The sequence below is a fragment of the Cladophialophora psammophila genome (genome assembly GCF_000585535.1).
Source record: "Cladophialophora psammophila CBS 110553 chromosome Unknown aczJe-supercont1.52, whole genome shotgun sequence".
Taxonomy (NCBI): Eukaryota; Fungi; Ascomycota; class Eurotiomycetes; order Chaetothyriales; family Herpotrichiellaceae; genus Cladophialophora; species Cladophialophora psammophila.
Window position 1 is genome coordinate 1 of NW_006912973.1, and position 62,305 is coordinate 62,305.

The 62,305-nt window shown below is 42.3% G+C and overlaps 10 protein-coding genes across 10 annotated transcripts; 7 read left to right on the top strand and 3 right to left on the bottom strand.

Annotated features, from left to right (window-relative positions):
- Positions 1 to 23,589: 23,589 nt before the first annotated feature.
- Positions 23,590 to 28,232, bottom strand: A1O5_13396 (uncharacterized protein; the record flags this gene model as incomplete). The annotated part of the gene is made up of 6 exons (XM_007753962.1): positions 23,590 to 26,915; positions 27,042 to 27,216; positions 27,266 to 27,577; positions 27,625 to 27,675; positions 27,734 to 28,094; positions 28,123 to 28,232. The coding sequence occupies 6 exons, from the start codon at positions 28,230 to 28,232 to the stop codon at positions 23,590 to 23,592; spliced, it is 4,335 nt and encodes a 1,444-aa protein (XP_007752152.1).
- A 466-nt stretch (positions 28,233 to 28,698) lies between these two features.
- A1O5_13397 (uncharacterized protein) lies at positions 28,699 to 31,615 on the top strand (the record flags this gene model as incomplete). Its single annotated transcript, XM_007753963.1, has 2 exons — positions 28,699 to 29,144; positions 29,197 to 31,615. 2 exons carry the CDS (start codon positions 28,699 to 28,701, stop codon positions 31,613 to 31,615), a joined length of 2,865 nt encoding a protein of 954 aa, XP_007752153.1.
- Positions 31,616 to 34,125: 2,510 nt separating this feature from the next.
- Positions 34,126 to 36,279, top strand: A1O5_13398 (uncharacterized protein; the record flags this gene model as incomplete). Its single annotated transcript, XM_007753964.1, has 1 exon — positions 34,126 to 36,279. The coding sequence occupies one exon, from the start codon at positions 34,126 to 34,128 to the stop codon at positions 36,277 to 36,279; it is 2,154 nt and encodes a 717-aa protein (XP_007752154.1).
- Positions 36,280 to 36,867: 588 nt separating this feature from the next.
- On the top strand, positions 36,868 to 38,250 carry A1O5_13399 (uncharacterized protein; the record flags this gene model as incomplete). The annotated part of the gene is made up of 3 exons (XM_007753965.1): positions 36,868 to 37,234; positions 37,302 to 37,507; positions 37,529 to 38,250. A coding segment is annotated over exon 3 (585 nt), but the record flags the coding sequence as incomplete, so codon positions are not given.
- A 1,765-nt stretch (positions 38,251 to 40,015) lies between these two features.
- A1O5_13400 (uncharacterized protein) lies at positions 40,016 to 41,259 on the top strand (the record flags this gene model as incomplete). The annotated part of the gene is made up of 4 exons (XM_007753966.1): positions 40,016 to 40,315; positions 40,369 to 40,716; positions 40,794 to 40,925; positions 41,005 to 41,259. The coding sequence occupies 4 exons, from the start codon at positions 40,016 to 40,018 to the stop codon at positions 41,257 to 41,259; spliced, it is 1,035 nt and encodes a 344-aa protein (XP_007752156.1).
- Positions 41,260 to 42,249: 990 nt separating this feature from the next.
- A1O5_13401 (uncharacterized protein) lies at positions 42,250 to 43,173 on the top strand (the record flags this gene model as incomplete). Its single annotated transcript, XM_007753967.1, has 1 exon — positions 42,250 to 43,173. One exon carries the CDS (start codon positions 42,250 to 42,252, stop codon positions 43,171 to 43,173), a length of 924 nt encoding a protein of 307 aa, XP_007752157.1.
- A 606-nt stretch (positions 43,174 to 43,779) lies between these two features.
- Positions 43,780 to 47,290, bottom strand: A1O5_13402 (uncharacterized protein; the record flags this gene model as incomplete). Its single annotated transcript, XM_007753968.1, has 2 exons — positions 43,780 to 46,421; positions 46,468 to 47,290. The coding sequence occupies 2 exons, from the start codon at positions 47,288 to 47,290 to the stop codon at positions 43,780 to 43,782; spliced, it is 3,465 nt and encodes a 1,154-aa protein (XP_007752158.1).
- Positions 47,291 to 51,194: 3,904 nt separating this feature from the next.
- Positions 51,195 to 51,836, top strand: A1O5_13403 (uncharacterized protein). The gene has a single exon (XM_007753969.1). The coding sequence runs from the start codon at positions 51,458 to 51,460 to the stop codon at positions 51,737 to 51,739; it is 282 nt and encodes a 93-aa protein (XP_007752159.1). The 5' UTR covers positions 51,195 to 51,457; the 3' UTR covers positions 51,740 to 51,836.
- Positions 51,837 to 52,584: 748 nt separating this feature from the next.
- On the bottom strand, positions 52,585 to 53,716 carry A1O5_13404 (uncharacterized protein; the record flags this gene model as incomplete). Its single annotated transcript, XM_007753970.1, has 2 exons — positions 52,585 to 53,576; positions 53,629 to 53,716. The coding sequence occupies 2 exons, from the start codon at positions 53,714 to 53,716 to the stop codon at positions 52,585 to 52,587; spliced, it is 1,080 nt and encodes a 359-aa protein (XP_007752160.1).
- Positions 53,717 to 55,409: 1,693 nt separating this feature from the next.
- A1O5_13405 (uncharacterized protein) lies at positions 55,410 to 58,302 on the top strand (the record flags this gene model as incomplete). Its single annotated transcript, XM_007753971.1, has 6 exons — positions 55,410 to 55,459; positions 55,529 to 55,710; positions 55,771 to 56,192; positions 56,244 to 56,700; positions 56,758 to 56,783; positions 56,842 to 58,302. The coding sequence occupies 6 exons, from the start codon at positions 55,410 to 55,412 to the stop codon at positions 58,300 to 58,302; spliced, it is 2,598 nt and encodes an 865-aa protein (XP_007752161.1).
- Positions 58,303 to 62,305: the final 4,003 nt, after the last annotated feature.

The following is a 62,305-nucleotide window of genomic DNA, read 5'->3' on the forward strand; positions in this document are numbered from 1 at the left end:
ATTGTTACTAGGAACCCTAACCCAGTTAGGCCCCAGTAGGATCTCTAACACGTGCACGTGCAACAACGCATAGAGGCCTATCTAGTAGATCGGGAATTAAGAACGCGTTTCTAGTTAATACTGATAAGACAACACCACTAACACTACCCAGAGAGGTAGCGGCTAGGGCTACAAATACCTAGCACAGCGGGAGCATCGACGAACAGGATAGGACTAATAAAAACACTTAGGAATTAGGTAGACGGCGCCAAAAGCCATGGAATTCATGATACTCTGCTCAATCTGTAATGAATGGCACACTGCCAGCACTGTAAACTATTCTGCACCCCCTTCTGCCAGCCCATTTAGGTTTAATATATGACTAGATAACTTTTTCTCTCTATTACCGCTCTACTAGCTCAGTACGGCTCACCACAGCACAGCTACCTTACCTTATTATAATATATATATAATAATACGCGTCTTAAATATTAAATATTATAAAATATTACGCTTCTTTTAGCCGGTCTTAGAGTTCGTTAATTCTTAGTAATAGATAAATATTCTTAAGAGTAATATCGTTTAACTTTTAATAGTTTATATATAATCGAAGTTTCCCGTCTTTCTTTAAAATAAATAGAATTAAATATTCTATATCTAATTCTAATAATTTAATATAGTCTTTCACTAAATTTTTTTCGAGATATTCTCTTAAGATCTTCTATTTAATCTCCGACAACGAGTATAGTGATTCGAACGTAAAGTACTTTTCTTCTTAAAGATATATCTTATAGTTCTATTATAATGGGAGAAGTTTAAAGTGAGAGATAGCTTTATGATTAGCTAGGGCGTCGACGCTAGACTAAGATTCTTCTTATATAGTTCTCGGGAACTATCATTCATAGAATAATTAATTAAGTTATAAACGAGAGAACTTCCTTTAGTTAAGTGTGCGTACTATAAAGAGACTATCCCACCGCTGTACGAGTTAACGCTCATAGCTAGTAGTCTCGCCCTAGTTTAGTAATGCCACTAATAAGATCTTCGACGAATACTTACGGATAGATATCTCTCTATAAGCGGTAAAAGAAGATTACGATGAACGACTAAAATAAACTACTTACTAAATTAATAAAACTAAAGAATTATCTATTTATTTACCTACCTATTTATCTAACTAAATCTAGAGAAACTAACTATATATATAGAACCGCTACGTAGAGTATACTATTTAGATTACTAACTAAGTAAGTTTATTTCGCTATACGAGGCGGTTTACGCTAGCTATTTATAAAGACCGCTACTCGAGGTATCTTTTAGAATTACTAACTATATATATTTACTACTACTATATAGAGTAGAGACTAATAACTTAACGACTATTTAAACTACTTAGAAGAACTAAAAGAGAAGTATCTCCTAGAAACGTAGAAATACGTTTAACTCTAAAAACTCCGAACTTAAGAAGCTTAGAAGAAGTCGAAGAACGCGAATCTACTTAAGAAATAGTAAAAATAAGCGGTTAGATTAAACTCACTAAAATAAACGAAGTTAGAGCGCTACTAATTAAGAAGTAAATCTAAGATTTTAATAAAAATTGTTAATAAAAATAAGAAAGAAGCTTAATGAGAAAGTTAATAAAGAGATAAAGAGAGAAAAAAGAGAAATAACTAAAAATATTAATAAAAATAATAAAAATAATAAAATATCTAGATTTTTTAGTTTCGTTATTAAGATTTATATTATTTCGATTATAAAAAAAGAAGTAAGAACGATTTAATATTAAAAAAATATTATTTATAGAAGAATTAAATAGTAAAGAAAAATTAGAGTCTTCTATAATATTAAGTATTAACTTATAAAATTTATCGACGTCGAATTTAATAATATAATCGTTATACGCTTCTTCTACTATAATATTAATAAGAGAAATATCTTAGAGCTTAAATAAAAATAATAATCTTTTATACTTGAATAGAAAGAACGCTATCTCTTTCTTCGAGAAGTTTAAAGAGCTATATAAATATAACTAAATTATATTAAGTAAAGAATGTATTTATAAATCTATTTATTTTATATTTAAAGTAGAGAAAGAACGCTATAAAAAACTCACTAAGTATAACGTAATAAATTAAAAAAAGTTTAAAGAGAAGATCTTAAATAAATATAAAGATTAAGACGAAGTATAGTGAATAATAAATATTTAATATCTTTAGATACTTACGAAGTATCGACGAGAGAAATCTTAAAGTCTAAAGCTATATTTTCGTTAATTTCGTAAGACTATAACTTACTTAATTAGAATCGAAGTCGAGACTAACTATACTTACTATTATCTTCTTTTATTTAGATTATTAAAGACTTATATAGATAAGATTTAAAAGAAATAAAATTTAATAAATCGAAAGTTAAAGAATTTAAATTTTTAAAAATACTAAAATTAAATAAAAGAGCTATAAGATATTAATAATGAAAATAAAAAGTTTATATAAGAAGTATTCGACGAGAAGTTCTAAGAACTAGCGTATAAAAGAAAGACTTAACCCTTAGTCGTTCGAAAGAAAGAATTATAAAAATAATATCGTCGTAACGACCGTATAAATAGTAAAACGAAGTTCGATAAAAATACTTTATCGCTAATAAATCGACTTTTTACTTCTAAGAGTAATAATTAATCGATGAAGAAATTAACTTATTTAATAAAAGTATTAATATTATTAATTTAAATATAAGACGCTATTACTTTAGACTTTCTAACTTAACTAATTAAGATATTAAAGAACGTTTCTTAGAAAGCGATTTAGCTTTCGCGCGACTAGTAATTCTAGAATCGTTCGGTTCGATTCGGAGAGAAGTCGTAATATTACGATAAATAATTTAGTCGACGAGATTCGAACTTAAGTAATTCTAAAGAAAATTACTTTCTTTATAATTAGTCGGGATACGTACTACGAGATAACTCTTAGTAAATATACTAAAAAGCTATAGAAGCGTTATATCTTAATCTAAAATATAGAATCGCTCTTAGAAAGTTTCGAGATTAAGATCGCTCTTTATTTACTTTATTAATTTTTATAAAAGAAATAAAGATAGAAAGATTAGAATAGATTACGCGAGAGATCGATAAGAATTCGAAAGTTACGTTCGGATGATCTTATAGTAAACTAAGACGAGGCTACTAATTATAAGCGTTAACTTATACGGCGATGAGATAGTCTCTTTATAGTACGTATATTTAATTAAAGAAAGTTCTTTCGTTTATAACTTAATTAATTATTTTATAAATAATAGTTCCTAAGAACTATATAAGAAGAATCTTAGTCTAGCGTCGACGTCTTAGCTAATTATAAAGCTATCTCTTACTTTAAACTTCTTTTATTATATTTCTCTTATTATCGCTCGCTTTCTTAACGATCTCGCTTAAGACTTAACTATAATCTTCGTTTATTCTCTTAGAAATATTAACTTTTCTTTATACTCTTTGAACGCTTTATAAAGTTATTTAATTATCTTTTATTTAACTTCTTCGAACTTAAGCTCTTCGACGCCTTTAGATCTTTATTACGCTTCGATTCTCGTATAATTATCTTATAGATCTCTAAGGCGATAACGAAACGATTCTCGATATTAACTTAAGTATTAGATAAGATAATTTATAAGCGAGTCGTCTTATAAATTTTCATATTAATAATCGCTAAAGAATTCTTAATTATCTAGAGTCTATAGCTATTAATATTTTACTAAAGATTAAATTTTAATCGTATTTTCTAAAGTGAAATATTAAAAACGTTATTCCTTAATTATCGAACGAAGAAATTAAGTACTATCTTAATTGTATTTAATCTATTTTATATAGAATTAATAACTAAATATAACTATATTATCTTATTAACTATAAAGATTAACTAATAGTACTCTTTATTTATTAAGTCGTCGTTAAAAATAATAAGTCGTTTTATACTATTATTAATATTTCTTTAGACTTTAAATTTTATCGGTACGTTTACGTTTCTATATTAATTAATCTAAAAAAGAAACGCGGCGTCTAAGATAACGATATATCTTATATATAATTCTTTCCGATTTACTATAATTTCCGTATTAATGAAAGACTTACTAACTTATTTATTATATTTAGAGCTTAGTAGAGCGCTCCGAAGAATACTACTTAAGTTATCGATAGCTCTATAGTCGGAATAGCTAAATAGAATCTAGTAATTTATAGTTTTAAACTTTTCTTCTTATTACTTTATTAATTATTCGAGATTCTTTATAGAATCTTTATAAGATACGACGATTCTTTCTAATTTTTCTAAGTATAAGGCGATCTCTTTCTTAGCTATATATAGATAGATGAATATATATCGTTTAGATATATATTTAGTAAGTAAACTTAATACGTTAATTATCTTTTTAGCTTTAAATTCGTAATATCGTTATATATCTTCGTAACTAACTAAGAATAAATTCTTTTCGTAATTCGTTTATCTTATATACTTTTAAATTATTAATTATACGAATATAATAGAGCTTTTAGAATTTAGAATCGAATTCAATAAATTATCGAATATATCTCTTCTAAGAAAGTATAGTAATAAGACGGCTTCGGAAGAACTAGTAATACGTATTCTTTAGTTTATAAGTTACTACTCGATCTTAATTTAGTAAAAGAGCTTAGAAATTCTTAACTTTTTTATACTTAGATTATAATCGGAACTTAGAGCTACGAAGCCTAGACTAAAGATTATTATCTATAGTCTCGGTCTCTTTATAACGTCTAAGATATTAATCGAATTATTTCTTATTTAATTTATTTATTCTTAACTTCTAAGAATAGAGCGTTCTTCTTTTAATTTTATAAACTATATTAAACTTTCTCGTCTTATATTCGTTAAATTAAATCGTATTAAAAGAATACTTTACTATAGTTATATAGAGATTAAAGTAATAAGAGTAGACGTAGTAAAGATCGCCGAAATAGAAGTTTAGTTGTCTTAAGTAGTTCGCGTATTTAGACGTTTTACGAAAGTATTAAAAGAACCGATAAGATCGACGAAATTTATAACTTAAGATATAAAGAGACTATTAGTACTAAAATAAGTAACGAATCGATAAATTACTAAGCTTAAATTATTTTTAGTAATTAAACTTTATATAGTAAGTAATATTATTAATTTAAATCTTTCTTTAAATATAATTAAATTGTTATAATTTATAAAAAGAGCGTCTATCTAATATAGCCCGGCCGCTTCTATAAATTCGTATTAACTAAGTATATTTAATTACTTAGAACGGTTACGCTTAACGATTTACTTATTATCGTTAGATATTTTATTATTAAGAACGATCTAAACGTTCTTCGTAACTAGATATAGTAAGATATTATAATGTCGATTTTATTAAATTCGAATAAGACGAGCTATTATTTTATACGAGGCGACTTATAGTAGTTAAAGAGATATTACGTTATATTAAAGTAAATATTTCCGAGCGAATTAATATTAATCTAAGAGTATAATTATATTTTCTTTATATAAAATAATTAATTCATTAAAGAATTTTATTAATATTTAAAAAGAAAGCTTTATAAATTCTTCGCGCGAAATAAGAACGTCTCTTTCTTTATATTTATAATTAAAGAGACTTATATTATTTATTCGGCCGTATTTAAAAAGTAATTTATTACGTATCTTTACGCGACGATTTCGTTTATTATTAAACTCTTTCTTTTTAGCGTATAGATTAAAGTATTTTTAAAACTTTATATAGATATTTAAAAGATCTTTAGTAAGATTATAGATTTATTAAGCTATAAAGTTATAAATTTCTTCTATTTACCGATATTTTAATTTAAGAAAGCTATAGAAGTCTTTAACTTAATTCGTATTATCTTAGTTTATAATAGCTATAATTTCTTTAAGCGTAACTTCTTTAACGTAGTCTAAATATTTAATAGTAAGAATAGATTAATTTTTAATAGTTTTAGTATTAAATACTTAATATTTAGTATCTTTATTAATAACGATTATAAAAGTAAAATTTAGATAAATTATTAAAGATCTTAATAAAAGTAGTCTAAAATTTTTAAATATCTTAGTAGCGTAGTGAATCTTTAAGATAAGAAATTAAGAAGAAAAAAAGAAAAGAAAAAGATAATTTAGTTTAAACTATAGTCGTCGAAATACTAAACTTAATAATAAAGTTATATAAAGATTTCTAAATTTATACTTTTAGTATCTTACTTAGAAAGATAATTTTAAGAGTAAAGAATAAGTTAAGAGAGTCTAGAATAATTCAAAATAATATAAATAACGAAGAATTAAGTCGTAGAATCATAATTAAAAAAAAGATTAATAAGAAGATAAGAATTAAATACTTATATTTATCTTTAATAAAAGTATATATATTTTAGCGTCTCTACGATAAAATCTTAATAATTTTTATTTTAAATTATCTCTCTAAATTAATTTTATACTAAATTTAATTTTTTAATAATAATATCGTTATTAATAATATTATTAATATATAATTATCTCGCTATCTTTAGTTTAAATAACTATTTAATTTATCTTATTTATAATTAATCTTTTAGTTATTTATAAAGATCTTATAATATTCTTACTTAGTAAACGAGAGTTCTTAAAGCTCTTATTCTCTAACGTTATTACTTTCTATTTAAAATATACTTCGAATTTTAATATTCGCTTTATCTTTTAACGTTTCGAACGGAGATAACTATTTCGATAGTCGTGAAATTTTAATTAATTAACGCGCTTTATTTTTCTCTATATAGTGTTTAAATAAATTTAGTTAATTAAAGTACGCGCTCGCTTTCTTAGCGTAAATCTTAATTTTTTTTCTTCTCTTATTTACTTCTTACTTCTTTATATTCGTAGTATTTTCTTCGCGACTAAATAAGTTACGATATTTTATTTTCTCTCTTCTTTTTTTATTAACGAGATTTCGAAGTTAATAAAGTTATAGATTTAGACGTATCGTAGTTCGATTCGAGCGTAAGATTATATTTATCGTCGTTCTCTTTTATATAAACTTTCCGTAAGTCTTTAAATTTAAAGCGTTATCTTCTTTATCGCTTCGTAATAATTAAGTAAAAGAGATAGTAATAAAACTTATATAGTTTATCTCTTAAAAGATTTTTTTAAAATATTTAAATTATTATACTCTCTCTATATTTAATTAATTATAAAAAAAATTTCGACTATTATTATTAAGAATAACGATCTCGTCGCTTTATTTTAAAGTTTACGATTACAACGTAAATAGATTTCTCTTTACTTTAGAAAAGAGAAATCTTCGTCTATAAAATCTTTTATCTTCGTTAAGTACGGCGAATCTAAAGTTATTATTCATTATTATTCGTCGTCGTTAACGAAGTCTTTTAGTAATAAAGATACATTAATTAAAAAGTTCGTTAATTTCGAATAAAATCTCTTTAAGTGATTAGTAATATAAGTATTACTTAGCTAAGCTTTATTAAGCTTCGCTAACGTATATATACTCTTCTCTTAATTCGCTTCTATAATTTTAAACGACTTAAATCATCGAAAGACTAATTTCTTTTCTATAGATATATTTATTAATTCTACGATATTATAATTAAGAATTAGTATATTTACTTTAAAGAATTCGAGATATAAACTATATTATTTATCGAAATATTTTTTTTTAGGTCTTTATATTCTATTTAAATAAGTTACTATCTTTTTTAAATCTTTATCTTATCTTTTAAGAGCTTAGACTCTTATAATAATTAAGTTTATAATATTAATAATCTTATCTTAATTTATAATATTTTAAATTATAATCTTAAGCTTAATTAATAAAATTAATCTATTTAAGAATTTAATTTTATATAATATTATTTTAATATTAACTTTAATAGTTATTTAATTTATTTAAAGAATATTATAAAGATAGTATATTTATATATCTTTTTTATTTATTTAATATATCTTTAAAAGAGTATTAATAATATCTCCATATTTTATCTTTATTTATTTATTTATTTAAGAGTAGTAAACCGAAGTAATTACGCGTTTAATTCTATATTTTTTAATGAGTTCTTTTACTTATTTTTTATTCTTAGATTCGTTATTATATATTAATTTTTTAAATAGATTATAACGATAAATAATCTCTTCGTATAGAAACTTCGCTACTATTATATTATTAATAAAGCTAATATCTTTAAATTTAATTTAGTCGCTTATATTACTTTAAGCTTTTATAAAATATCTTTTTTTCTAAGATATTAATATTAAAATATAATCGATATTAATTTACTTTTGTTCGAAGGACTTAGAGAACTATCTAATGTATAGATAGTAAGGCTCATATAGATCGTAAACCTTATAGGTAGGTAAGTGACTATTAAAGAACTTGAAGATAACTATTTACCTAGGGAGGGTAAAGGTCTTTATATAGACAATAAGTGTCCACAGTTAAGACCCTTAAAATGTTGATTTCAAATCAACATTAGTAAGCACGACTAATCATTTAATAGAGTGCGGAATTAATATCGCACTAGTCACGTGATTTCATAGACCCTAGGTCTAAATACGAACTTAAACTTCGTATTTAATCACGTGACTAAAGGTTTAAGATAAACCTATAGAGAGCGATATTCTATAACTTTTAATATATATTAACTAATATTAAAAATATTTCGTTATATAATCTTTTATTTTCGCGAAACTAATATTTAAAGTAAGTCTTAATGAATTTCTAAACGTCTCGATACTAACTCTTTTAGAAATAATAATTAAATACTCGCTAATATATAGCTTTACGTCTAAAGTATTTAATATTATTATATATTACTTCGAGAATTCTCTTTTTCTTAGTATTATTATTAATTATCCGTTTACTTAGTTTATTCACTATTAATTTTCTAAATAAATAATCTTCGTAAATAAAGAAGTTTATTAAATTCTTTTATAATTATCGGAAATTCTTATTATTTCTTCTATAAGAACGCTATTAATCTTAAAGATACTTCGTAAGTTACTTCGAATCTTCTAAGTATTTATCTTTAAAGAGCTAAACTACGCGCGGTACTACTAAGCTTACGAATCGATTCCTCGCGTATATTACTATCGATTATATTATTACGAAGTCTTAGCGAGTAGTATTTTATTTAATCGAACGAATATTTCCGCGAACGATTAGTATTCTTATCTTAATTTAATCGTTAATTTCTTCTTCTTTCTTCGTCTCTTTAAGATCTTTCTTAGTCGAAGAATAGCGAGATAAAGTATTCGTAATTATATTTTTCTTATTAAATATATATTATATATTAAAGTTAAATTTACGAATTTAGACTAATTATTAATTAATTACTACTTTTAATAAATCTATTAATTATTAATTAAGCTATATAGCGAGAGTTATTACGTTAATTTTTATAATAAAGCGTATAATATATAATTATTTTTTAAACTTCTTAAAAACTTTTAGTAATTTCTAAGTTTCTTTCTTAAGAGTATCGTATTTTAGCTCGACTTTTATTTATACTTCGCTCTCGTATCTTATAGCCTAGCGTATTTCGATAATTAAATTAACTTATATAATTATATCTTTTTATTCACGATCGCTTACGTTAACTATAAGAATAATCTATTCGCTATTCTTACTATAATCTAAGTTAACTAGAGTAGAAAGCGACGATAAAGTAAACTTTAAGATATTTATACTTTTATTTTAAGCTCTTTTCTAAATTTAAACTATATTCTTTCGAAGTAAGATATATAATGGTTTAATAATAATTATAAAATAAAAGATCTAAATACGATAATATATATAGATTCTAAGAAAGCTACGAAATTCTAGTTAATTTATTAAGATAGACTAGTTTCGAATCTTATCGATCTTCGATTCTTAAGAATATCGTTTATTTCGATCGTAGATATACTTAACTATCTCGATTTTATTTATATAAAGCTATAGCTTTTAGTCTATAATCGTCGCGCCGACTCTTTCGAGATTAATTAATATCTCATCTAAATTCGTTAAATATTTTAATATAAAGTAGTGTATTTCTAGAATTACTTCTTTCTATTCGTAATTAATCTTTAGTTCTTTTATCGCGATTTTATTTAAAAATAATTATATATATTTCGAAATCTATTTATATAAGATACGATTCGTAATACGTACGAACTAAACTATAGAATTAGTCGCTTCTTAAAATAATATTACGTATCGAACTAATTTAATAAATATATAAATATTCGTAAAATCTTAACTTTTCTTTATAAACTCTATTTAATCGTATTTAGAAAGCTAATCTAAAAGGAAAATTATTTATATCTCTAAGAATTCTTTAATAAAGTCGTCTAAAGAAGAGAGTAAGTTAGCGTTTCTTATTATTATCGAATTAATATTCTAAGTAGTAATTATTAGTCGATATTCTCTAAATTTTTTCTTTTTAACTAGAAAGAAGAGATTTCTATATAAACTATAACTAAACTTAAAGAGACGTAATTAAATCTTATTTTTAATTAGTTTAATTACGATTAACTTAAGTATCTTAGAAACTAGAAAACTCTTTATCTACTATAGAATATACGGTATAGTTCGAATTATTTACGACGACGTTATATTATAATAAATTCTTTTAATCTCTTTAATATTTTAAGCTAATACGTCTTCTCGATTATATAAAATTTCTACTAAAACTTTCTTCTTAAGAGATATTAAGTTAGATCCGATAATTAGCTTTTCTAGGCGCTTCGATATTAGACGTTCTTCGTAAGAAAAGATTATAAGTCTAAAGTATATTTATTTAGAGAATCGATACTATCATTCGTTAAATATAGCTTTTTTTTCCGTAATTACTTTTACTCTTTAGTTTAATAATTCTCTAAGTATTAAGCCGTTCTATTAATCGATATCTATAGATTTTATCTTATTAGTCTTTCTCTTATAGAGAGTATTAATTTAAGCTTCTAAAGATCGCTTAAATCTAAGACGTTTATACCGCTATTTATTTTTTAGATCTTATCTTAAGGCTTCGTCGTTAATTAGTCTTAACGATCTTACGAATTACTTATTATTCTATATATCGAAAGGTTTAGCTAAGAATCGTAGCTCCTAAAGGTCGTCGTCGCCTATTACGAAGAGATTCGTTATCGAAATTAGATTACCGCCCTAGTCTATCTTAAAGTCGAGAGCTAGTATTCTAAGTTTCTTTTAAGCTCTTATTAACGTAAGTATAGACTTCTTTATCGTCTTATATTCGTCTAGCCTTTTAAAGAGACTAAGTATATAAGCTCGAATATCGTAGATATATCTTAATCTTTATCGAAGTTAAGAGTAGTCTATACGACTATTTATACTCTTTTATCGACGTAGCTATTCGTTAAACTTATAATATAAGTATCTTCGTTCTTTTTCTAGACTAATTCTTAAGCTATCTTCTAAAATAGTCTTCTTAGAATAAAACGATATATTAAATTTATAATATTCGTTATATAGACGTTTATTAAGACTTTAATTTTAGCGATACTAACTATAAAATCTTTAATTATTCTTATAAACTTTTCTCGGTTATTATTAAAGTCTACGGCGTTATAAATAAACTTAGCTTTTCGTATATATTAAGATAGTTTTATCTCTATAACTAGGGCGAGAGTTATTAGATTAATCTTAACTTTAGTATTTAGTAAGAAGTCTTTATATTTATCTCTTATCTTAATAAATAAATAAAGATACTCACTATAGTATAGTCTTAGATAGATCGGGCGATTCACTAATAAGTTTATTTATATCGTATTGACTTTAATAGTAGATTTCTCTTTCACTTACGTAAGTCTTACGTCGCTATCTCTTAAGATATAGTCTTAATAAACGAGCTCTTACTTATCTTCGTCGTAATATTAATATTTACGAAAGAACTACTTATTCCGAATCTCTTTTATTAATAGTAAGTTCTTTATTTAAATTAAGACTTCTTAGTTTAATAAATAGTTTACGATCTTTTCGGTACTATTTAGATCTTATAATAATATTTTTCGAAGAGATCTAGGCCTAGATAATTCGTATATAGTCTCTTTTATAATTTAAGAATATAATAATATCTAATAAGATTAGAAAGACTCTAATAAATCTCTTATTACGGTATTCTAGGAGATTAGATTATATAATCGCTTATTCTATATATTATATAGAGAAATTCTCGATCTCTAATTAGTTAAGCTAATCGAATTCGACGAATTATTTACGATTCCGTTATATATAATTTCTTTATTAGATCTCGTTCGTCGCGTTATATATCGTCTCGATTCTTTTATAGAAGATTTATAAGTTCTAATTTAAAGATGTTTCGCTTACGTATATCTATCTTATTAAGAAGCTAAGCGCTTTTCTAGAGTATTTACGTAAGCTTTACTTTAAGATTAATTTATACGAATTTCTTTTAGATCTATAGTATTCGAGATACGAAAATTATCTTCGGAGTTATTTAAAGTAACGTAATTAGATCTCGATTCGACTACGTAAATAATACTTAATCTCGCTATTAGTGACGTAAAATTAAAGTTTCGTATACTATAAAGTTATTTAAACGTAACTCTTAAATTCTTATCGATCTCTCGCGTAATCTATTCTAATCTTTCTATCTTTATCTCTCTCGTAGAAATTAGTAAAGTAAATAAAGAGCGATCTTAATCTCGAAACTTTTTAAGAGCGATTCTATATTCTAAATTAAGATATAACGCTTTTATAGTTTTTTAATATACTTACTAAGAGTTATCTCGTAGTATATATTCTAATTAATTATAAAAAAAGTAATTTTCTTTAGAATTACTTAAATTTAAATCTCGTCGACTAAATTATTCGTCGTAGTACTACGACTTCTCTTTAAATCGAATCGAATAATTCTAGAATTACTAGTCGCGCGAAGATTAGATCGTTTTCTAAGAAACGTTCTTTAATATCTTAATTAGTTAAGTTAAAAAGTTTAAAGTAATAGTGTCTCGTATCTAGATCGATAGTGTTAGTACTTTCATTAAATAAGTTAATTTCTTTATCGATTAATTATTACTCTTAGAGATAGAAGGTTGATTTACTAACGATAAAGCATTTCTATCGGACTTCGTTTTACTATCTATACGGTCGTTACGACGATATTATTCTTATAATTCTTTCTTTTAAACGACTAAGAATCGAGTCTCTCTTTCGTATATTAGTTTTTAGAACTTCTCGTTAAGTACTTCTTACGTAAACTTCTTATTTTTATTATTAATATTCTATAGCTCTTTTATTTAATTTTAATATTTTTAAAAGTTTAAATTCTTCGGCTTTTAATTTATTAAATTCTATTTCTTTCGAATCTTATCTATATAAGTCTTTAATAATTTAAATAAAAGAAGACGATAGTAAGTATAGTTAGTCTCGACTTTAATTTTAATTAAGTAAGTTATAGTCTTACGAAATTAACAAAGATATAACTCTAGACTTTAAGATTTCTTTCGTCGATACTTCGTAAGTATTTAAAGATATTAAATACTTATTATTCGCTATACTTCGTCTTAATCTTTATATTTATTTAAGATCTTCTCTTTAAACTTTTTTTAATTTATTACGTTATACTTAGTAAGCTCTTTATAGCGTTCTTTCTTTACTTTAGATATAAAGTGAATAGATCTACGAATACGTTCTCCGCTTAATATAATCTAGTTATATTTATATAGCTCTTTAAACTTCTCGAAGAAAGAGATAACGTTCTTTCTATTAAAGTATAAAAGATTATTACTTTCGTTTAAGCTTTAAGATATTTCTCTTATTAATATTATAATAAGAGAAGCGTATAACGATTATATCGTTAAATTTAACGTCGATAGATCTTATAAGTTAATATTTAATATTGTAAAAGACTTTAACTTTTCTTTACTATTCGATTCTTCCGTAAATAATATTTTTCTAATATTAAATTATTTTTACTTCTTCTCTTATAATCGAAATAGTATAAATCTTAATAACGAAACTAAAAGATTTAAATATTTTATTATTTTTATTATTTTTATTAATATTTTTAATTATTTCTCTTTTTTCTCTCTTTATCTCTTTACTAACTTTCTTATCGAGCTTCTTTCTCGTTTTTATTAGTAATGTAGAATATCGCCCTCTAAAGGTTTATATTAAACCTTTAGTTACGTAATTAAATACGAAGTTTAAGTTCGTATTTAGACCTAGGGTCTATGAAATTACGTAACTAGTGCGATATTAATTCCGCACTCTATTAAATAATTAGTCGTACTTACTAATATTGATTTGAAATCAACATTTTAAGGGTCTTAACTGTGGATACTTATTGTCTATATAAAGACCTTTACCCTCCTATTAAGGTTCCTACCGGGGCCTAACTGGGTTAGGGTTCCTAGTAACAATCCTGATAGTATGAACTGGTTGGGAAGAACGCAAGGTATGAGAAGTCACTTATCACTAAGAACTATAAGTCCAATAGTTAATATAAGTTAGCTACGAAGAGAGTATAAGCTATCTAGGAGTAATGAGAGTATATATATAATACTTATACTCTGTGCGCTCTATGCGCTCTATGCGCTCTGTCCTAACAGGGCTAGCAGAGCTAACAGAGCCAGCAGGGTATATTACGTAACTTAGTCTTACTCTCTTACGAACCCTTCCATTTAGTCAATAAGTGTAGAGAGCCGCACCTATACAGCCCCCGGCCGGTCCCTTCTAAGGCTATATCTAACACTATCCTTCCTCCGGTTAAATCTTTATCCTAAGAATTTATCTTAGCGATGATATAAAAGCGAAACGCTATCTAACTTAAATTTATCTAGGTCCGAAGATATTTTCTTCTTCTCTTTCTCTTTCTTTAGCTATAGTTTCTAAGCTTCTTTTCCGTAGCCGCGACCGTCTTCTTAAACGTCTTCGTTAGTCTCGTAACGTCCGATTCACTAGTTATCGCGCTATGATATCTTATTCGAATTATACTCGCTCTAACTCAATCTATGTAATGAAATATAAGGTCTCCCGCTATTCCGAGTATCTAAAGAAGAATATAAAATGCAATAGTTAGTACTCTAAGTCGGAGTACTAGAGTATTAAACGGAAAAAGTTAGAGTTACGAAATAAGATGTAAGAGGCTTAGACCCGCATAGCTTAGTGAGCTTAGTGGTATACGAAGGAGATGGCTCGTTTAGTATAACAATAGTCTCTGGAGTTGTTGTAAGAGTAGTCTCGCCTAAACTAGGTAAAACGTCAGCTAGATAAGCTAACTTAAGCTCAGAGTGATATGATAGTCCGGGCTTACATAGTGTTAGATCGTCTTAACGAGGAGGAGGGGTATACGCCGGATGAACCTAAGTCATCGCTAGTTCGCGGCGAATTTACTTTCGACGATAGGTAGCTGGACGCTTTATTGGCGTTAAGAACTACTTAGGGTAATTCTTTTTTACTTTCTCTAGAAGTTCCCTCGAAAGGTTGATTTCTAGTTCTTAGCTATTCTCGTATTTATTATACTCTAACTATTTAATTAGATACTGAGAGATGCCACGTATAACGCGTCTTTTAAGGATTTTCTTAATATTATATTTCTCTAGTGTTAATTCTTTATTCAGCGATAGTGTCTTAACTAGTTTGGCGTTCTTTAGTGCTGGTTTAAGGAGTGCTTTATGAAATATATTATATATACGTATATCTTTCGGTAGTTCTAGTCGATATATAACTTCCCTAAGCTTATCTTTAATCTTAAATAGTTCTAGCTTTATATAGTTTAGTTTTCTACTTAGTCGTTTTATTTTAATGTTTTTTCGTAAAAGATAGACGAGGTCCCTCTTCTCTAGAAGCGATTCCTCGATTCGTTTCTTATTTACGTATTTTACTATTCTTTTTACGAGGAATTCTAGATCTAATTTAAGTTAGTCGTAAAGTTCTCTTATAGTAAGAGCTATACTTAGAGCTCTAGGGTTTGGGTTTTCGTCTATCGTCTTCTCGAGTCGTGAATAGAATCCGTAATTCGTAAAAAATAGACTCATTTCTATTACTAATTTATAATTATTGAAGTAGAATTATATCATTAATAGTAGTCGTACTTAATTAGTTTAACTATAATCTATATACATCCGTAAGTATTGTTTTAATGTTTAGTTAGTTCTTTCTATTTATTCATCGATCTATAAATGGAACGATATAAATAGCTTATGCTTCGTAGTTAGTAGTTTTATTAGTGCTTTCTAAAACTTAGATGTAAAGAGCTTATCTCTATCTATAATGATTTCTTTTAGTATTCCGTAGTTAGTAAACACGGTTCGTAGAAATTCGTAGACGAATTCTTCTACCGTTAACTTTTCTAGGTATGGTCTAAAGTAGAAGAACTTTATTAATTTATTATATACTACGAGTATACTATTATAAGTTACTTCCGTAAGAGGTTCTTTAGACTTTAGTAGTTTCGTAATAAAGTCGAATATAATCGACGTCTATATTTCTTCTAAAGTCTATAAGGGTTATAGTAGTCCGTAAGATCTATATCTTATATATTTCGTTTATATATATATTTCGCATTAATTAATAAATTTCTAAATATCTTTTCTTATATACTTCTAGAGATCGTGGTGTTTAGTGATGAGCTTAATTATCTTATCGGCTTCTAGGTGTCCCATTAGTAGGTCGTTATAATAGTGTTTTATTACTTTAAGTCGTGCGACTTTATTATATACTCGGTCTACGAAATAATATTCTTTAATATTAGTTTTTAGTTCGTATTCGTAGTCATCTCGTTCGATCGAATCTTTAATATTTACTATTACTAATATTAGTTATACGTAGATTATATAGTCTTCTTCCATCCGTAGAAGAAACATCGGAGTTAGTCGAATATCTTTTATGTAATCTAGTCGTCGGCTTAGAATATCTACTCTATCGTTTTCTTTATCTTTAACGTAGTAGATCTTAAAATTATACGGGGCCATAGTTTTCGCCTATCGTACTTATCTTCTATTAAGTGCTTTAGTTATATTCTAATAAAGAAGATTTTTATAATCTAAATAGATCTTTACTAAGTATTTTAATTCTTCTAAATATACTCTTTAATATCTTAGTGCTTTCACTATTACGAGTAATTCTTTATCGTAAATATCGTAGTGAAGCTCTAGTTCTATTATTTTTCTAGAAAAATAGATAACTAATCTAATTTTTCCGTTCTATTCTTTCTATATTAGGACTACGGCTATCGCGCCGTCTAATGCGTCGGTTTTAAGGAAAGTCTATTACTCCGGGTCGAAGATCGTAAGAATCGGGGCCTTAGTAAAGACTTCCTTAAGTTTCTTAATTGCCTATTTAGCTTCTTCTATTAGAGTAAAGGTCGCGACTCCTTTCTTTATTAGATTTATTAGGGGTGCGGTGATTCGCGAATAGTTTCGTATAAACTTTCGATAGAAATTAGCGAATCCTAGAAACGATTATAGTTCCTTTAGCGTAGTTAATTCTAACTATTTCAGTACGCTTTTAATATAGTCGGGATTTATCTTAAGTCTCTCTTTAGTAACTATATATCTTAGAAATTTAACGTTATCTTTATGAAATTTACACTTTTTAAGTTTAACCGGTAGTTAATATTTCTAAAGGGCCTCTAGTATCTTCGTAACGTATTTTATATATTCTTCGTAGATCTTAGAGTAAATTAAGATATTATTTAAGTAAGCGATATAAAAAATATCTAAATATTTTCTTAACGCGTTGTTAATAAGTATTTAGAACGTCGCTAATGTATTAGTGAGCTCGAATAATATCATATAGTACTTAAATAATTCGTATCGAGTTCTAAAGGCTATTTTCTATTCTTCGTCTTTCTTTATACGTATACGATAGTACACGTCTCGAATATTTAGTGTTATAAAGTATTACGCTCCCTTAAGTCGATCTTAAAGCTTATTAATTCTTAGTAACGAATAAACATTCTTAATAGTAATGTCGTTTAGCTTCCGATAATCCATATATAATCGAAGCTTTTCGTCTTTCTTTAGAACGAATAGAATAGAATATTCTACTTCTAACTCTAATAATCTAATGTAGTCTTTCGCTAAATATTCTTTAAGGTACTTCCTTAAGATCTTTTACTCGGTTTTCGATAACGAGTATAATGGTCTAAATATAAGGTGTTTTTCTTCTTAAAGTCGTATTTTATAATTCTATAGTTTATATTTCGATAGGGCCTCGATTTCTACTTTCTTTTCGAATATAGACTTTAGCCTTTCGTATTCCGGTGAGTATTCCGTTATAGTATTAGTAAACACGCGTACTGGTCGTATCTAAATAATCTTTTTAGTGTGTTTTTAAGCTAAGCTTAGCTTAGGCTCCTAGGGTTTCGCGGTGTAATCGTAATTATCGAACCGTATCTAGGTCCCGGTCTAGTTAATAATCGAATTATAATATTTTAACTAAGATATACTTAGTACTATATCGTATTTTATATCTATAATATCGAGGTCTAATTCTTCTTAATGTTCGTTAATCGTTAATCGTATTAATCGTAACTTATACGTAAGTTCGGACATAATGGTGCCGTCGAATCCTATAATTATATCGGATCTCGGTCTTTTAGTCTTTTATTACGATAGCTTCTCCGCTATTCTAGTATATACTAGGTTCTTAGTGTATTCGGAGTCGATTAGAATACTAATCTCTTAGTCTTCTAATATATCTTCGAGAAATATAGACCTAGCGTTAGACCTTATAACTATATTTAGCTCGAGTCGTTAGTTCTTTCTTTCCTCTTTAGTTCTAACTAATCGTACGCTATCTCCGTTAACTTTCCATCGTTAGCGCCTTCTAGAAGTATATTTCCGGTGGTATAGATATCTTTAATTCTACCACCGTCTTAGTTTTTTTTCTAGTGAAGGTAATTTATTTTTCTATCTTTTAGATCGGATACTTCGTAGTTATAGACTATATATCGTTTTACTAATTCTTTATAGATCTACTATGCTTTTACGATAGTTATATCTAGCTTCTTTAGCTATAGATAGTCGAGGTGCTATATATATAAATAAAGAATTAGTCGTAGAGAATAGACGTAAACTATTCTATAAGAAAATAGTTCTTAAATATTAATATTAGATAAGGTTTCTACGAGTCGAGAAACTCTAACTCCTCGTTCTCGGTAGATTCTTAAGATCGCTTGTACTTCTATCTTTACTTTAGTTAGTATTTAATCTATCGTTAATCGGACTTATATCTCTTCCTCAGATATTTAGATAATCGCTACGATTTCTCTTAGATCGTCTTCTATAAGGGCCCGTAATTAGGTTTCTTCTACTAAGATTATCTCTACTTTCCTCATTAATTTCTAAGTTTATTAGATTCTTACTTTAATTCTTTCTACTACTTCTTAGAGAATTTATTTTAATTCTTCTTATGTAAGAGGTTTTAGTTCTTCCTTATACTAGGTCTTCGATTCTTCACTAAGATCTAGATCGAAGTTATATTACGAATTAATTATATTATATTCCCTTAGTACTTCCGAGTCTACTTTCGATATATAGACGTTTAAGGTGTTCGGGTCGCCTTCTTAGTGAGTATAAATAAAGTTCGAATAACTTCTTTTCTATGGGTATTCATCATTTTAATAGACCCTTATACTAAAGATTATTTCGATTTTAGAAGAGAGGTTCCTTAGTTCGTATATAGTATAGCTATATTCTAGTAGTGTTAAAGTACAGTAGAGATCTAAATATATTCTTCTTATCTAATATTTAGTTCGGATATATATACGCGTAGATATAATCGCTATCAATATCGCTTTCTTACTATTAATACTTTCTTCGACTATTACTATTTCTTCTTCTACTATATTAACTTTAGAGATAATCGTCGCTATTTTCTTAGTTTTAGATTTTTTTTCGGTAGCTATAATCTACTTTTTCTTATCTTTATAGTCTTTCGCGTAATGACCTAGCTTACCGTAACTATAATAAGTCGTTTCTTTTCCTTTTCTAGGATCGGTTTTTCCTTTTTTATTTTCTCTATTATTGTTACGTCTTTTTTATACTTAGTCTAAATTTATAGATTATGGTTCGTAATAAGATTCGCGCCTTTTCTAAGTATTAGCTCGTTAAGTTCTTATCGTATAAGTTTTTTAAGTAATATTAAGACGCTTATACTAATGATATTCTTTAATATCGTTATCTTTCTTAATAGCCGTAGCTATTTATTTCTTTAGTAGTTTCTCCTCTAAATATCGAAGTTCCCACTTAATTTTCGGCTTTAATTCTTCTCGAAAGATAAAGATAATAATGTTATCTTACTAATTAAGCTTCGTATTTAGCGTTCTAAACTTAGTTATATATTCTTAAATAGATTTAGTTTATCGGAGGCTTACTATTTTCTTTTAAGTTTTCTTTTCTTTATCTTTCGCTCCGAATATTAGTTTCACTATTTTCTTAAATTTCGTAAACGTAGCGAAGAGACTAATAGTCTCGTTCTCTCTATTATTCGCTTCGTTCTTAATATAGTTCTTAACGAAGGGTCTAAGCTAAGCCTCGGCGTTATCTTCGAAGTAACTTCCTATGAAGAGTATTTTCTATAAGTTATTTTAGAAGTTAGTGAGGTTCATTAGGATATATAAATTCGTATAGTGAATAAAGAATATAAGTTTAGATTTCACGCCGTTAAAAGACTTAGGTGGGTTGTTAATCTTTCCCTTAGTCACTGGTGCTGGCGCGGCGGTAGTTATTGCCGTCCTTAAGGTGCTCGGTGTTAACCTCGGGGTACTAGTAGTAGTAGATATAGTGTCGTTAAGGGATAGTCGTGCTATACGTCGTACTAGTTCGTCAATGGGCGAGATGAGTCGGTCGGGTCTTCCTTAACTACTTATAGGGGTCGTTCTCTATAATAAGGATAATAGCTAAAGTGTTAAGGTTCCTACCGGGGCCTAACTAGATTAGGGTTCCTAGTAATAATTCTAATAGTATGAACTGGTTAGAAAGAACGTAAGATATAAGAAGTCACTTGTCACTAAGAACTATAAGTCTAATAGTTAACATAAGTTAGCTACGAAGAGAGTGTAAGCTATCTAGGGGTAATGAGGGTGTATATATAATGCTTATACTCTGTGCGCTCTGTGCGCTCTATGCGCTCTGTCCTAACAGGGCCAGCAGAGCCAATAGGGCCAGCAGGGTATATCACGTGACTCAGCCTTACTCTCTTGCGGACCCTTCCATTTAGCCAATGAGTGTAGAGAGCCGCACCCGTGTAGCCCCCGGCCGATCCCTTCCAAGGCTGTGTCTAACACCTCTCTAGGTAGATAGTTATCTTTAAGTTCTTTAATAGTCACTTACCTACCTATAAGGTTTACGATCTATATAAGCCTTACTATCTATACATTAGATAGTTCTCTAAGTCCTTCGAATAAGTAATTTTTATTAAAATTCTAAATTTACTTCTCGGTTAGTAGCGCTCTAACTTCGCTTATTTTAGCGAGTTTAGTCTAACCGCTTATTTTCACTATTCCTCGAGTAAATTCGCGTTCTTCGACTCCTTCTAAGCTTCTTAAGTCCGGAGTTTTTAGAGTTAAACGTATTTCTACGTTCCTAGGAGATACTTCTCTCTTAGTTCTTCTAGATAATCTAAATAGTCGTTAAGTCGTTAATCTTCACTTTATATAATAATAGTAAATATACTTAGTTAGTAATCTAAATAGTATACTTTACGTAGCGATTTTATATATATAGTTAGTTTCTCTAGATTTAGTTAGATAGATAGATAGATAAGTAGATAATTCTTTAGTTCTATTAGTTTAGTAGTAGTTTATTTTAGTCGTTTATCGTAATCTTCTCTCACCGCTCGTAGAGAGACACTCATTCGTAAGTATTCGTCGAAGATCTTATTAGTGGCACCACTAAACTAGGGCGAGGCTACTAACCATGGGCATCAACTCGTACGGCGGTGAGATAGCCTCTTCACAGCACGCACACTCAACCAAAGAAAGTTCTTCCGTTCATAACTTAATTGATTATTCTATGAATGATAATCCCCGAGGACTATATAAGAAGAACCTTAGTCTAGCGTCGACGCCCCAGCCAATCATAAAGCTATCCCCCACTTCAAACTTCTCCCATTACAGTAGTTAATATGAGTTAGCTACGAAGGGAGTGTAAGCTATTTAGGGGTAATGAGAGTATATATATAACGTCTATACTCTGTGCGCCCTACGCGCTCTGTGCGCTCTGTCCCAACAGGGCCAACAGAGCCCGCAGGGCCAGTAGGGCATATCACGTAACTCAGCCTTGTTCTTCTGTGGATCCTTCCAGTTGTTCAATGAGTGTGGTGAGCCGTACCTTCGCAGCTCGTGACCGGTCTCTCCTAAGGCTGTATCTAACAGTATAGTTCTTAGTGACGAGTGACTGTTCATACCTTGCGTGATTCACAACCAGTTCATACTATCAGGATTGTTACTAGGAACCCTAACCTAGTTAGACCCCAGTAGGAACCTTAACAAGTTAATAGTGCTGGCAGTGTGCCATTCTCTATAGTTGACAGAATAATAAGTTATTATGGCTCTTTTTAATGTCGTCTAGCTATTTATAAGTGTTTTATTAGTCCTATCCCTCCGTTTAACGCCGCTAAATAGCTAGGCGTTCGTTATCCTAGCTATCCCCCCCCCCCCCCCCACCCCCTCCGAGTGGTGTTAGTGGTGTTGTTCCGTTAGTGTTAACCAGGAAGGCGTTCTCGATCCCCGGCCTGCTGAATAGGCCTCTGTGCGTTGTTGCACGTGCATGCCAAACCCTGAAGTGCTCTATTACACTATAATAAGAAGATATAGAAGATATAGTGGAGCCGATTATACTTCTTTAGTAGGTTAAGTCGATAAGTATTTACGCTAATTCTTTTAGTAACCTTAAAAGAGCTTAGAAATTAGTTCGTAAGCTTCTTACTTACGCGTAGCGTACGAATATATACTTTATCGTAAGAAGAATCTATAATTTAATTACGAACTTTATAGTCTTTCGTCGTTTATTATAGTTCTTAGTTACTCTATTAGCGTTACGCTTAGCTATCGTGTATATCTCTCTCGTTATACGGAGTGATTTCGCTAAGACTTCAGGCAAAGTTACTGGTGGCTTCGCTGTATTTACACATACCTCAGAGAGTTCGGTGCTTCTGACCTGTGCTAGGTCGACAAGACAAGTGGCGCAGAGCTCTCTGAAGCGATCAATTCCATGCACAAGGGATTTTGAACAGCAGCGTAAGAGCAGGGATTTCCTAGATTCACTGAGGGTTATCTGAAATATAATGCCTTGCTAAGAGGCAGGTTTAGCCGATCGCTGGGGAGCTAGATTTGGCACCCCTGATATAGCTCATCTACTCCCATTTGAGGCGCAGTTGCATCTGGGGTCCTCTTAGATGGGGACGTGGGAATTGACGGCAACGAAAGGCTATGACAACGGACTATCGGTGTGAATGCAGACCTCCCAGGAAAAAGACCCATCTGACGACCTCGCCCGAGATTCAGCGTCACGAAGTAACCCGATACCACTCTCGCAGCTTGCATTGCAGACTTGGTTACTAGACATCTTAGATTGAGGATGGCTCTCCTGCAATACCGGACCGAGTATTCCCCTATCAACCCTGGAATACCAATGGCACCCCTTCACTTGGTCCCACAACGTAAGCAAGCAAATCTTTCAAGTTACCAGGCTGCTGTGCTGAATACGCTTCAGCCATTATCAGCTTCTCCATGGTAATTCGTGCTTGATGGTTAGGTTCACGATTAATTAGGCCACGAAGGAGTTTGCATTCTCCCTCATTCACTTTCACTACCGTCACTAGTAAGGCAAGCACATCAACATTTGCTTCTTCAATGGCCCTGCAAAGAAGCCATAGGTGGCACTTCCGAGAAAGGTGATAGAAGTCTTGCCGAGGAAACCCATATTTAGAGTAGGAGAGAGTCCCTTGGAGCCATTGCCGCATTAACTCTGTATTCTCGAGTATAGGCTCAAACAGTGTCATGGAGGCGTCTCCTCTGCTGAAATTTCGGACTATCGGTAGGTCCAATTGCAGCTGATCAGAGGGATGGAGGAGAGCGAGCGAAGATTGCCGCCAACCTAGCGCTTGGAGAACAGCTCGGGCCTGATATTCAACACCAATATACTCCGCTGTTCGGTTAGAATTGTCGACAATGCGTGAATCAACACCGACCCTCAGGAGTGCTGCAACAGCGGCAGCTTTCTGGTGACAAGCAGCCACGTGTAGTGCTGTCATCCCGTCCTTGTCACGGGCGTTGATATCTCCCCCTTCCTGTAGATATGCTTCCAAGACAGCGAGGAAAGCACCGTGATCTTGATTCTCAGCAGCTTTGTGCAGACAAGTCTGACCAAATGCATCGGAATGAGTGGTAAAGATTTCATGGACCTGGAGAATGCGTTTCATTGTCCGGACATGTGCCCAAGGCGCGGCGAGGTGCGCGACAGTCCGCGAAAACCGGCCAACTGCCGAAGCATCGACCCGGTCGGAGTCAAGCAACACATGCAGGACCGTCACTTGATGGCCCTTCGCGGCCCAATGGATGGCCCCATTGCCATCATGCGTACATGCGTAAGTGTCGCAGATGGGGTTGGCCAAGAACGATTTCACGAGCATAAGCTGTCCGTAAAGCGTTGCCTGCAGGAATGGAGTCATCCCTCTTTGATCCCTAGAATTTGGATCAGCTCCACGTTCCAGCAGTGCTTTCATCATTGACACTAGGTCGTTTGACATCGCAAAGTGCATTGGTGTAAGTCCCTCTTCATCAGGTTCGTTTATCAAGTCCGATTTTGACAGGAGCAACTGCATGACCTCCATGGAATCCTCCGCTGCGGCATAATGTAGAGGTGTTCTGCCAAGAACATCCTTACGATCAACGTCAGCTCCCTTCGAGATCAACGTTTCCATTGCGCCGTTGTGCGAACAAATCGCGGCGATGTGAATAGCAGACCTTCCATGCCGATCCGTGATATTCAAATCAATACCTGGCAGAGCAATCAATTTGCTGAAAACTCGATCCCAGCCAAACTCTATCGAACCCAGAAGAAGGGGCTGTCCGTTGTCGTCTGGTAGATTGAGTTGAGGAGGGATAAATGGGAGATCGCGAATGATCTCGTAGGCAACATTCTCCGAAGTGCGGTGTGCCATCAAAAAGTGGAGTGCATTGCGCCCTTTGCGGTCCAAACAAATCGCGCTGCTACCGCCACCACGTTTTATCAGCATCATTGCCATTGTCTCTCGAAGCCAGTAACATGCAATATGGAGCGGAGACCATCCTCTGTCGTCCTGAACGAAGCAGTCGACATCCGCTCGATCCAAAAGCATACCCAATATGTCACGCCAGTCCATCTCTACCGCGATATGAATCAGACGTCGACCGTTCGCATGCGGCGTGTTGACATCAAATTCAGGTTTGGGGAGTAGTGCGACTGCCCGCGCTGCGCTTTCGGGAGACACTAGAGTGGAGTTGTACACAAGAGGTTCCGACAAATGAAAGGCCCAGAACGATGATGAATAGGCTAAAAAGCCATGCAGTGAGCAATCTGCGGTATATTTTGGGGCATCGAGAAGGCTCCTGGGGGGACAAATATCGACCGGGCCCCATGCAATGGATGCTAAGCAAAGGTATTGCAAGCATGCGCGAAGAATCTTCTCCCCTGCTTCATGAGGGTTGATATGGAAATGGCGAGTGCTCTCATATCTTGGATTGTCCCTGAACGACGCCAGCGAATGGAAAAACTCCCTCACAGAAGTGTGAACCAATTGAACAGTCTGATCAAATTCTGACAGACGCACAAGCGGCCCACAAAGCCGAGATATAGAGTCTTTGAGATTGAAAGGTAACGCAATATCTGCTTCCGACTTCGTACTGTCCTGGATGTTGGTGCATATTTCAAGTTCGTGGATGGTAAGTGGTCTAGCAGCGCAGACAACCCACTCAAGGATCAGAAGAGTCGATTTAGATGCTTTCATACCTGCAAGGATGGCGAGAAGCAGAGGCACCAATCCTCGAGGCATACGGCGAAGCTCCGCGATCTTATCTCGGATGAGACCATTGTTCCATACCTCGTCAGTTTGCTGAAAGCGCTCCCAGGCCAAGCGCGTCCATAAGAACATGCCCTCGGACTTGTGAATCAGCTCACGCTCAATTTCTTGGACGTGACTTGGCTTGAAGTTTTCTTGAGCTCCAAAACGAGAGACCTCAGTTCCGACAAATAGAGCGATGTCCTCTTTCACAAGATGCTGCTCAAAATCCACGGTGCACAGTCCTTTCAACTTTTGATCAAGGCGGGTAGGAGGTCTGCTCGAAAGCACAATCTTGATCACTGGGATTCGGTTTTGGTTTTCGATAGAAAGCTTCATCAAGGCCCTGTGCAGACTATCCAGTTGGGAAAGGAAAGCCGACATCTCGGTTTGTATCATTTCGTCAACACCATCTACGATTATCCAGTAGGACTCACCAAAGCTGTGCTCAGCAAGGAGATGTTCAAACCAGAATAAAACGCCGGCATCGTCTCGAGTTGGGGTATTGTCCAGCTTCTCATGGCGTCCTAACGTGCGCATCATTCGTTGATTTGTTGTTGCAAATTGGTTGATAATTGACCTCAGCACAGCCGTGGTGCGCCTTTTGCGATCATCCTTGCCGTCGCAGAAAAAGTAAGCATGAAAGTGATCTGGGTGGCGACTTCGCATTTCTAGCAGCAGGGACTTCATCGCAACCGATTTTCCACAGCCAACATCGCCACGGAGCCACATGATGCTGCAGCCACGCTTGAAATCTGTAATCCAGGACATATATACGGGATTGTGCCGAAGCCATTGCAATGTGCCTTCTTGTTGGCCAGGCACCAGCTCCAGGTGATCAGAAGGGGCGTCCCCCTCTAATGCAGACAACAAAACTTGAGCTTCGTTAGGAAGATAAGAGGCTGAGAAGTAATGAGTCAGATTAGTCTTTGGTGTTGACCATTACGCATGCTCGGTTCCAATAGCTGCAGAAAGTCCAAAACCTGCCGCAAATCTTCAACCGCTCTGCTGGATATTGGCTGCCTCACCTGGGGGTTGGTCGTTTGCAAGCTTCTGCGCATACCCACCAAGGGCGCGCAGAACCTTCCGATATCCCTCGTCTTCGCGAGATCGGTACCGACACATCTGCATATGGTTGGCATCGATGGTCTCGACAACTTCAGCAGCAGGCTGGCCGAGCTTTGACGAGAAGTCTGCTACCACCTCAACGCTTGTCAGAATCCTAGTTGCGAACGTTGATAACAATACTCACCTTATCAGTGAAACCTTTTGTGCCAGACATGCCTCGGCCTTCCACAAAGGTATGGACCTTGAAGTCCTTGGAATCGAGCATTTTGACGAATTCTTCATGTATGTTGTCCAAAACTTCGCTGTCGACTTTCAGGCTTCTGAGCACCGTTTTATCCACGTCTCGCAACGTCAAGGCCGCAATATTAGACAGAACGACACCCCAGTCACTGATTCCTGCACCACGATGCGGAGTGCCCATAAACACCACATATCGAGTTTGTTGGTGGACTTGCTGATGGTCTTCATTTAGACTCGTCTTAGATCTTCGAAGAGCCTATTCCGGTTTAAACAGATAGCAGGTGTCGATGCGTTATTACTCACGTCTTTCACAATTATCCCTCCTAAGCTGTGAGTGACGAATATGATCGGCTTCTAAGACGTGTCACCAGTGTCAGGGCAGAGTGGCGATGCTTGCCGCAAAAAGACCAACCTCGTTGCGAATCTCCGAGGCGACTTCAACCATCAGATCGTTTCCATACTGCGATATGCTATTTTTGATGGGACCTTGTCCCTCGAAGAAACCACCTATGAGATCTGCATTATAACCATATGTATAGATCTGAGCCATTTTTAGGTCTTCGGCGAGGAGGTCCTGAGGCCAATATATCCTCTTCGTACCAACGGCGCTGGTTTCATCGACATCTGTTGTCTCTTTAGGTTTCGATTTGGCAAAAAGACTGCGGAATCTGTGCCTATTCGAGTCTTGCGGCGACGACGCTGACGCTTGCGGAGGGCCGCGGTCTTCCCAGGTCTCCCGCGGATGGCCTCGAAGGCCGTGGACAAATATGATGCTGGTCAACCACGTTTAGCGTAACGTACCCAAGACGCGGAGCAGCATACTTCACGAGACAGATTTGAGTTCCATTGTCACTTTGTGTTGCTGAAAGCGGGGTTAGTTTGGACAACCCGAGACGCCTGACGTTGGACATGGCAACCAGGTCCTGCTCTGGAAAGATATGCTGGTTGTCTTGTCATAAAGTGCACAAGAATTCAGTGACATCCCCAGTACAAACCTTGTCCCTGAAAGCAAGCTGAGGAGCGGTTGCGACAAATCGCAGCCAGGAGAGCGGAGGGGCACTTTCCTGAGGACTGCGGTGCCCCGCGCTGCAGGCGGGGTCTGTGAGCACCGCACCCGCAGCAGGATCGTACAATCCGGGCGCAACCCCATCAGGCTGTGGGATATACCGGGTACGAGGTATCGAGTGAGGACCGACAGCTGACCTTCGAAACACACTAACGCCAACTGGGAATGCCACGTTGAGCACCTTCATATTAATATTAAGCTTGTCTCGTCCAATGTAGTGCCAAGACTGTGAAACGGCCACATTCTGAGCCTGATCAGCTCGGCGTAGAGGACAACAGTCGTTTGATCATGCTGAGCTGCCGAGTCCCAACATGGTCATCGATCCCCTCACTGCTCTCGGCCTCGCTTCCAATATTATATCCTTCATAGATTTCGGTGTTCAAGCGCTCGCCAAAGGCCGCGAGCTCCATAAGAGCGCCACTGGCCGACTCATCGAACACGACGAATTCCGTAGTGCCATAGGGCGGCTTCAGCAGCTGCGAGAAGGCATCGACATCTCCCTCCAATCGCTGTCCAGCCGAACAGGCTTAACACATGCCGAAGCGGCACTCCAGGAGATCACAGCCGAGTGCCAGAAAATCTCCGAGGAGTTCCAGGACGCCCTGTCCACATTCACAGCTCAACCTGGGCAGAGTCCCTGGAAGAGCTTTAGGCAGGCCTTCGAAGCTTTATGGAAGAAGGATGGCCTTGAGCGCATGCAGCAAAGGTTGAATAACCAAAGTGAACAGCTTGTCTTACACCTCCTTGTTGTCGTGAGGTGAGTGAGGAGGCTCACTGGTCCCGCACGAAGCTGATGTCGATCTTCTCAGCCAGCGGCAGAAAGATAATTCTGACCAGCTTTACGCCAAGACTTCTGATGCCGAAGCTCATATACTCCGAGCAATCGAAGCTTCACGTCGGGATCTGAAGGCTGATCTGGACGAGCTGGTCAAACTGAATCGGGACCGACGAGGCAGGGACCAAGACTTGAAGTTCGCGCGCGGCATCACCACTTTGACACAGGCTCGTTCAAGCGAAATCCAGAAGCTCTCCGACAACGTGTCCGGTAAGCTCAGTAATGACATAATATGTGATCTCATCCTGCACAGTCTTCAATTTCCACAGATCCGAGACCGGAAGTTACAGATTGGTGCAAGAGCTGCTCACCCCAACACGTTCACTTGGATCTTTAACAAGGGTGCGCAAAATGGACTTGAAAACTCGAACTTTGCAAAATGGGTAGAAGCAAAACACGGGTCGAAAAACATCTTCTGGGTCGCCGGCCGTCCAGGATCTGGCAAGTCAACGCTGATGCATTTTCTATCTCTGGCACCTCAGACAAATGACGCCGTAGCATGTTGGACCGAGCAAATGCCTCTTCTGCAAGCTGCCTCGTTCTTCTGGCTCTCGGGAACGCGTTTGCAAAAGTCGCTGTCTGGCCTCCTTAGGGCACTGTTGTACGATCTCCTTTGTCAAGACGTTTCCCTGATTGAAGAGGTGGCCCCATTGCGATGGCGAGCCTACTCGTTGGGTTTCAGCACGCCAGCATCGTGGTCGAATGCGGAATTGATAGAAGCCTTGCGCGACTTGGTGCAGGCTACAGCAGCGAGTCATCGAATCTTTCTTCTCATTGACGGGCTCGACGAATTTGAGGGCTCATTCGCGGAACAGAGCGAACTTGTTGAGTACCTGAAGTCTCTAGCCCACTGGGCCAATATCAAGGTCTGTGTCTCTAGTAGACCTTGGCCGATCTTCGAGAGTGCGTTTGGGAACTACCCTCACTTTCGGCTGGAGGAGCTTACCCGGAATGACATCAACCTTTATGTCAATGAGAAATTTGCCAAAGTGAGCGAGTTTGAAGACCTCCAGACTCTCTACCCTGAAGAATGTTCAAAGCTTATCCATGAGGTTGTCAACAAGGCGCAAGGCGTCTTTTTGTGGGTATACCTTGTGGTACTCTCCCTCTCGCAGGGTATGGTGGACGGGGACTCCATGTCAGCGCTTCAAGCGCGTCTAACCGCGATTCCTGGCGATCTGGAGGCGTACTTTCGAAAGATTATTGATGGGATCCCGGAACAATATCGACCGTTGGCTGCATCATATTTCAGTATCATGACGGCGGTTGGCCAGGACGAAGTTTCTGCGCTTTCTCTGTCGTTTCTCGAGGAATCAAGCTCTGACTTTGTGCAAATCCACCCCGTGAAACCTGTTGCATTACCATTAATTGAGGCCCGAAAACGGTCCATGGCCAGGCGTCTGGAAAGCCGCTGCAAAGGGCTGCTACAGGTGAATAAGCTTCGGGATCGCGGCAACTTTGGAGACCAAGTGGTGGACTTCCTTCATCGAACGGTTCGAGACTTCCTCTTATCCAAAGACATTCAACAAATCCTTCAGCAATACTCTTCTGGCTCCTTACACCCGTTTCTGTTTCTCTGTCGCTCTGTCCTTACTCAAATGAAGATGGTTGGGCCCGAGGAACCTGGCTTGTCACACTTGGCCACACAATATTTCACATACGCTGAAAGACTCGAATCCTCCACCGGTCCTGCATATATTGGCCTTACCGAACTTTTCTTCGAACTTGCTCACGGCCTCCTGCTGAAAGACCCACGGGAGCAGGAGCGATACGGGTCTGTTGGTTCGATCCTGAAGGTGGCCATAGCATACCGCTTGGTGCATTACTCAATGTCCAAGATTAGCTCTTCAAAATTCGACGTGAACAAACTATATTGCGCTCACCCTGTGCTGGATCGGGACCACAGTACAGAACGCACGTTTCTGCTGTGGGAGTGCATACCACCAGGAACAATCAAGGACCCCGCAAATCCTGAAGTAACTGTACCAATCGGCGGGCCTCCTGCTCCTGAGTTGTTCGCGGCGTTGTTCGCAAGAGGCGCTAATCCCAATCTTAAGAAGGACGAACTGACTATCTGGGAGGAATATCTGCGCCAGGCGAACGCCATGCTTGACAGACACCGTTCTGTGCGCCTCAGTGAAGGGTCCTGGACCCGCACAACACGCTTGTTCATCGAGCATGGGGCGTCGTCCTCTGGGAGAGATCCTCGTTATCCACCACAATGGCGGGAGAGGGCTGCTGCAGGGAAAAAGTATCGGTTCAACGCTGCACCCCAGGACCTGGCAGATGCAGTCCAACACATCTTTGAAGCGCCCGCGGGAAGAGAGTTGGCCGAAGCTCTGCGAGCCCGGAGTACCGTGACTGGGAGGCTCAAGAAGTTCTTCGTATCGTGAAGGAGGTGAGCATCCCAAACAGATGCGGTATCAGATGCACGATAGCATCAATCGCACGTCAATCGTGCAAAGCTAGGGCAGGGAATATTTGAGGCGTCAGCAAGGTAAGGACGAATAATGAGATGGTTGCCTTGTTTGATCCTGGGCCATTCTGACCAGGAAAAGGCATGAAGTTCTGCCTCATCCAAGAACAGGATGTCGGTCTTCCGCCGGAGATGTCAGTTCTGCCACTTTCGTCTGCAGCACCGCACGATGATTTGCATGTCCCCAACAAGTGGGATGGATTTCTGGTTCCTCATCTCCTGTGCTCCTTGAGTAAAACAGTTCTGCGGCATAGTCGATGTTTTGTTGCGTCCACTCAATCGTCACTTGTGCCCTCTGGCTGTCCCCGAACAGACATTCTCCTTTCTTGCTCGAATCGTTGAGACTGATATAAAAAACCCAGAGCTCGGGGAAACTGAGCGGAAGTGAGTCTGACATAGTCTGCTGAATATTGACAAGTGGGTGGATTGGCTTTCAGGTGATTTGCGTTTTCTCTTCTGTGATTGTGTTTGGAAAGCTTGCCTTCATCTGTGCAAGAGAGGACGCGAGCGATGGTTTCCTTTTGGCTTCCATGTTTCCTTTTGTCTTGACGGAAGCCAAAGTGGAAGATAGCTTGCTCAGTGCCGCGTTCGAGAAGAATCTGTACAGCACAAGCCAGGCGCTCTTTAACATCCACCAGTGAATGCGTCTAGTCCCTCAGCTCCACCGGCAATTTTTTCGACGATGTTCCGACCTTCAGCATAATCTCGATAACGAAGATATGGTATAAATAGATAGCTACATTAGTTAGCCGTTAATTAAGCTATTGTAGCCAATTCTCTATCATTAAGATGTTCCTCTCTCGCCTCTTTCTTTCCTTTAAGATACGATATCAATCGATAAGAGCTTTGAAATAGAAACGTGGTAGGACGTAAACGTCGTACTGAGAATGATATACTACGGTCTCGTAAAAAAAGTCCAGTCCGTAATTACCGAATGTAAAAGAAATATATCGCCAGCGAGAGACGATATACTTAGAATACTCTCGTATCTTGAACGGATCCCATCGTCTAAAGCTAACGAAAGTTGACATTGTGAATGAAGAGAAAGAAGAAAGACTACAAGGCTCCGGCAGAAACTCTGGAATCGCTAAGGGATTATTCGGTACTCAGGAAGCAGAAGGTGAGCCGAGGGTGAGTATAGCGGCGAGCGGCTAATCAAAAAGAGAAGAGGAAGGATAGGCTTTTCGTTCGCTGCTAAGTACTGGCAATACTGGGTACCAAGGTAGCGATAATGTCGGTTCGTGCAACAAGAGGATGTTTCCCGAATTTGGGGCTGAGATTGCGTTACCTCTGTGCCCAGGTCTCATCTCCACCAGTTTGGGGATGGGACCTGGGTTCCTTTTTTTTTGGCGCGAGGTCCAGCCGACGGGAGGGATCGATTGACAACGAAAACCAAGCTGACTGGCTTGATGAGAAGGCCTCGGCCCCTCCTGCTAATCGGTTGGTAACGGTCGTCTCTTTACAAGGAAGCTCATGAGTTTAATACGCACCTGACCTCGAACCTCGAAAATCTTAACCAAGTGTGGAATAGATGAAACCAGAACAGCAACAGGCTGCAGTTGGAGGCTCTACTGCATCTGTCGGCGGAGAAGGTCCTTCAAGCATCAGAGCCGTGCCGTTGACGGGTAGAACACAAGGCGAAGGAAAGAACCGTTCAGGGGCTGAAAGATGGAGGGCGCAACGCCTCACTAGCCTGTCAACGGCCCTTATTCGCCTGTTCTCGGCAAGAGACGCATGTCCCCCGCCTACCCTAGACCCTTGGCTATGGAGCCCGCCTGCCCCTAGGTGGTCCCTGGTGGGTGCTCGGTGGGTGCTTGGGGTTTGCTTGGTGCCCCTCCGCAACTTGCCATGGGGGCCTGGAACTTCATCACAGCTTCCATCCCACCAAACATTTTCTTCTAAACCTCGTCTTCCCTGTTCACTCACCATGGGCACTAATGCACGCCGATTCCTCTCCTGGCATCTGCTCCACGCGTCTTCTCTCTCATGACCCAACCGTTTTGCTCTTCCCTGCCTCGAATTGGCTGTGTGCAACCGTTGCAATCACTGGGCAAGCTGCTCAGCACCGTTTGAGGCAACACCGCACTTTGGAATGGTAAGGCTACCATGGGACGCAATCGGGCGCACCTGTGCTCTTTGGACCATGGGAGGGACATGGACTTCACCCTGGCCATAGGTGGTCTTCCGTTTCGTTGGTTTCATCCCAACTCTTCTCTCCACGACTTCTGTCCGTACGCCTTGCCTCTCGCATGCGTTGCGCTCCAACAGTAAATGCGAGCGCGAATCTGCGCCATGAGTTGACAGCCTAGCCCACGACAGCATTTGCGGAGATTCCTCAGCTTGGAGAATCGGGCTGAGATGGATATCGCCTCGCTTGTTCGAGCTGGTATGTCCCTATCTCAATGGAAATGCTTTTTCTAACCTCCAATGTCAGTCATCGCAGCTTTCGACGACGCTACGAAACTGGTCCAGCGTATTCGTGACCAAAGAACGAAGAGCGATGGCTTGCAATTGCCGGAAGAAGCCACGCGAGACCTACTAGAATCTCTTGCCCTAGGACCCATTATTGTCCGTGGCCACTATGAGCATGATCTCAGACGATTCGGAGAACCTTATGCCTGTGGTGATATACAAGCGCGGGAACAGCTAAAAGATGTCTTAATCAATTTACAAATGTCTCTGATCATCACCTTGAGGACAGTGTTTATGGATGGCATCGAGCTTGACTTTCCTGCCCTCCAGGCAGCGTCAGATGATTGTCGAGTCAATGCCGGGGTCTGCCTTGGTCAACTCTCACAGCGACTTTCGGATGCGGTGAAAGCGCAGGCATTCTACCCTCAAACGCTGTCTTATTCGTCAACGCCTGGATTATTGCCTCCTCTATCTCCGTCCTTGGGCTATTCCAGCAGCCGCAGCACTCACTCATCAGGCGCCTTTCCAGCCCCTCGCACTCCCGACGCTATGGCGGAGCAGTTTGGTCAACTCAGCATGTCGCCATCATGTCGGCATCCATTTGAAGATCGTAAGATGTCGATTAGTTCTGGAGGATCTCAGGAACAGTATCTGCATCCTCAGTCTACCACAGTCCATCGATCAGTCGCGGGGATCCATGTGACCGCACCGGCGGTCGGAGTTCATAGAATTGACGAAGGTGACGACAGAAGTATGCGGCGACGGTCGTCTCAGGCCCTGGCATCGGATGACAACATCCTGTTGATGTTTCCTCAGCCCGGCGGCAAGCCAGTTTTGACTCTCCCAGCAAACGGACAAGATATTGATCAAGAATCATATGCCTCTTCGGTCAAGAACAGTGCCGCACCGTCACCCGAATTATCCCGAGCGTCCAGTGGTCATCAAAGTCAGGGCTCGAGAGATCGATTCGGACCAGATGACTACGGAGACCATATTATAAGGGGAGACGGCAGGCAATTCAGCAATAGTACAATCTACGACATGTACCAGCAAACGACTCCAGAAAGACAGGCTTCTACCTCTTATTCCTCGAGAGCACAAGCTTCCAACCACACCAGCCTGGAGCATGTGCGATATCTGCAGGAAAACAGCAGGCCACCAAGACGAGAACCGAGATCTGATTCACTTGGCGTCGCAATGAGAGCAAATCGCGAGATCCCTCGACGACCAGTTCGTTGCCCGACAGACACTACAACCCTAACGCGAGAATTCCTGTCTCGTCCGTCCGTCTCTGCTCCTATTCCCATTGAGCCAGCTCGTACCCCGCCACCCACGGGCCCTCTCCCGCGACCGCCTGCACAATCCCATTCTCAATCGGTCGCTTCCAACCACACCTTGCCCCCTCCCGATCGTGTGCCTTCAGTCCACACCCTCGCCTCGTCCACTGCTCCGTCCGTTAATCCTCTGATAAATACCGCGCCCCCCATCCTTCCCACCGATAAAAGCCTTCTCGGCTTCTGTAAAGGTGCATTCCGCCTTCAAGCCGGCATGGAGCGCAAGGCATTTACCATTGCCAACCGGCCCCATGGCTTATCCGGGATGACCTCGTATTGGCGCTGCGAGAAGTGCAATTTCGAGGGGCCCGTCCACAACACGATAAATACCTCGGATGACAAAAAGAAGAAGGGGAAGCCCGAGAGAGCCTTTGATCCTAGAATCCGTCTTTCTGAAGGTGGCGGTATCCGGTATCGTTGGACTTTCCTAGCGAAGTGTCATGTTTCATTGAAGGGGATGGTGCTACTTGATGCAGCGTCTGGCAGGGATGGGAGTTTCGGCAGTTTTGGGTGCATCTTTTGTTGCGCGGAGGGGAAGCGTCGAGGGTGGTTGGATACGTCAAGGACGGCCAGCATTGTTGGTGGCCCGATTACTGGGTCGAATGCGAGCACCAAGTCGGGACGTACGGCCAACAATACGGCAAAGGCCGAGGCTATGGCACAAGCGACGCCCATCTTTGGCAACGTTAGCAGTTTCATGCAGCACCTTGAGAGCGTCCATCGACACCAGGATGGATGGCCAAACGCCGAGATGGTCGGTCGGTTCCGCGTCGTGGTAGGTAGAGTGGCGCCGGTAGAAGAGACAGGTTGGGAGGTGAATTTTGTACCGTTTTGATCACAAACCATCTTGGGGGAGGCTTTTGGTTCGGCATCTGACAAGGCTGGCTTCGTTTCAGGACATATTGGGAGGCATTGTGCGCTGCTGAGCGTCCTATGTCTGGAGCTAATTGTCGAAGGGATGTACATTGGGACTTATGAGGTTTTGTCACCTGCGCACCTAGGTATTCAAGCACCGTGTAGGGAAATGGTTGCAAGATGAGTCTAAGAGCCTGTACGAGCCTACCTGGACGGATGTGATGAGACGCCTCTCTGAATCCTCCTTGCGAGGTAACCAGTCTAAACAGGGCAGGATTCACACGGTGCTCGTGCATAGAAGCTGCCAATCACGCAGCTATTTGACCAAGGCACAGGTTTTCTTTTCCGAAACCTCACGATATCACCACAGAACTCAACCAGGTGACATCCTTGTTACTCAGGTGCGCTTTCAATCTCTCAGAACCGCCGAAGTCGACTCGGCACCGGTTCGTAACGCTGTCGAGCGAGCTGGACGACCAGACGCTCGCCATTTTTGTGTCTAGAAGCACAATCTAAATCTCTCACCCAGCTCAGCCGCGCGGTGCAAGGCACGCCATCCGCTATCAGAATGGAAGCTATCGCTGCACTCAGTCTTGCATGCAACGTCATTCAAGTCAGTGATTCGTCTTGGAAGGCAGGAGAGACTTGCAGCCACTTTTCCAAACATGGGACGACCATTGATATCAAGGACTTGAGCTACACGAGTGAGCAACTAGCTTAAACCACTGTTGCCCTCGACAAGCCCTAGTCCGCTCCGGCCGGAACAAGACCATCCAAAAGCGATGTCGAGCTGGTCGAATGGGCAAAAAGGTGCACGATACAGCAGTGTCTCTAAACAAGGAGCTTAGCTCTCTCAAAAGTCTTTCTGGAGCTGGTCGGAGAGCTGCGCTTGTCAACACACTGGCTTTGAAATGGCGGCCTTCTCGTATCGAAGTGTGAAAGAGGAGGCTACAAGGACTTGTTCGTTCGGGGTTTGGACAACAAGAACCTTGTTCAACTGAGGTACACCATGACTTTGAACAAATGGAAATCCACTACTAATTGTTCCTTGACAGTGAGAAAGTGAGTGTCACCGTCCGCAACCAGGGAGAAATCCTGAAGTCGTTGGATGGTAGACATGAAAAGATCGCTCTGAAAATCGTACAGGGTACTACGACCGTGGAGCTGCTTGTGTCTTTGGTGGGTGACCAGACAAGAGCTCACGTCACGTAGGAGCGTATCAATACCAGAAGTGGCATTGACCACTTCGACAAGATGATCGATAAGTTCGTGGGTATTCAACATGAACAGGTTGGATTTAATAAGTTTCTAGAAAGCCTCCATTTCCCGGAGATGAAATTGAGACAAAACAAGAGTGAGCAAGCTCATGAGAAGCTTCACCTTTGAATGGATATTCGAGAGATGTGTGGACGCAACTCAACATTGGCATAGTTTTCCCGATTGGTTACAGAAGGACCAGCCGCTCTACTGGATATTGGGAAAGCCAGGCTCAGGCAAATCTACCTGGATGAATTTTCTCGTGCATGACAGCAGGACTCTGGAAGAACTGGAATCTTCAGGACGACCAACGAATGTACTGGCTTTCTCCTTCTGGGAAGCTGGTTTTGAACTGCAGAAAAGCCGAATCGGTCTTTTACGCTCATTGATATACCAACTCCTCAAAGCAATCGATCCCCGTAAGGCACTCCAGGTCTGGTCTGATGTTGTTCAACCACATATCGCACCCCTGCCGAGTATATGGACCGGCAAGCAACTACTTCGCCTCCTACAACTAATTGCAAAAGCCGTCGATCAACGTTTCTGTATTTTCCTCGACGGTCTTGATGAATTTCAAGATGACGTGGACGCATCCGAGGCTCTAAGGGCTCTACAGGATGTGTTCAAGAATCAAAGCCGTATAAAGATGTGCATAGGACGGATGAGGAAATTCGCAAAATTCCCGGCCTGGGGAATTTATGGGAGGCAGTTCAGTGAGTGAGTGACAGAGACCAACAAGGTCAGAAAGGAACGCCTCTTCCAGAAGACGAGATTGAGGATGATTGTGCATTGCCCATGCTCGGGAAGGTTTAATAGGACGACGACAAGCTCTTTAATGTTTATGCTTCTACGACGTCGAACGGAACCTCGAGATCTTGTGGAATTTTGGAAACAGACTGCCAGAGCTCAAAATAATTGGATGAGGAAAGGTTAGGAATCCAAGAGGACCTCGTCTGTCTATCTACAGGAAACAGCAATAAAAAGACATACTGTTCAGCCTGAAACAGTTCCCTTCAGTTCTTGCTTCGCCCAGAATGAACACGACCTCTGCCGTATTCGCCCGACGGTTCCAATGATCACGGGGCCTAGAGAACCCAAGCATCTCCGAACTTGATTTGGTCCCATGAGTCGGTCATTTGCAACTCGCTTCGCCAGCGCCGCAGCAGGGCGCCTCAAGAGTTTACAAGTACATACGCGAAACTGGGCAAAATCGATCGGCACAATCACTTGCAAATCTAATCGCTCTTGGCCAATGATCCCCCCTCTTGCTCGCCTCTCCCTCTATTAGCCAGGCGTATCGGAAGCGTGTTCATGATGAGGCTGTGGCAGCCCAGCCTGAGATTTGGCGCCTCTAGTCTAGACACGAAGCCACATCACTCCAGTAGGTCGGCTGTGTTGGCATGTGGCTGCCACAGCGCAACATGTTCGGAATATGGGCAATCGTTCAGACCAATCTTCGGGAATCTCTTGCAGCCCACCCCACGCATGTGAAGTTGGAAACTCTTGGTGGTTCCCTCCTTCCACCCATATATCTCACCATCCGCTCCACACAGGGCATCAGGCTGAAGGCACCAGAAACCCTCTTCTCCACCGTCCTTAATTGAAGACTTTACAGACTATAATAGATGTCAGTGGCTACCATGGGAGATAACAATCACCAGAGTACTCCGTCGGTGGTAGCTAGGACGGCAAGTGTCCTAACAGGCATCACTCTCGTAGCTTCTCGCCCAGAACAACTATCCGAGACGCCATCCGCAAAGCCTTCGACTGAACAGACCTCAGGGGGCTCTCTATTGGGCAACCGGCGAGTAAGTAGTGTGCCTGAAGCACCAGAGTCAGCTCGCCCGGCGGCGTTGAGGCAGCTTTTGGGCAATGTCGAAAACTTCCAAAACCGGTCAAGGCTTGATGTCTTGCAAGTGTCGAAGCAGAAGACAGGTAAGTGTGAAAACCTCCACTTGAAATCTCAGGATCTGATCATCAGGATGGCATAACGACGTCGGCGATGAGATGGTCAAAGCTATTATCTCAGTAGGGTTGGATCTTAACACCGGAATCCTCTAGCCCATGCTCACTGACGTGCAGGAAACCGAAAAGGACTGCAATCCTTCGCACCCTTCACTTCTCCTTTTGTGTGATACTCCGCTTGATCCCCCCTTTTACGGCTCGGCTATGGTCGCTGACTGTCTATGAGTCTGGTATACCTCGAAAAGAACCCTGGCGCGACTTGGGGACGTCGCGCAACCATTTCGGCCGACGCCATGAAGTACATTAGTAGGAAATGGCCAATCAATGGAGAAATTCTCCGTGACATCTTCGGCCGACCTGATTATTGGTCTGCTGTAAAGACCTCACGAGAAAATCGACATTATGGTACGTTGACAATTTTCGTCGAGAAAGTTGTGGTGACCAACTGCAGGTCTTGTCGAAAAGAGGTTGGATGTCAGTTCGCTCGATGGCTCATGAGCTCGAGGTGGGATAACAAGGCGGGTCCTGTATCACCGGTTTCCATATCCTTCCGGCATATCGTACCAGAGAATCTCACTGTCTACATTATTTCGGGCGATCCAAAGGACAGCTGCATCAGCTCGCTCAAAGACCAGCTTGGCTTCGCCGAGGGATTCAGCCCCTCCGAATATATTCGGCTCGAACAAAGGAGGTCCGCACAAAGTCCCTTCCTAATTGTGGCCCACACCTTACAGGCATCGCTCGAGCAGGCTAAAGACTATGTGGCTATTGTCAAAGACCGATTGATGGGCCAGGTACGTTAGCTTGAGTAAAGGAAAGGCACAACATGCTCACTGGGAAAACCTAGATTAACAAAGTCGACGACTACAATGAAGCAAAGCATAACTACACAGAAGACCCCAAAGACTTGCAGCGCTTCTGGAGAGACAAGGGTAGAAATCTCCTCGAAGCCATCACAGAACAACTTCATCTAGTCTCTCAAACCATTGATTCCGGCATGGCCAACACGGACATGTCGATCAAACTCACCGATATCATTAAATCTGCCTTTGATTCCAGCCCGTTAGCGAAGAGCCCTCAAGAGAGTGTTGTTGCAGAGACTGCGGAGCTGCTCGAATACCTTTCACACTCGTGGAATTGCGAAATGAATTGGCTCAGGACGTACAAGGCTCGGAAGGACACTACAATGAACTTCGTGAGTCACTGGAATATGCGTATCCATCCCGATTTGTCACAACGGGAACTTGCTGACGATACAAACGACGACCGTAGGTCTTCAACGCAGTGACGCAGCAGGACAGCGCCATCAACATTGACATGGCGCGCAAGATGTCCCGGGACAGTTCGTCAATGCACGCCATCACGATCTTGACCATGATCTTCCTCCCCGCTACGTTCGTGTCGGTGAGTACGAAATACCCATTAGCGGGCTGGGGAGCAGAAGGAGGTCCATCCTTCCCTCTTCTTTCTAATGTTTTTGCAGGGCGTCTTCAACAGCGGTATCCTGACGTCGGAAAAGTATGAGGGATACGTCCGGTCTCCGCTCTTCTGGCCATATATTTGGACCGTCATCCCGTTCACCGTCTTCGTCCTCACGCTCTGGCTGACCCGGAAGAGGCTGGAGAGGGCACTAGAATGGGTTCATGGACGTTGCAAAGGCGTGTCGCCTCGAAACCCTACTCGAGGTGGGACGCGATCATCATCTCAGAAGGAAGAAGTTACTGGTGACAAGCCTTGAATCAACGAAAGTTTGTTTGCAGGAACGTGTGATTGCTGTGGTGGGCTCTTGCTTGGTCGTGGCAAGACGAGGCTGGTGATCCTCGGGGGCAAGCATCGGTAACTCTCTCGCCAGCTGAGTCTGCACTAGCCTATACCTCTTGTTTTTTAAACTTCGTTCCGTGTTTCGGATCAACAAAGAACTTAACTCGGAGTTCAACGGAGCCTCGAGGAATATAACGTTATGAGGCTGGTTATCAAGCTCGTGGATGAGGCTATCAACCAGAGCTCTCTGCCATGCCATAGCGATCAAAGACAACTGCGGGACGAAGACATCCGAAACCCGTGATATCTGCTCAGAAGTATTGTGCAAGCAGCCCACCAACCGACTTACCACGGCCAATGCGAGTTTGCAAGTGTCATGGGATTGGCGCACCGTGCCAGGCTGATCCTTGCTCAAGGGATGGTTGCCTGGAGCTAAAAAGGTCCCGACGAATGGCAAGACACAAAACCATATTTCTGGATAAACCTCCCATCATGTTCATTCCCATTCCTCGGCAGCGAACAGTGAACGGGTTCTGTCGAATCATCACCGCCACGGATTCGGCGCAACGCGGGCTCCCGTCCGTAGGCTTGGCTCTCTCTGACGGACGAAGGGCGGATGACTCGGTAGGACCGTCTCAAGATGGCCGAAAGGAATAGGCACATTTATTCAGCTCGCTGTGGAACGAGGAGCATGCCTGTGCCCCGTACCGATGTCCTCTCTCAGACCAGGGCGTAAGCCACATTGCAAACTGAGAATGCTCTGGGCTATTAAGGCCGCTGGCGGCAAAGCGAATACGGCATGAAGAAGGCGTGTGCAGGGAAGATCTGGTGATGGAATGTTTGTGTGGGTGCAACAGTACAAGTATTTCAGACTCTTGAAGCGACCAAACCTATCAGTGCCTTTTGCAGAAACCACTTCAACTTGATACACTTCCCCGGCACTCGCAGCTCCACTTTCAAGATCGACATGGCTTCTCAAGAGATATCTGCAGAGTTTCCTTTCACCAAACAACGTGTGCCTATCCTTGATTCGACGATGGCGTACATTGACACCGGGGCGCCAAATCCCACCTCACCGGCCGTAGTCTTCGTACACGGCAACCCAACCTCGTCTTACATCTGGCGCAATGTCATTCCACATCTTTCACCGATCGCAAGATGCATTGCGCCAGACCTCATAGGGTTTGGCGATTCAGGCAAGATGCCTTCAAACTCGTATTATGTCCGCGACCACATCCAGTATTTCGATGCGTTCATGGACAAGATCATCGACAATGATGGCAAGGAGAAGTTGTTCTTGGTGGTCCACGACTGGGGCAGTGCCCTCGGATTGCACTGGGCGAGCCGGAATGAGGAGAAAGTGGCTGGACTAATCTTCATGGAGTTCATCCTCCCGGGGATGAAGCTGGACGATCTGCAGGACGGACGGCAAATATTCCACGACTTCCGCACGGAGGGGATTGGCCGCAAGCTCATCGTCGAGGGAAACGTCTTCATCGAGCTCGTCCTCGCCAAGGTCGGCGTCAGACGAGGCCTGACGGAGGCAGAGCTGGCGCATTACAGGGCCCCGTTCCTCGACCCGAAGGCTCGTGAGCCGATATACCGCTTCCCGAACGAGCTTCCCTTCGACGGTCACCCCGCGGACGTGGCTGAGCTTGTGCAGGCGTATTTCACGTGGTTGACCGCCACACCCGTGCCGAAGTTGATGTTCTGGGGCACTCCCGGTGCCATTGTTTCGGTCGAAAGGGCCAAGGTGCTGGCTGATCAGATGAAGAATGTCAAGAGTGTTGGAGTCGGCCCTGGAAACCACTATCTACAGGAGGATAATCCGCACCTGATTGGGAGAGAGACGAAGGAATTTGTCGAGCAGGTTTGGAGGAGAAAGGAGTAAAGGCCAATTGATCATCTGAACGTTATTTAAAGTGTCCACATGTTGAACTAATCTGGGACCATAACTTGACTGATTGTTTCGGACGGAAGAGACGTTTTATTTGTGACAGAAGAGGCTTAAATACTAGCCAGTGCTGCAGTGCCAAAAGGTCTTCGATATTGTCTAATTGGGCTAGTCCAATACCCTGCTGTGCCCAACGCAGTTGTGCGTACCTAAGTATTTCTAGTTGGTAGTCCCTTTTCCTGAAACTTGCTTGGGCTCCGGTAGAGTCTATTATACTCAGTCCTGTTCCTGATTATATTTGATTGCAGGTGAAGTTGCAACTGGTGCACAGTTGTACCGAACTAGAGTCAGGCATGGGCGGTTCCAGCAACCCGTCCAATAGCTCGGAATCACCGATCAAGGTTCCCTTTGTTGCGTTTGAATTGGGCAGTGCGGCTCTTAAACCCGCCCTCAGAGAGGAAACACTCCAGGGCTGCAAACAGCGTATCCCAGCGCGGATGATGTCCTTCCCGACCGCATCACAGCGATGTCTTCTACTAACTCCGTGTCGTTGCCGGTCCGGGCATTTCTCTTGCTTGGAGCCATGTCCGCGGTGCCGTGAACCTAGAGCGGGCGCAACCTAGAGTAGACGCTGCCTGGTCTAGGCTCTCTGTATAATTGAGGAAATCGCACCGCAGCGAAGAAACTTCGCCACCATATTCCGGTCAGATTCGTAAAAATCTCCAAGGCATATTCTTGCCTTGCATCCGAGATACCGTAGATCTTAACGTTCTTGAAGTGTTTGCAGTCGTCGGAAAAATTCCCTGTACCGAAACAGTCGTTCCAGTCGCGGGCTGTATCGGATCCATATATACTGAGCAATTCATCATAAACTGTGGTCCATGCCCAGTTCCCGCTCTCCAAGTCCCCAGTCTGATAATGAATGAAAGGTGAGTTTGCATCTTCGAACGCCATCTCGAAAGTGATGACACGAAGTTCATCACCGGATATGCCGAAGTGCTGACGAGCCATCTGGAGATCGTACAGTATCCACTCCGTCTCGAAATCGAATAATTCACCGGCCTTGAGCGCGTGCAGGATATGCTCCTGACCATGAGTGAAGTTTCCGTTTAGCCAATGGCAGATCCCCTGTGCCCAGTGCGCCACAGATATCATGCACTTATTCAACCGAATTCCATTGAACCTCACATTGCAGGTGACTTGTGCAGTTTCGCTGGCCACCTCCGCTTCTTGGTACCATTTGCACGACTCTTCTAGAGCCCCCTGACACGCAGAGCTTTGGGCTACCAGAAAAGCAAAGCACGCGTCACGTGGATAAATCAGCTCGTAGAGAGCCGTCGCAAGTTCCCCTGCCAGTTCACATTCACCAGCATGAAGCTGGCGAATCACTGTGTCGAGTCCGGTATCTCGTACCCATGCCCAGCTCTCGAAGCCCGAGCTGCGTGTGCGAGGTCCTATGCGATATGAATCAACAGCGAGGCCTTGGAGCACATTCAACAAGAGTTGTGCCGCGTCCATCGACTCGTCGCTCTCCAGTTCTTGTTGAATCCAGATGTCACACTTTTCGGATAATCCTCGTGCCTGGTACTCGTCTCCTTGACAGCCTCCGTATGGTCCCCACGTCGCATTCTCATAACCGGGAGAGTCGCATGGGGTGGGATTTTCTGTCCACCTACTATTTAATAAGTCGTCCCAGATGTGGAGACATTGGCACCATCCAGGTAAGGAGAAGTCGCATGTTACAGCTGAGGCGTCCGGAACCAGGTCTGTCCACTGGAAGTGCATTAAGGCTGGAGCAAGTACTGCACAATCACGGGGATTCCTTTCATACAGTTCAAACAGTGTTGAATTGGGGCCGAATGCCTGGTAGAGGACAACACCAAAGACTTCTGAAAGAGGGAAGCCTTCGAGAATGCAACAGAGGTGACCGGATTCATACAGATCCTGAACGAAGCTCAAAGCAGCAGTGCGATCCGCCCAATACAATAGCAATCTTCTTTTCAGCCGAAAAACATTTCGTGTTAGCTTGTCTTCAAAACCAAGCGCTTTCGTACGAAACGTTAACGCTTTACTAAAGAGAACGTCTGCCTCCTCGTAGCGTTCATCAAACATGAGCAGTTTTGCAATACCAAGCAGCGCTCCTGCAGTTGATGGGTGTTCTGGGCCATACATTCGAGCACGAACTTCGGCAAGCCACGTGTACCAGGTTTCAGCAAGCCTAGGCAAGAACTCATCCTCTCCTAAGAGGATGTTGGCGTAGCTTCCGGCAATCTTCAGAGAGAAGGGATGTCGATAATGTAAGCGAGAACAAGCTTCTTGATAGGACCATTGAACTAGGCCAAGGTGGTCGACCCTGTCTCCAAGGGTGTAGGAATATCTCCATGGCACTGCCACGAGTCGCGAGTGTGGTGGCATGAGGAGCCTCGTCAAGCTTAGAACAGCATCATCTAGGATACCCCAGAGAAGCATCATTTTCTGAATGAAGGTCTCAAGCCACTCAGGCCATGTTCTCGCTCGAAGGGCATCGGGGTTGAGATGTAATTCATTCTCCTCGATAGTAGCAGTAGAGAAATACTCTTTGACGGACTCGAAAATGTCCTCGGTGTGCGAGCGTGGATAGATACCAAGTACCCAGCCAGCCTCGACGAGTCGCATAGCCTGTGTTGCATAATAGATCTGCATTGGCCGACCGAGCCTCGAACGTACCCAAGCGTGGATCAGAGGATGCATTGAAAACGAGTCCAAGTCTTCCAGATATTCGAGTAAAGAGTATGAGCTGTATAGGCCAAAGCAAGAGTCCAGACGCATGTCGCTCCACTGGCTTTTCGGTGGCTCCATCCATCGCTGGAGCTCATAAAGAAAAGAGAAGGACCCAGTCATTGGATGACTGGGCAGGACTGCATATCGTAATAGCTTCGGGTCCAGGTCACGTCGATTGAGGAAACCCATCAATTGGAGGAGTTCTGCTGCAGCTCGGTCTTGGCTCTCGATAGCCTGGAATGAGATTTCCCAAGTCGTAAAAATTGAATCGTTGCGGTAGCCCCGTAGAGCGACGGCAGACTGCTTTTGCAACTGCCCCAAGAAGGCTGTTTCATAAGCCGTCAGCTCCTCTTCCAGCCTCTGCAAGATCTTATGTTGTGTGCCACGAAAGATGAGAAGGCGTCGTGATATGTACGCACTTGCTTGCGCTATCGCAAGCGGCATGTCGCCGAGTTTGTCCAAGACGCTGTCGAGGAGTTTCATCGCTAGGCCCCGTTAGTGGCCCATGTACACGACAATCTGCACACGTACCTGATGACTCTGATTGGAGTTCCAAAGACAATTGTTTGAGAAAGAGAGCTCTGGAGTCTTCCCGGTGGAGTTCTGACAGCTTTATGCACCTCCACTGAGACCATTCACAGCTCTCTAGTCGTCGGCTCGTTACGAGCACCTTGCCCTGCACATCGTAAGGAAAGAAATCGCGTACATCGAAACTCTCGAGATCGTCAACGTTGTCGAAGAGCAGTAGCCACGGTAGATCCTGCCGCAGCCACAGCCAACCTTTCACAAGTCTGTAATCCATCACACACTCAGACTCCACTTCATTTTGGAAAGTCGTGTTGCTTTTAGCCCATTTCCACTCTAGATATTCCTGTGCGACAACCGGGTCATCTTTGGCCAAGAGCTCCCGAATTCTCCGGAAACTAGCACAACACGTTACGTAGCTGGTACCATCGACCTCCAGTATAGCGCCGAAGTGTTCTCCGTAACTCTGCAAATATGCCATGGCCGTCTGAGTCTTGCCCATTCCTCCAGCTGCATAGATGCTGACAATGTTAAGAGAGTCTGGCCGACTTGGTGTCCAGAGCAGTTGATGCACGCGCTCCAGAGTGTATTCGCGACCAACGAAGTGCTGTGTCACTGGTATCCCTAGGGATGACCGTACTATAGTTGCCTTCACAGGGCGCGAGGGGACACTTATAGACTTGCTCCTGCGCAGAGAAGCAAAAATGCCTCTCAGCTCTTCAAGAATCACCTGCAAGTTGGGGTCGTCAGCGGCGCAGAATTTATTCATTCCGCGATGATCTGTGTCCAGCCATCGGTTCCGAGGGTAGCCTAAAGCACCTGGATGCATTTTCACGGCCTAACGCAGTTGGTTGGTGTATTAACCCATTCAGGAGAGAACATACAGGTCCAACAACGATTCCAAACTTCTCCTCAGGCCGCATTTCTGCAAAATTGCAGACATAGATAGAACCTTCAGTGCTGCTCGAATATGAAGGTGGATAGGACCTCCTGAAGTCTTTGTCAAGTTCATAAATGTCTTTGCTGTTCTCGGTCATGAACCTTAACAGTCTTGTGTCAGAGCCGCGCCAAGTGGCTGTGCACGCAAGCATCGAGGCAGCTTTCGTGAAGCTGGTTCCAGCATGAGGAACACCGAGGAAGATGATTGCCTTTGTTGCTGCAGCAACATGACTGGATCGCTGGCCCAGTGCCAGAAGCAGGCTCTGATGGAGCTGTGAGCACCCTTGATCCCGATATAATATTGCAGGTAGGAGGATACCTTCTTGAGTAGGATGCCGCCAAAGCTATGTGCGATGAATATAATGGGCCTCGTCGGATCCTCAACCACAATTAATATTTACGCAGTATCTTATGCGGTGGCATTACCGTGTGGAGGTCTTCGATGTGACCTAAGAGCTGGCCAGCATGATCGCTTAGCTCCATATTGGGCGTCCTCGAATCCCAACGAGTCTGATGATTCAACATCACAATTCTAGCCGATTCAAAGCCCTGCACGGGCAATATTTCTCGCAGCCATGAGAGAGCGTGAGTGCCATTACGACAAGACCAGGCATTTTCTGGATTCGCTCCCAGGCCATGTATTGCTATAATGCTGCACTCTAGTTAGTGCCTGAAATCAGAGAGCTCACTCACTCACTCACTCGACGCTAATACTGTTATTGGGTCGGTAGAGCTCCTGAAAGTTCTTCAACGGGGGATGAGCCTGATAGGGGGACCAAAGGTCCATTGGCGTAGGGATTAGAAGCTGTGCTGGCGTCAACGTCAGCCATATGTAGGCTACGCCAATTGTAGGTATGGCGAGCCATAAGCGCGACAGGCCTGCTCTCTTTGAAAGAAGGCGTGACACCTCCAATGACAGACGTAGCACAACAGTGTTTGCGAAGAACAATGTCGCACAGATCGCATTTTGTTTAACAGTGTAGGCGGCGAACAGCACCCATAAGGCAGCTTCGACTGGCGTTACGTGCTGGTTGGCAATATCCATACCTACCCAGATCCTTCCATCATCCTGCTGGGAGGCACAAGAAGACTGAGCAGAACAGTCGGACGTGAGGCTGAACTTCCAAAAGAAAATAAAGGCTTGGCCTTAAGGAGCGTGGTAGCTTCCACGAGCCCTTCTTAGCCATTCTTGGCCATTACCCCGCCAAGCCTAGCATCTATAAGCTTTGAATCAAGATAGTAGGTTTGCCGACTACCTCGTGCTTGTGCGTAAAGACGCGCTCGGCGGCTCGACGGTTCAGACACGCTAGTACCTGCCTTGGCACTACCTAAGTAGGTAACCCCCCGTCTACACTTACCCAACCCGATAGTCAGACAGTTCTCCCGGGCCTTGTTAGAGTCCATCCTGTCCTCCATTGAGCGTCCTTGTCCCAAAGCGGTTCCTCAGGTAAGGATGGGGTGGAACAGGGTGCACAACCATTAAACGATCAAATGGCCAGTATCTCCATTTACTACAGCTGTCTCAAAGGCTCACGTCGATAACTCATGCGAGCCTTGAGGGGTATCACTCGTGTTGATAGGCCTGGTACCCAAGAACCACATTGCCAGCTAACGACCGTGAGCCTCCAGCACCTGAACTTCCACTGCATGATGTATCTATCACTTTAGCTCTGGGTGTTATTTCATCGTCAGTGTCTTCCGCCAGAATATGAGGAGTTTGGGAATGGCATGTATGCAAGGTCTGTGACTTCGAAAGTATGCTTTGATTCGTCTGCAGTGACGTCGCCCCGATCGATTGTCAGATTGTCGTCTAGCATGATTGGGTTGTCTAAAAACAGTACATTAGCCAGAGTCCACATCGGCTCCACGACATCGGATGAACTTTCGTTATCTGGCCTGGAACCAGACTGCACCCTCTTGGCTACGCTGACAGCAGGATTGCTTGATTCTCGCTGGAAGCTATGGCTTTAAAAAAGCCCTCCTTCCGAGTGAACCTGTCGAATCCGTCTTCTAACATCGAAAACATGGGGCTTGGGTATCGCATTCCTTCAAATTTCTAAGGGGACCCTGCAGGGATGAAAGGTCCCTCGCATCGCTATAGTAAGAGATTTCGTTCTAGTTTTAGTCGTCGTCTTTGCTGCCTTCTTTATTGCCGTCTGCCTAACTGACCCTGTTAGTGGTGCTGCTTCTGGTGACTCGGGCGCCGAATTGGCTAGTATCGCCATCCATTGGCTCTGAAATTTCTCCTGGGACTAGATAATGTCGAGCTGTGTCCCGTCTTGGGGCCGAGAGGCAGTGTAACTGGATAGCTTCCACAAAATCCGTGCAATCCATTAATCTTATGCACGCAGGACTCCAAGATAAGATGGTGGCATGAAGATGGTTTAGCCAAGAAAGCGCGGCAATCAAACACGGCAGAGCTGCCAGGGGAGCAACTATTACCTCGGGAACTACAGGGCGATGCGAGAACATTCAAGGGAGCTGAGCTGCGAACTCGGCCTCCCAAGCTTCCAGGCATTTCGAGCTTAGAGCCAGTAAATGAGGCATCCACAGTGAACACAAACAGTTTCACAATGAGCAGTGAACGCCTGATCCGAGTCTACTGCCGCCACATCACTGGTCGATTGAAATGGCTTGCTTTGGGAAATACATTTGGGAGCGCTCTCCTAGTGAGTTGTCATTGTATATAGACCAAGAGAATTACTTCAGACGAGACCCCAAACAAACAAATCAATCCATACAACCCCAGAAGACTCTGATTCTGACAAATCCCCATAGACCTAGATGACTGCTACTCACTCCAGTTCTCGGTCAAATCATTCAATGCTCTTTAGTTCCTTGATACTTGGCCATTGTTTCATTGCCTAAGCGCAATGTCTATATACTTCCGACGCTGATGTGGTAAGCTGCTTATTAATGACTGAACTTGAATTTTTGAGTGAGCGAAAGTTAAAAAAATATTAAGACGCAATATTGAATAGATGGAGAAGAGCAAAAAAAGACAGGAAAGCGAAGTGTTACGCAAGATCATCTATAGAGTCGCCAAAGGGAAGCTGAAGGCCCGCTAATGCAATGTTATGGCAAGCTGGTCAATACCACCGCTGAGAGTCTTCTCTCAGGTATTACGTCTCTACTTAGCGACTGCGCAGCATTTTGTCATCGGTACGTTATTACACCTGATTGTGGTGGTGGAACTAATTAAGGGGGATTCCGGTGGAACAGCCCCTTCTACCCTCAGCCTTGTCCGTCCTGGCAAAGTGTTGCCTGCTCTCTGATGTCTCACACCTCCACTCGTTCCTGGGGCATGAATACATCATTCTCAGGCGCCCCAAGCTCACATGCTTACCTTTGATGGACTTAGAGTTACACTACTTGCTGAATAACAGAGTCTTGATCATTGGCTGTTTTTTTTTGGTTATTTCATGGTTTATAGGGTACCTGGGTATTTTCAGAGGACTGGGGTTTGAGTAATGCCTAGGAAATGGCTCTCTGGAGTCAACTAGTGTTCTCCATGCACGGCTTCCTTGGCCCGAGACACTCATGTCCGACTTGGCTATCTGCAGTTGTCCATCCATTGGATGCTGCAAGCAGCTGTCTCTCCGAAAGCCCTTGGCGAGAAACTCTATCCTAACTACTACAAATAGGCGGGGTCGATCTCAACCTCGAAGAAGCATACGGTAGGTTCTTGATTGAGCTGAACAAACTTTGAGCTTCAAACGGTAGAAGCTTCGACTCAAAGTTAGATGAGATACAAACCTAACGCTCCCTTCCTGAAAAGTAGATAGTTACAGAGCATGGCGTTCTTTGTCGCAAATTCACGGCTCAAAACAACACTGAGCCTTCTCGCCATCTCCATCTTGACTTCTCCAGTTTACGCGCCACCATCGGCGAACATTATAGAACGAGATATCCTCACAACCACAACGTCGACACAGCCCTATCAAATTCTCACAACAACTGTCACCATGAATCCCTGCCCGCAACCTTGCGGCTTCTACGCCCAGCTCTGCTGCGCCGCCGACCAAATCTGCTCCACTGACACCAACGACCTCGCTCAATGCGTCTATTCCACAACCGGCCCATCCAGTCCACCGGGCTCTCCACCGAGCTGCTCGCCGTGGTCGACCTCAACATACACGACAACCCTGTCCTTCAGCAGCGTCTCCACCTACGTCGTCACGTACACACGGACCGAACTCGACGTCCAAGTTATCATCGGCACGGTGTCCTGGCAGGTTTTCCCCACGCCGTCGGACTGTTGCGCGCCGCCTACCCCGCAGCCTCCAACATGCGACTACGCGCGAGGCGAGACGCCTTGCGGCAATGTGTGCTGCGCTGAGGGACAGTATTGCCAGTCGGCCGGCTCGTGTGCGTCAGCGACGCCACCGATTCGGCCTACGAGTGCGACTGCCAGTGCGGTGACGGTGACTTTTTCGTCCTCCCTGGCTACAGCTACTTCATTTGCGACGACGGTGTAAAAGAAGCGAAGCGGAAGCGAATGCTGGGAGTTCTAGGGTACAAATAATGCGCCGAGGAGACTAGCCTCAGCCCACAGTGACTTAACTAGTTAGGGGACAAGTCTGGACTTGAGATTAACGGGCGGCCTCGGTGAGCTGCTCAGATCTGGAATAGAAATGGACTTTGGAAGGTCAAAGTTCGACATTAATTGGGTGTTGTAGTATTTTCAGGGCCAAACGCATTCCGTCCCGCTTTTACTTTTCTCTAGCCCTCTAGACATGCCCCGCGATATCTTACACGATCTCGACGTTTTTGCGCATGCTTTCATTCATTCATTAGTCTATTATTTGGATTAGCCGGATTGGCAGGCATTTGCAGCATCCATGAGACCGTCGTCAACCTGATTGAAGTGGCTCCGGATAGCGAAGCCCATTCCATGGTTGCATTGGCCATATCGCTCTGTTTGATGGTCCCAAAGACCATGACCTCCGAACAAGAGGACGATACACACACGGAGGCGGACGGGGTAATTTGTCGATTGTGGTTTAGTGGTGGCTTGGGTCGAAGCAGGTTCAGAGATGTTCAGAGTGAGAAGACCAACAATTGGCTCGGGGGCGCACAGAGCCGATTGACGGCTGTCGAGTGGGGACCTTATATCGCGATGAAGACCACCGAAAATCAGAAAGTTGCAAGCATAGATACAGGGAGCCCGGCCTCGCTAAAGGTTCAGGTCAGTAGCAGAATGGTCTGAGACTCCCGTAGGACAGTGCTCCAGGATACGTGCAACTCCCCTGCATCACGTCGTCGCCATACTTCTTTTGCAACCATTTCTGCCGCTTCCGCATTCTGGAAGCCCGCCCAAGCAGCGTGTCTCATGCAGAGTATGGCGCGACGGCGCAAGCCATCCCCCAGCGCTTCACAGGCAGCGATGAAGCTGGGCCACACAGTGACACCCAACCGCACCCCGGGAAAGAAGCACTGTTTGCTTTCATGATGCATTTCGAGGTTACTGAGGATGCTTTCGACATAGTGTTGCAGTATTATAGGATTGGTGCCTCGCACAAACCGGAAGAAGTAGACCATCAATGCGTGGTGCATCGCTGTGGCGATATTAGACTTCATAGTTTGGGCTGGATCCGGGATGCTGTTGGTAGAGCTGCAGCTCAACAAAATGAAAGTGTCACCGTTACTTTCGGCTTGTCTTTGCGGTGTCTCCCAGTGACAAATGTCCCTTTCCAAGGCTGCAGCGGCCTCGATCAATTCCGCGGGCATGTAAGGCTGAGCGGTTCCATGGTGTTGCGGCGGGTCGATCTGGGCAACCATATTGTTCGTTCTTGCGATCAGCTTTAAGATGGATGCAGGCATACCATAGAAGTCGTTGAAGGTCTCTTCCTCAGGCCCACTCAACCCAAGATCTGACCAGGTCTCATAGTCCGACGCGAGAGTTGCTGAATGGGGAAAGCTATCCTCCGGTATCTTCTTCACAAGTTCTATTTCGTTGGCAAGCATGGGTTTTTTGCCTAGGGTTACGAGATACTGATCCCTCGTTTGGACGAAGGTTGTTTTTTCAATAACCCTGATGTAAGCAAATATTCTGTGCAGTTGCAGTGCTTTGGCAGAGAACGGCCCCTTCTTCCTACCAATCTTGTTGACGATCTCCTCACATTGGAGGATAAAAAGTCGTGAATCCCATGGATCCCCGCTGACGATCTTTAAACCTATCAGCTTAAAACATCTGTAGTCTTCAAGATCTTAAGAAGGCAGACATACCCCTGTACAGATAAGATTCATCGCGCTCACGAACATCTCCTTGTATTTCACCGGCTCTGTTTGCTCCGTCGACATTGCGTGTAGACATTTTCGAAACGCTGTTCGCGCTATCTCTCTGAATTTGAGACCCTGAGTGTTCCAGTACTGCAACTTCGATGCCTGGTCGGCATCCAGTAGGACCTCGGCATTAGCTCTGATGTCGGTGGGAGTAGGCCTATAGAGAGTACCAAGGTGATAGCACGTCAAGGAAAGAAGGCTGTAGAGGAGCGAAACTCTGGTGAAGCTTGACTGGCCCATAATATCCAGCTCTCCGTACGCAGTCATCGCATACGGCACATGAATGTTTTTCCAGGGAGCTTCCGTGTGAGGCAACCCAGAAAGGGAGGCAATCACATGGTTCATATAGTGAGACAACAGAAATCGGACGTTTGAAGGCACATATGGTGATCCATTGGACAGAGAGGATGCCAAAGGGTGTCCGTATGTAGCAAGTCTTGCAAATCCCGGTTGGGTAAGCTGAATGTCATCTGGGACGGAAGAATGGAAGTTCGGTTGGTTAGTGCCTGATGCATTAAGCAGAGATCTTTCAATAGCTTTACGTGGGCCTTACCTTCAAATAGCGGACCATATCCGGTGTTTATGAAAGGGTAATTGCAGCCTTCTCCAGGAGAGATTTCGGCGAATAGTGTTGGAGGCCCTACGTTGCTGCCCGGCATCGACAATGACCAGTCAATGCCCTCTAGGCATGCCGTAAATTCGTGTTGGCCATTAAGTGAAATTGCAGGCAGAGGACACCGCATAGTCATTTGCCTGCGATTTAGCGCGTTGACATTGTCGAGGTCGGGGACGAAGTGCAAGACTGAAAAGGGGCCTTGGGATATCCCCCAGCTTTTTTTGCCACGAGAACTCTCAGACTCTTTTACCTGCTCATCAAGCTGTTCGAGAACCTGGTCGAGGTGCTGTGGTTTTTGTGTAGATGAAAGATGCCGGACCAGGTCGTCGGAGAACTGAGACCTTGAATGGGCTGCAGTAATCCTGAGTGTCCAAGTCCACAGAAGCTCTTGTGATTGCACATACCATCAAATATCTCTGTTCGAGTGCGGCGGCCCTCTGCCCCTCCTACTGTGGATTTGCCTAGTGAGGTCGTGTCAGGCTGTTCTGGATCCCACATAGGCAACCATTGTAGCTGCACTTGGTAACCACGACATCGCTGACCCAATCTCACACAATTGTTGCAATTTGGGCGCCGCAAGTCGCATTTCACTTTGCGGCCACGGCATGTCAAACACCCTGTGAATGTGCGCGTCCTCACTTTCGTTGCCGGGGGGCGCACTTGTGCCATGAAGTTGGATCATCCTCTGAGGAGTTCGCCGTGAAGAAGATCCAAAGAGCCAGGTGTTCGAGGAATAAAGAGAAGGGAAGGCTTCGGCGACGACAGGATTTTATTGGTTGCTGCTTATCGTGGATTCTCCAAGAAGGACGGGCCTGGCCTTGGGAATTCGGTAGCTCGGTTGGCGGGCAGCCTGCCAAGTTCTCTGGACGGGTGATCTGACAAAATCATCGGGTCGCGGAAGCATTCACCACTTTAAGCTTGGACTTCGTTATTACGTACAAGACACTCTAGCTTCAAAATCCCAATGCTAGAACCTAGGGTGGCCTTGAAAAGGAATCCTCGGCCGATACAGGCTATTCAAGGACCAGTTGATAAATGACGCAAGTAATTCCGCTCCTCTATCTTCCCATACTTTTGTTAGCACTTCGTGCTTGCATCCTGAGACACGATGTTGTACGAGCAGGATGCCAGCAAAGTGGTCAATCGTCTATCTAAAGGGTATGTGAATGCTAACCTATAGTACTGACCACATCGAGGAAGGACAGTATTCTGACATAGGATACGCAGCATCAAGCCTCTCAACTATAATCTCAACATCTTCAACATAGAATTTGGGGGAGAGTGGCTGTACGAAGGGCTGGTGGTAATCGATGCTGAGGCTTCTGTTCCTACGGACCGAATCATTATCAATGCCAGCCAGATCGAAATATCTCGCCCTGAAGTTTCATTCGACCGCAATGGATCCTCCTGTACGCCTACAGAACAATCCCGCAGGTCTTGCTATCGGCAGCAGTGCTAAATTCGCTCAGTAACATATTCCGCCACTTCGGTTACCTTCAACGAAAATGACCAAGTGTGTATATCGTTTCCGGACACTGTCCCGAAGGGATACTTGCAGTTGAAGATTTCATTCAAAGGAAGAATCACCCATTCAATGAGTGGCTTTTGTCGTGCTAGATACGAACCTCAATCGGACCCTAACGCGGCTTGTGTCAAGGTTGGAAAGTATCACCATCAATTAACAACTGACTTTGAGCCCTGCCATGCAAGAAAGGCCTTCCCTTGTTTTGACGAGCCTCACCTCAAAGCGACATTTGAGCTTGAGTTGGAGATCCCGGCAGAATTGACAGCACTAAGCAACATGCCAGAAAAGTCGTTTCGCATCCTAGGCGGACCCAAGAGCAGCCTGAAGGCTGTGCGTTTTGAGAAGACACCAGTCATGAGTACATATGTAAGCAATGTGGCTCACTTGAGATGTGATTGCAAGCTAAAGTTCTGTCAGCTATTGTGCTGGGCAGTGGGCGATTTTGAGTATATAGAAGCATTTACAGAAAGAGAGCATGAGGGGAGAAGAATACCAGTTAGGATCTATACTACCAAGGGTCTAACACAATATGCGCAATTCGCGTTGCGAGATGCTTGCAACACCCTCGACTTCTTCAGCGAGAGCTTTGGGGTTGACTATCCACTGCCGAAATGCGATCACCTGGTTGTGCACGAGTTTATCTCTGGCGCCATGGAGAATTGGGGCTTGATCACTTACAAACCAACCAAGATACTTTTTGATTCATCGACTTCAGACAATAGGCTTATGTCCAAAGCTTCATATGTCGTTGCGCACGAGTTGGCCCATCAGTGGTTCGGCAATCTGGTCACCATGAGCGGCTGGAACGAACTCTGGTTGAATGAAGGTTTTGCAACATGGGCAGGCTACCTTGCAGTGGATTATCTTCATCCTAGTGAGATAAGGCTGAATCCTTCTGATGAACCCTCGCCGACTAATTAATTGTGTACAGAGTGGAATATCTGGGGTCAATTTGTGGTAAGTGTCCGAGTCCTTTGGTAACTCAGTCACAGTTCATCAACCGACACACACATAGGATGAAGCTTTGGAAGAAGCATTCGCTCTGGACTCACTGGACTCTTCACATCCAATAGAGTCACATGTCGAGCACGACGCTCAGGCACACCAAATGTTCGATAGCATCACTTACTGCAAGGGCAGTGCTATCATCCGCATGCTAGCTGGCCACGTTGGTCAGGATGTCTTCCTGAAAGGCATTGCTACTTACCTGAAAAGCCGCTCATACCAGAATGCTACTTCAAATGACCTCTGGCAAGCCCTATCTAAAGCATCTGGAATAGATGTTGCAGCTATCATGGATCCGTGGATCCATGAAGCAGGATTTCCGATTGTCACTGCTGTGTTGACTTCGGACGAACTTCAATTGAAGCAACAACCATTTCCCAGACACACTACACAGCATCAAAAGACATGTTGGCACGTTCCACTTGGACTAGAAAGGACATCTCCCACGAGGGCAGATAGCATCCTGGCTGCAGAGTCGGGTAGTGTCAAGCAGGTTTCTTCTTTGCTGAAACTCAATAAAGACCATGCCGGCTTCTATCGAACCGAGTACCCATATGGCTACTTTATATCGTTTACCCAATTGCCATCAAAGCTGTCGCCGGCCGACAAAGTGGGAATCGTCACTGATATGGCGTCGTTGGTGTTCGCTGGTGTGAAGTCTACGGGTGAGCTATTGTCCCTGCTAGCCAGCTTTTGGCAGGAGGAAGACTGTTTTCTCTGGTCGCAGATAAGAAAGTCTGCCACTATGGTTCTTTCATCCATTTCCGATGACCCACAAGTTGCCAAAGGACTTAAGACTTACATTCGCCAACTTATGGGACCTGTCGAGTCTAGAATCACCTGGACCGGCTCAGCCGACAACTATGTCGACGGCGAGCTGGAGAAGAATTTGATCCAGCTTGCGGCTATAGCCGACAACGAGGATGTCCTTGCCGAGATCAAGCGGCGATTTTCGCGCTGGAAGGATGGCGATAAAGGCCTTGTCAACCGGAATCTCCAAGCTCCTATCTTCGGCATCTCGGTTGCGAGGGGCGGAGAAGAAGAATACCATGCGATCAAAACCGAATATTCTAGAAACCATACTATTGATGGACGCGAGATCTGCATCGCCGCTATGGGAAGAACGAAACTTCCAGCCATGGCCCGAGACTTTCTGGACTTTACATTCTTATCCGATGACCACGTCACGCTACAAAACATTCACTTCGTTGGGATGGCCTTGGGTAACGGACCCTGCGTTGAGGTCCTGTGGGAATATATAAAAGAGAACTGGGATAGAGTCTACGAGAGACTCCGAATCAACAGCGTTGCTTTTGAGTGGTTCATTGACAACGCTCTCCGCAACCTCGACAACCTAGAGGCGGCACAAGTGTCACGAACCCACCGTTGTCCCCAAGTACTCTACGCCCTCCACCCGAATCGGGTGGACGGTATAGAAAGAAAAGGAAAGGATAAGGCAAAGGACGGTTGAGGCACAAGGCTATCGGTTAACGCTGCCTTACCCTTTTCACGTGACAGAAAGAGGGGAAGCTATAAGAGTCTCCTCTCACCTGAATCGGCTGAGAGAGAACTCTTCCTTTTTCTCAAGCGTTGAGTCGTTGTCAATAGGGCTACGTGAATAGAACAAGGCATTCAGCTACTCCAATTCCTTTGTACCTACTGCGTTGCGTAGGTCCCTGATAATTCTCAACGCTTGCCTATCACGCAGTGGCACTGTCGAGCTAGCAGTAGCTGCATGCGATTCTAGGGAGACCCCCAAAAAACCATCCTTACTAGGGTAAGTTCCCACCTGAATCAGGTGAGAATGAACCCCCCATCGCCCCGAGACAATGGGGCGCCCGAGGTCTCGTCGGGGACCGTCGATGAAGACCCTGCGACCACTGCGGGCCCTGCAGACCCGCGACACCCCATTTTCACGCCTACGGACGTGAGTGACCTCGAAGAAATGGATGATGAACAATTACAGGCCGAACTGTCCAGGCTTGAAAGAGAAAGGACACGGCGAGAACAAATAGACCGAATCCATTACCTACGGAGAGGGGGTACTCTCAGTGTGGAACAGAGATTAATGCAAGAGACTGCAGCATATTCTCGAAGTCTCCCACCTGAATCGGGTGGGAATAATAAGCGACTAGCCACAGATGATTTGGCTAGCTACGCGAAAATCTTTAAGGCGGACCCCCCGAAGCATTTTAATGGGGGCAGTTACCAGGCCTTAACCGAGTTTATTATGGGCATCGAGATGTATTTCGAGTCCTACCACCAGGACCTAACAGACCCTGAGGTGGCTAAGCGGGCCATCCAAACGGCGGCAACCTGGCTAGATGGAGAGCCTCGTCAGGCATATTATAGACAACGCAACGTGCCCGCCAGTTGGGAGGAATTCCTCACGTTCCTTCGAGGCACCATCAAAGACCCTCAAACTCGCACTTTTGAGGCCACTTATGCTGCTCAGTTCAGAAAGCAATGGAAAGAACAGAGTGTTCGTCAGTACTTACATGAACTAGAGCAGGCAGAGGCCGAGGTGGAGGCATCAAGGCTCACGGAAGTCGAGCAAAAGATGTGGCGTTTCCTTCACGGTCTACAGCCCAATATTCGTAACGCAGTTATGGCAGAGCCACAGGAGGTACGTCTCAATAGGGATACTGTCCTTACGGCCGCCTGTCGCCATGAGACACGTTTCGCGAATGAGCAAAAGGGCAAGGCCAAGGAGAAGGATGCTTTAGGAAAAAGAAATGAGCTCCCAAAGCAAAAGACATCGATGGCTGTAACAGGAAGTGGGAATAGAACTTCCCACCCGAATCGGGAGGGAAAAAACACATCCAGTTCGCTAAACGTGTCAGCTGAGCCCAAAGCTAAGCAGGGAGAAAAATCAACGTCCTCGTTTGTTCCTAAGTGCTACAATTGCCACAAGGAAGGGCATCTAGTACGGGATTGCCCTGAAAAGGGTACAAAAAAATAGATACCAATGTGGTAAACGCAGCTACCGCATTGGGGCACATTCAGTCTGCGAGACACGGCGCATTGGAGCAACGCTGTGTGAGCATTCAAGTAATAGTCCGAGTAAAGGGCGAGAAGCATCGATTGCGGGCCCTTGTGGACTGTGGGGCACAGGACGACTTCATCTCACAGACAACTGTTGTTAGGCTTGGTTTGAAAGGCGTTCCACCAGATGTATTTGGGAAGGCTGTGGATGGTCGGCAGATCACCATTTACGGCCGTCACAGCCTCGAGGTTCAGGCCATTGATGACCGGGGGAGGACTACTAAGGCCAGACTCAATTTATTGTCTACGAATATCGAGGGATTCGACATAATACTCGGTATGCGCTGGCTCGAAGCAATCAATCCCGACATCAATTTCAGAGATGGTACCTGGGCAGTGAGAGATCCAGACCGCCAAACCCGAATTAGCATGATCACAGCGCAAGAGCTTATTCAAGAGAAGGATGAAATCTACATCATGTGGTATCAACCTTTAGAGAAATCTCAAAGGGTTTCTTACCCGAATCGGGTGGGGCAGTGTTTCACCCGCCTCCGAACTCTTGCATTGAGCAAAGACGGAGGTATGCCTTCTCTTTATGCTAGCTACAGCGACGTGGCATTAGATCCGGGCGAGGCTCAAATTCCACCAGTGTCGAAGGTAGAGCATGCAATTGATCTCACGCCAGGCACAACAGCACCCTATGGGCCCATCTACCCTTTGAGTGGTAGAGAACTCGAGGCTCTAAGGGAATACCTCGACAATGCATTAATGAAAGGGTGGATTCGACGAAGTATCTCACCTGCTGGGGCTCCCATTCTATTTGTCCCAAAGAAAGACGGAGGACTTCGCCTCTGTGTGGACTATAGAGGGCTGAATAAGGTCACGATCAAGAACCGTTATCCATTGCCCTTGATATCTGAGATCCTTGATCGCCTAGCAGGAGCAAAACTCTTTACAAAGCTAGATCTGCGAGATGCTTACCATAGGATCCCCATTAAGGCAGAGGACCAGTGGAAAACAGCATTCCGCACCAGATATGGGCAGTTCGAGTACTTGGTGATGCCTTTTGGGCTGACGAATGCCCCAGCTACCTTCCAGGCATACGTGGACGAGTCCCTAAAGGGCTTGCTAGACGTTTTCTGCATTGCATACATGGACGATATCCTAATCTTTAGCAGAACAGAGAAGGAACACGAGGATCATGTCAAACAAGTGCTCGAAAGACTCCGGAAATCACGGCTTTTCATCAAACTCAGTAAATGCGAGTTCCATGCAAGAGAAGTGGCATTCCTAGGCTTCATCGTCAATGAGGAAGGAGTTTCAATGGATCCTCAGAGAGTGGTAGCCATCCGAGAATGGCCTACCCCCCAGACATTTAGGGATATCCAGATATTCCTAGGGTTTGCCAATTTCTACAGGGGCTTCATCCGTGATTTCTCAAGAGTGGTGGCGCCAATTACAGACCTGCTAAAGGGAATGAAGCATGGCGTGAAGAAGGGCCCTCTGGAATGGACCCTAAAAGCAGATGAGGCTTTTCAAGAGCTTAAGAAGCGCTTTGAAAGAGCCCCTCTACTCCATCATTACGATCCAGACCTAGAGGTAAGAGTGGAGACCGATGCCTCTGGCAGTGGACTAGGAGGTATATTATCCCAGAAGGTCACTGTTCCCTCACCTGAAACGGGTAAGGAACCTTTGTCCGTTTGGAAACCTATAGCCTTCTACTCCCGCAAATATAAACCTGAGGAAATTCGGTACTCTACGGGTGACCAGGAAATGCTAGCGATTGTACACGCATTCAAGGAATGGAGGCATTACCTGGAAGCCCCCTCTAAGACAGTGACTGTGGTCACTGACCATGAAGCGCTGACCCACTTTATGGATACAAAGGTGTTGGCTCGAAAGAGACAAACACGCTGGGCAGAAGACCTAGCAGCATTCAATTTTCGTATTGAATGGAGGGCAGGCAAGAAAAACCCCGCTGATGGCTTATCCAGAAGGCCTGATCATGAGCGAGCAATTTCAAGTGCTGATAAACAGGGCAATATGCTGCATGAACTCATAGCCCTACGCTCAGAGCCTCCACCCGAATCGGGTGGAGACGGTGAAGTACCGATATCGATTAGCGCTGTTCGAATTGCGGTATTAACGAGAGCGCAGTCGTTACGAAAACCGCATCCAAGGGACAGTGAATGGAACACTATTTTTAGCCCAATACCTTCTGCTGGCGAAGTAGAGCTAGAGCAGAAGAGCGATGGGTCAAATGAACTCATCGAGGACGGTCGCCTAGTAAATGTAAGCCAGGCGACCCCTGAAAGAGAAAGAGCGCCGACTTTCTCACCCGAATTGGGTGGGAGAGCAAATCTGGAAGCTCAGATTCGGGAGGCGCAGAGTCTTGATCGGTTCGTGGACGCACGAATGTGGACAACCTCCGTAGATGGAGGGCATTGGACACTAGATTAAGCGGGAATAGTCCGACGAAATGGACTTGT

Coding starts and splice junctions, on each gene's coding strand:
- A1O5_13403 (XM_007753969.1), top strand. CDS start 51,458: ATGCGTCTATTCCACAACCGGCCCATCCAGTCCACCGGGCTCTCCACC.